The 72,089-nt window shown below is 48.8% G+C and overlaps 2 protein-coding genes across 2 annotated transcripts; both read left to right on the forward strand.

Annotated features, from left to right (window-relative positions):
• Nucleotides 1–5,953: 5,953 nt before the first annotated feature.
• On the forward strand, nucleotides 5,954–34,246 carry LOC137535626 (gastrula zinc finger protein XlCGF57.1-like). The gene is made up of 2 exons (XM_068257485.1): nucleotides 5,954–6,607; nucleotides 32,707–34,246. The coding sequence occupies exons 1-2, from the start codon at nucleotides 5,962–5,964 to the stop codon at nucleotides 34,005–34,007; spliced, it is 1,947 nt and encodes a 648-aa protein (XP_068113586.1). The 5' UTR covers nucleotides 5,954–5,961; the 3' UTR covers nucleotides 34,008–34,246.
• A 16,987-nt stretch (nucleotides 34,247–51,233) lies between these two features.
• Nucleotides 51,234–58,539, forward strand: LOC137535628 (zinc finger protein 84-like). The gene is made up of 2 exons (XM_068257487.1): nucleotides 51,234–51,321; nucleotides 56,757–58,539. The coding sequence occupies exons 1-2, from the start codon at nucleotides 51,258–51,260 to the stop codon at nucleotides 58,457–58,459; spliced, it is 1,767 nt and encodes a 588-aa protein (XP_068113588.1). The 5' UTR covers nucleotides 51,234–51,257; the 3' UTR covers nucleotides 58,460–58,539.
• Nucleotides 58,540–72,089: the final 13,550 nt, after the last annotated feature.

Raw genomic sequence — 72,089 nt, forward strand, 5'->3', positions numbered from 1 at the left:
CAGTGGGCCTGATTCACAAAGCGGTGCTAACAGTTAGCACCCTGGTGAAAAGCCCTTTATCATGCCTAAACTCAGTTTAGGCATGATAAGTTTAGGTGTGATAAGTTTAGGTGTGATAAGTTTAGGCATGATAAGTTTAGGGGCCTGATTCACAAAGCGGTGCTAACAGTTAGCACCCTGGTGAAAAGCCCTTTATCATGCCTAAACTCAGTTTAGGCATGATAAGTTTAGGTGTGATAAGTTTAGGTGTGATAAGTTTAGGCATGATAAGTTTAGGTGTGATAAGTTTAGGCATGATAAGTTTAGATAAGTTTAGATCGCGCGCAAAGTCCCGCACGCAAAGCAGCGCCATTAAATTATATGCGAAGTGCACCAGACTTTGCTAGCACAAAACTTTTGATCAGCTGTGCACTGCGGTGCTAACCCAGTTGGTGCTTAAACTTATCACGCCTAAAAACTTATCACACCTAAACTTATCATGCCTAAACTTACCACACCTAAACTTATCACACCTAAACTTATCATGCCTAAACTGAGTTTAGGCATGATAAAGGGCTTTTCACCAGCGTGCTAACTGTTAGCACCGCTTTGTGAATCAGGCCCCTAGACTTATCACACCTAAACTTATCATGCCTAAACTGGCTTTTCACCAGCATGGTGCAATGGTTATCATGCCTAAAGTCTTTTAGGCATGCTAACTGGGTTAGCACCGCTTTGTGAATCGAGCCCTGTGTGTGTGTTTCCTACAGATGTATACAGTAACAGAAACCCACCAGAGAGATGTACAGGTCCTCTTTATTCCCAGGATTGACCACCTAGACCCCCATTATCTGATATACACATGGGGCTCGATTCACCAAGCGGTGCTAACCCAGTTATCACGCCTAAAGGACTTTAGGCGTGATGACCTCTTCACCACTGAGTTAGCACCGTTTTTGCCTGCACTTCGCGCGAAGTTATCGCGCGCAAAGTTTTGCGCGCGCACCCGCACAGGCGCGCGCGCAAAGTCCCATAGGGTTTAATGGGCGCATCGCGCGAAGTGCGGGGCGCTTCGCGCGCACGCACGCGGGAGCGCGCGCAAAACTTTACGCGCGGAAACTTCGCGCGAAGCCCTTCTTATCATGCCTAAAGTGACTTTAGGCGTGAAGAGGGCCTTTTCACCACGGTGCTAACACTTTGCACCGCTTGGTGAATCGAGCCCATAGAGACAATATATTCAGTCAGTGTGTGTGTTTCCTACAGCTGTATCCAGTAACAGAAACCCACCAGAGAGGTGTACAGGTCCTCTTTATTCCCAGGATTGTCCACCTAGATCCCCCATCATCTGATAATCACATAGAGACAATGGCCTCGATTCACAAAGCGGTGATAACCCAGTTATCACGCCTAAAAGACTTTAGGCGTGATGACCTTTTCACCACTGAGTTATCACCGATTTTTCCTGCTCTTCGCGCGAAGTTACCGCGCGTAAGCGCGTTCGCGCGTACGCGCGTAAGAGCGCGCGCAAAGTCCCATAGGGCTTAATGGGAGCTTCGCGCGAAGCGTCTGGTGTTGCGCGCGCACTTACGCGCGTACGCGCGTACGCGCGGCAACTTCGCGCGAGTTTCTTCTTATCATGCCTAAAGTGACTTTAGGCGTGATAAGGGCCTTTTCACCATGGTGCTAACACTTTGCACCGCTTTGTGAATCGAGCCCAATGTATTCAGTCAGTGTGTGTGTTTCCTACAGATGTATCCAGTAACAGAGACCCACCAGAGAGATGTACAGGTCCTCTTTATTCCTAGGATTGTCCACCTAGATCCCCCATTATCTGATAATCACACAGAGACAAGGGCCTCGATTCACAAAGCGGTGATAACCCAGTTATCATGCCTAAAAGACTTTAGGCGTGATGACCTTTTCACCACTGAGTTATCACCGATTTTTCCTGCTCTTCGCGCGAAGTTACCGCGCGTAAGCGCGTTCGCGCGTACGCGCGTAAGAGCGCGCGCAAAGTCCCATAGGGCTTAATGGGAGCTTCGCGCGAAGCGGCGGGTGTTGCGCGCGCACTTACGCGCGTACGCGCGTACGCGCGGCAACTTCGCGCGAGTTTCTTCTTATCATGCCTAAAGTGAGTTTAGGCGTGATAAGGGGCTTTTCACTGGCGTGCAAACACTTTGCACCGCTTTGTGAATCGAGCCCAATGTATTCAGTCAGTGTGTGTGTTTCCTACAGATGTATCCAGTAACAGAAACCCACCAGAGAGATGTACAGGTCCTCTTTATTCCCAGGATTGTCCACCTAGATCCCCCATCATCTGATAATCACCTAGAGACAATGTATTCAGTCAGTATGTGTGTTTCCTACAGATGTATCCAGTAACAGAAACCCACCAGAGAGTTGTACAGGTCCTCTTTATTCCCAGGATTGTCCACCTAGATCCCCCATCATCTGATAATCACATAGAGACAATGGCCTCGATTCACCAAGCGGTGATAACTCAGTTATCACGCCTAAAGTACTTTAGGCGTGATAACCTCTTCACCACTGAGTTATCACCGCTTTTGCCTGCACTTCGCGCGAAGTTATCGCGCGCAAAGTTTTGCGCGCGCACCCACACAGGCGCGCGCGCAAAGTCCCATAGGGTTTAATGGGCGCATCGCGCGAAGCGCGGGTGCGCGCGCAAAACTTTGTGCGCGGAAACTTCGCGCGAGAAGCTCCTTATCATGCCTAAAGTGAGTTTAGGCGTGAAGAGGGCCTTTTCACCACGGTGCTAACACTTTGCACCGCTTTGTGAATCGAGCCCAATGTATTCAGTCAGTGTGTGTGTTTCCTACAGATGTATCCAGTAACAGAAACCCTTTAGAGAGATGTACAGGTCCTCTTTATTCCCAGGATTGTCCACAGGAAGGTCACACCACCCCCCACCATTATCAGGTAGGTGGGACTGAGGATCAACAGAGACTCAAAACTGTATTTTGCATTCTGTATATGCTCTTATATTTCTTCACTATTAGATTGTTTGCACTCATTTTGTGAACTTAGGGTGGAGAACTGACACATGTAGGTGATGTGGTTAAAGAGGAAGAAGAAGAGACATATGTGAGGAGTGATCAGCAGTCTATGGAGCAGGGAGATATGATGAGGACAAGTAAAGAGGAAGAAGAAGAGACGTATGTGAGGAGTGATCAGCAGTCTATGGAGGAAGGTGACATGATGAGGACAATTAAAGAGGAAGAAGAAGAGACATATGTGAGGAGTGATCAGCAGTCTATGGAGCAGGGAGACATGATGAGGACAAGTAAAGAGGAAGAAGAAGAGACGTATGTGAGGAGTGATCAGCAGTCTATGGAGGAGGGAGACATGATGAGGACAATTAAAGAGGAAGAAGAAGAGACGTATGTGAGGAGTGATCAGCAGTCTATGGAGGAGGGAGACATGATGAGGACATGTAAAGAGGAAGAAGAAGAGACGTATGTGAGGAGTGATCAGCAGTCTATGGAGAAGGGAGACATGATGAGGACAAGTAAAGAGGAAGAAGAAGAGACATATGTGAGGAGTGATCAGCAGTCTATGGAGGAGGGTGACATGAGGAGGACATGTAAAGAGGAAGAAGAAGAGACGTATGTGAGGAGTGATCAGCAGTCTATGGAGGAGGGAGACATGATGAGGACAAGTAAAGAGGAAGAAGAAGAGACATATGTGAGGAGTGATCAGCAGTCTATGGAGGAGGGAGACATGATGAGGACAAGTAAAGAGGAAGAAGAAGAGACATATGTGAGGAGTGATCAGCAGTCTATGGAGGAGGGAGACATGATGAGGACAAGTAAAGAGGTAGAAGAAGAGACGTGTGTGAGGAGTGATCAGCAGTCTATGGAGAAGGGTGACATGATGAGGACAAGTACAGAGGAAGAGGAAGAGACGTATGTGAGGAGTGATCAGCAGTCTATGGAGAAGGGTGACATGATGAGGACAAGTAAAGAGGAAGAAGAAGAGAGGTATGTGAGGAGTGATCAGCAGTCTATGGAGGAGGGTGACATGATGAGGACAAGTAAAGAGGAAGAAGAGACGTATGTGAGGAGTGATCAGCAGTCTATGGAGAAGGGTGACATGATGAGGACAAGTAAAGAGGAAGAAGAAGAGACGTATGTGAGGAGTGATCAGCAGTGTATGGAGGAGGGTGACATGATGACAAGTAAAGAGGAAGAAGAAGAGACGTATGTGAGGAGTGATCAGCAGTCTATGGAGGAGGGAGACATGATGAGGACCTATAAACAGGAAGAAGAAGAGACCTATGTGAGGAGTGATCAGCAGTCTATGGAGGAGGGAGGCATGATGAGGACAAGAAAAGAGGAAGAAGAAGAGACATTCATGAGGAGTGATCAGCAGTCTATGGAGGAGGGTTACATGATGAGGACAAGTAAAGAGGAAGAAGAAGAGACGTATGTGAGGAGTGATCAGCAGTCTATGGAGGAGGGTGACATGATGAGGAGAAGTAAAGAGGAAGAAGAAGAGACGTATGTGAGGAGTGATCAGCAGTCTATGGAGGAGGGTGACATGATGAGGACAAGTAAAGAGGAAGAAGAAGAGAGGTATGTGAGGAGTGATCAGCAGTCTATGGAGGAGAGTGACATGATGAGGACATATAAAGAGGAAGAAGAAGAGACCTATGTGAGGAGTGATCAGCAGTCTATGGAGGAGGGTGACATGATGAGGACAAGTACAGAGGAAGAAGAAGAGACATATGTGAGGAGTGATCAGCAGTCTATGGAGGAGGGTGACATGATGAGGACATGTAAAGAGGAAGAAGAAGAGACGTATGTGAGGAGTGATCAGCAGTCTGTGGAGGAGGGTGACATGAGGAGGACATGTAAAGAGGAAGAAGAAGAGACGTATGTGAGGAGTGATCAGCAGTCTATGGAGGAGGGTGACATGATGAGGACAAGTAAAGAGGAAGAAGAAGAGACGTATGTGAGGAGTGATCAGCAGTCTATGGAGGAGGGAGACATGATGAGGACAAGTAAAGAGGAAGAAGAAGAGACGTATGTGAGGAGTGATCAGCAGTCTATGGAGGAGGGTGACATGATGAGGACAAGTAAAGAGGAAGAAGAAGAGACGTATGTGAGGAGTGATCAGCAGTCTGTGGAGGGGGGTGACATGATGAGGACAAGTAAAGAGGAAGAAGAAGAGACGTATGTGAGGAGTGATCAGCAGTCTATGGAGGAGGGTGACATGATGAGGACAAGTACAGAGGAAGAGGAAGAGACGTATGTGAGGAGTGATCAGCAGTCTGTGGAGGGGGGTGACATGATGAGGACAAGTAAAGAGGAAGAAGAAGAGACGTATGTGAGGAGTGATCAGCAGTCTATGGAGGAGGGTGACATGATGAGGACAAGTACAGAGGAAGAGGAAGAGACGTATGTGAGGAGTGATCAGCAGTCTGTGGAGGGGGGTGACATGATGAGGACAAGTAAAGAGGAAGAAGAAGAGACCTATGTGAGGAGTGATCAGCAGTCTATGGAGGGGGGTGACATGATGAGGACAAGTAAAGAGGAAGAAGAAGAGACGTATGTGAGGAGTGATCAGCAGTCTATGGAGGAGGGAGACATGATGAGGACAAGTAAAGAGGAAGAAGAAGAGACGTATGTGAGGAGTGATCAGCAGTCTATGGAGGAGGGAGATATGATGAGGACAAGTAAAGAGGAAGAAGAAGAGAAGTATGTGAGGAGTGATCAGCAGTCTATGGAGGAGGGTGACATGATGAGGACAAGTAAAGAGGAAGAAGAAGAGACATATGTGAGGAGTGATGAGCAGTCTATGGAGGAGGGTGACATGATGAGGACATGTAAAGAGGAAGAAGAAGAGACATATGTGAGGAGTGATCAGCAGTCTATGGAGGAGGGTGACATGATGAGGACAAGTAAAGAGGAAGAAGAAGAGACGTATGTGAGGAGTGATCAGCAGTCTATGGAGGAGGGAGGCATGATGAGGACAAGTAAAGAGGAGGAAGAAGAGACATATGTGAGGAGTGATCAGCAGTCTATGGAGGAGGGAGACATGATGAGGACATATAAACAGGAAGAAGAAGAGACCTATGTGAGGAGTGATCAGCAGTCTATGGAGGAGGGAGACATGATGAGGACATATAAACAGGAAGAAGAAGAGACATATGTGAGGAGTGATCAGCAGACTATGGAGGAGGGTGACATGAGGAGGACATGTAAACAGGAAGAAGAGGAGACATATGTGAGTAGTGATCAGCAGACTATGGAGGAGGGTGACATGAGGAGGACAATTAAAGAGGAAGAAGAAGAGACATATGTGAGGAGTGATCAGCAGTCTATGGAGGAGGGAGACATGATGAGGACATATAAACAGGAAGAAGAAGAGACCTATGTGAGGAGTGATCAGCAGTCTATGGAGGAGGGAGACATGATGAGGACATATAAACAGGAAGAAGAAGAGACATATGTGAGGAGTGATCAGCAGTCTATGGAGGAGGAGTATCTGATGGTGACAGTGAACGAGGTAAAGGAGGAGACCTATGTGACTGATGACCAGTTGTCTACAGAGGAGGGTGACATGATGAGGACAATTAAAGAAGAAGGTTCTGCAGATATCGCAGCAGGTTAGTGGAATGTTACTTTGTTTTATACTCTGGAGTAGCCATAGCCCAACCCTAAATTCATGTAATCATGTGATCTCTGGACACGCCCACTTTACTGGTTATGTCCTTAGAGGCTGTACATCCACCAGTAGGGATCTCACCTGCTACCTCCCTCTATCCCTCCACACACCAGCTACAGCCACACACTCAGTATGTCGTTTGTTCCTACTACGATTGGAGTGTACCACAAACTGTGCACCTGCTAGAAATACAAAAAAAATATTAAATGTCATTAATTAAATAAAATGTAGAAACTCGTCCTGTTACACCAGGCCAGCAAGTCATAAAATCTCTGGCGCTGCACGGTGTTGGTGCTAATGGCCATCTGACCATACACTGGGACTACTCGTCTTCAGAACACAGGCAGGGAAGGTGGGGAACCGTAACTGCACAATGGATAAACATGGTGGTGATGGTGGGAGAGAAGGTCTTACTAGGGATGGAAATAATGCCAATCCCTGATCGTTATCACTAACAGAGTTTCACAGGTTATCCACACCAGTCGCCAAATGGTATGCACATGCTGTACTGGTCTGTTCAGTGTACCGAACCTGCAGCCCAGGACATCTAAGGGCATCACAGACCTGTTAGTGCTCGATCTCACGTGGCTGAGTGGTCTGGTAACTAGTTAGCCTGAGCACTGGTCTGGTCAGTGTAGTGCATGTGCAGCCCGGGATATCTAAGGACATCACAGACCTGTTAGTGCTCGATCACACGTGGCTGAGTGGTCTGGTAACTAGTTAGCCTGAGCACCAGGGGAGGACTGGGAACCTTTGGCCTGGGGGGAAAACACAACCCATAGGCCCTGGGGGCGTGACCATGAAATGATGTGGGCGGGGCCATCTACATGATGCTATAATGTCAATATGGACCAAAAATGTCTGAGGAATGTCATGACTCACGAAGAATTAGGGCAGTTCTGATGGTAAAAAAGGTCATACTCAGTACTAGCAAGACATACATAATAAAGTAGCTAGTGAAATACAGGTAGTCACCGATTAACAAACGGGATAGGGAATGCAGGTTCATTAACCTGAATCAGTTCTTAAGTCAGAACAGTGTCATTTCTGTGCCTCTTTTGTCCCCCTCTGTGTCACCTGTTTCCCCTGTGCCTTTTTTGTACCCTGATGTTACCTCTGTTCCCGTGTCTCTTTTGTCCCCCTGTGTTACCTCTGCTCCCCTGTCCCCCTTTTCCTTTTTTCCCCACGTCACCTCTGTTACCTTGCATCTCTTTTGTCCCCCTCTATGTCACCTCATGTCCCTAACTGTGTCTTTTTTGTCCCCTGTGCCATCTCTGTTTCCCCTGTGCCTCTTGTCCCGCTGTAGCACCTGTTTCCCCTGTATCTCTTTTGTCCCCCTGTGTCACCTTTGCTCTCCACTGTGGCTCCTGTGTCAACCCTGTAACTACTGTGTCCCCCCAGTCACCATCTCTCTGCTCAGCATGAGCAGAGAGATTCGCCGCTGGATCGGGGGCATGTGAGTACTACTCTTAAGGGGGGCGGCCATGGAGCACAGAGGCAGCTCAGCCCAAGTCCTCTGAAGAGGGTAAGGGATCCCTCAACACTGCACTTGCACAGTTTGTAAAAACTGCTACTGTGCATGCACAATGTTCCACACTACAGGAGCGTAGCCCCTGTAGTCCAAGACTACTGAAGCTAACAGTGGGAGAATGGACAGTACCAGACAGACACCGAAGGAGCCCATGGACTACAGGGGGCTAAAGGAAGCCACAGGGAAGTATCAATTCTTGTGTTGCATTGGTTTTAGATTTACTTTAAAGTAAATCTAAATCCTAGACAAAAAAAAAAAGTTTGACTTATCTAGTGCTTCTACTAGCCCACTGCAGCCATCCTGTGCCCGCACCAGGACATACCGATGCTCCGGGCCCCCACACCGGGACATACCGATCTTCTGGGCCCCCGCACCGGGACATACCGATCCTCCGAGCCCCTGCAGCGTTTTCTTTTTCTTCTGGATGTGCGGCCCCAGTCCGTGCACCTCCTGATCGTGCGTGGACGGGAAATGTATAATAATAATAGTAATCGAAACATTTGTATAGCGCTTTTCTCCTGTCTGACTCAATGCACTCAAGAGCTGCAGCCACAGGGACACGCTCAGGAGGCCACCCTGAAATGTTAGGGAGTCTTGCCTTGAACTCCTTACTAGCCAGGATTCAAACCCTGGTCTCCCATGTCAAAGGCAGGACCCTTAACCAGCACACTATCCAGCTACTATCTCTACCATGTATCCGCAGAACACTTCCAAGGAAGGGAGCGTGGCCAGGGCTGCGCATGTGCAGTGGCCGGAAGAGGGGCACTGCTAGGGACCAGATGATTGTTTAGTGACAGGGCAGGCACAGGGCGGCTGCGGGGGGCTGGTAGAAGCCCCAGGTAAGTTAAACTTTTTTTTTTTCTTCGGTTAAGGTTCCCTTTTAAAGGATACCGTAAGTGAATCTAAGGTGCCCAGTGTAACTTACCTGGGGCTTCTTCTAGCCCCCTGCAGTCCTTCAGGCCCCTTGCTGACATTCCAGTCCAGAGCAGTGCTTTTTTAATTGCTGCTAGATTTGGGCGCAGCCAGCGCCACCAGAGACTATTATAGGAATCAGTCCTATAGCGGCGCTCAGTGAGTAACGTCGGCTCCGTCAGAAGACGGAGCCCAAGTTGCTTTAAAACACAATAATTCAGCCTCCAGCAATCTCTGGAACCCGAATTATATCATTCCCCACCATCCATGGTGGCCTGGAGGGGGAACAGTAATTAAAGGGAACCTAAACTGAGAGGGATATGGATGTTTCCTGTTAAACAATGCCAGTTGCTGGTCAGTGCTGCTGATCTCTATGGTTACCGATGTGGCTGAATCACAGCCCTGAAACAAGCATGCAGCTAATCCAGTCTGACTTCAGTCAGAGTACCTGATCTACATGCTTGTTCAGGGGCTGTGGCTAAAAGTATTAGAGACACAGGATCAGCAGGCTATTCAGGCAACTGGTATTACTTTAAAAGGAAAAATCCATATCCTTCTCAGTTTAGGTTCCCTTTAACGCGGCCCGGACTTGTGTAGAAGCAGGATCAGCCATATACCGTCTGTATCCTGCGCCCAAGTCTACCAGCGCCGATTTCAAATATATGCTTCCAGTTTGATCCATTCATCAGTTGTGCCTCTCTGAAAGCTGCCAGACTAAGTCAGCTACTGGCTATTACACATGCGTGGCCACATGCCTCCCCGATCGCGCTCCAATAGTTGGAAATATTTGGCACATGCGCAGTAGCAATTTGTTCAAACTGTGCAAATGCAGAATGCTCCCAGCTTTGGGAGTGCAATTGAGGAGGCACATGCAGCTTTCGGAGGGAACAGTTGCTGAATGGATTTCAGAGAGGGACCAGAAGTACTACAGCGGGCTAGTAGAAGGTTAAGCTTAAAGGAAAAAAGAGACGTTTTAAAATTAAAGTTTTATACATACATGGGGCTTCCTCCAGCCGCATCCGCTCGGATCGCTCCCACACCGCCGTCCTCAGCCTTCTCTATCGCCAGCACCAGGTCCAGTAACTTCCTCTAGTAGCGGCCAGTCTGCGGCTGCCGGAGAGAGACGTAGACAACGCACTTCTTTTGCGCAGACTGGCCACTACTGGAGGAAGTTACGGTAGCAGAGCTGCAGAAGGCGGAGGATGACGGCATGGGAACGATTGGTGCGGAGGGGGCTGGAGGAAGCACCAGGTATGTATAAAACTTTTATTTTAAAATGTCTCTGGTACACTTTAAGGAAGACTAAAATAACTTAAAACAAAAAAACAAGAGTTTCACTTACCTGGGGCTTCTGCCAGGCCCCTGCTGCCGCCCTGTGCCCACGCTGTCCTGGAACGATCCCCCAGTCCCCTGCAGTGGCTACGTTTCCTTCTCGCCGACTTGCAAATCAATAGCCACTGCACCTGCGCAGCCCTGGTCGCACGCATTCTCATTCATGCAGAGAAAACATCATATTGCTTCTGCGCAGGATGCTCCCGGTTTGGCGAAGGTGAACAAGGTTGCTTACGGCCAGGGCCACGCAAACGCAGTGGCCGTTGAGTTGCGATTATGAAACTGAGCTGCGGTGCTGGACCGGGGGATCGTTCAGCATGGCTGCAGGGGGCTGGCAGAAGCCCCAGGTGAGTGAAACTTTTTTTTTTACTTATTTCAAGTTCACTTTTAAACAAACTTCCATTGCTGCAACAAGCTAAATTGGCTAACGGTACCAGGAGTGAAAGGGTTACACACATACAAAAGAGACAGAGATATGGGGAGGGGGCAGCTGTGTGAGCACAGGGCTGGTCTGATGGAAGAACAGGAGACAAATGGAGAGGGGAGGAGGGGAAGTGTCAGCTTACCAGGAAGAGTGTCCGCAGCTCAAGTCTGCGCTGCACGGCCAGTGTCCCCGTCCTTTATGTTTCAAGCAAGCAGCAGGAGGCTGGGACTGAGGGAACATTTGGCACTTCACACACTGCAGGAAAGCTGCAGACATCAGACAGGACTGGGACAGCAGCCTCTCTGCCATTTCAAATGACGCGCTCCATGCGCCTCTGCTCTACTTACTGACTGGCTGTGTCTGCAGGCAGGGGGCAGGACCTCTGCTGCCTAGCAGCCAGTCACAGCAGCAGCCACAACAGGGAGCAAGAAGGGCCGCTGCGGGATCAACATAGATGTAAAACCAGCGACCCTGATACAGGAGACAGGAGGTGGCCCGGGAGGAGATTGCCCCCCTTCCCCCCAGGCCAGTTCGCCCCTGCTGAGCACTGGTCTGTTCAGTGTAGCACATGTGCAGCCCGGGACATCTAAGGACATCACAGACCTGTTAGTGCTCGATCTCACGTGGCTGAGTAGTCTGGTAACTAGTAAGCCTGAGCACTGGTCTGTTCAGTGTAGCACATGTGCAGCCCGGGACATCTAAGGGCATCACAGACCTGTTAGTGCTCGATCTCACGTGGCTGAGTGGTCTGGTAACTAGTAAGCCTGAGCACTGGTCTGTTCAGTGTAGCACATGTGCAGCCCGGGACATCTAAGGGCATCACAGACCTGTTAGTGCTCGATCTCACGTGGCTGAGTGGCCTGGTAACTAGTTAGCCTGAGCACTGGTCTGTTCAGTGTTGCACATGTGCAGCCCAGACATTTAAGGACATTACAGACCTGTTAGTGCTCGGTCTCACGTGGCTGAGTGGTCTGGTAACTAGTTAGCCTGAGCACTGGTCTGATCAGTGTAGTGCTTGTGCAGCCCGGGACATCTAAGGGCATCACAGACCTGTTAGTGCTCGATCTCACGTGGCTTAGTGGCCTGGTAACTAGTTAGCCTGAGCACTGGTCTGTTCAGTGTAGTGCATGTGCAGCCCGGGATATCTAAGGACATCACAGACCTGTTAGTGCTCGATCACACGTGGCTGAGTGATCTGGTAACTAGTTAGCCTGAGCACTGGTCTGTTCAGTGTTGCACATGTGCAGCCCAGACATTTAAGGACATTACAGACCTGTTAGTGCTCGGTCTCACGTGGCTGAGTGGTCTGGTAACTAGTTAGCCTGAGCACTGGTCTGATCAGTGTAGTGCTTGTGCAGCCCGGGACATCTAAGGGCATCACAGACCTGTTAGTGCTCGATCTCACGTGGCTGAGTGGTCTGGTAACTAGTTAGCCTGAGCACTGGTCTGGTCAGTGTAGTGCATGTGCAGCCCGGGACATCTAAGGGCATCACAGACCTGTTAGTGCTCGATCTCACGTGGCTGAGTGGCCTGGTAACTAGTTAGCCTGAGCACTGGTCTGTTCAGTGTAGCGCATGTGCAGCCCGGGACATCTAAGGGCATCACAGACCTGTTAGTGCTCGATCTCACATGGCTGAATGGGCTGGTAACTAGTTAGCCTGAGCACTGGTCTGTTCAGTGTAGCACATGTGCAGCCCGGGACATCTAAGGGCATCACAGACCTGTTAGTGCTCGATCTCACGTGGCTGAGTGGCCTGGTAACTAGTTAGCCTGAGCACTGGTCTGTTCAGTGTACCGAACCTGCAGCCCGGGACATCTAAGGGCATCACAGACCTGTTAGTGCTCGATCTCACGTGGCTGAGTGGTCTGGTAACTAGTTAGCCTGAGCACAGGTCTGTTCAGTGTAGCGCATGTGCAGCCCGGGACATCTAAGGGCATCACAGACCTGTTAGTGCTCGATCTCACGTGGCTGAGTGGTCTGGTAACTAGTTAGCCTGAGCACTGGTCTGTTCAGTGTAGTGCATGTGCAGCCCGGGACATCTAAGGGCATCACAGAGCTGTTAGTGCTCGATCTCACGTGGCTGAGTGGTCTGGTAACTAGTTATCCTGAGCACTGGTCTGTTCAGTGTAGCGCATGTGCAGCCCGGGACATCTAAGGGCATCACAGACCTGTTAGTGCTCGATCTCACGTGGCTGAGTGGTCTGGTAACTAGTTAGCCTGAGCACTGGTCTGTTCAGTGTAGCGCATGTGCAGCCCGGGACATCTAAGGACATCACAGACCTGTTAGTGCTCGATCTCACATGGCTGAGTGGTCTGGTAACTAGTTAGCCTGAGCACTGGTCTGTTCAGTGTAGCGCATGTGCAGCCCGGGACATCTAAGGACATCACAGACCTGTTAGTGCTCGATCTCACGTGGCTGAGTGGCCTGGTAACTAGTTAGCCTGAGCACTGGTCTGTTCAGTGTAGCGCATGTGCAGCCCGGGATATCTAAGGACATCACAGACCTGTTAGTGCTCGATCACACGTGGCTGAGTGATCTGGTAACTAGTTAGCCTGAGCACTGGTCTGTTCAGTGTTGCACATGTGCAGCCCAGACATTTAAGGACATTACAGACCTGTTAGTGCTCGGTCTCACGTGGCTGAGTGGTCTGGTAACTAGTTAGCCTGAGCACTGGTCTGATCAGTGTAGTGCTTGTGCAGCCCGGGACATCTAAGGGCATCACAGACCTGTTAGTGCTCGATCTCACGTGGCTGAGTGGTCTGGTAACTAGTTAGCCTGAGCACTGGTCTGGTCAGTGTAGTGCATGTGCAGCCCGGGACATCTAAGGGCATCACAGACCTGTTAGTGCTCGATCTCACGTGGCTGAGTGGCCTGGTAACTAGTTAGCCTGAGCACTGGTCTGTTCAGTGTAGCGCATGTGCAGCCCGGGACATCTAAGGGCATCACAGACCTGTTAGTGCTCGATCTCACATGGCTGAATGGGCTGGTAACTAGTTAGCCTGAGCACTGGTCTGTTCAGTGTAGCACATGTGCAGCCCGGGACATCTAAGGGCATCACAGACCTGTTAGTGCTCGATCTCACGTGGCTGAGTGGCCTGGTAACTAGTTAGCCTGAGCACTGGTCTGTTCAGTGTACCGAACCTGCAGCCCGGGACATCTAAGGGCATCACAGACCTGTTAGTGCTCGATCTCACGTGGCTGAGTGGTCTGGTAACTAGTTAGCCTGAGCACAGGTCTGTTCAGTGTAGCGCATGTGCAGCCCGGGACATCTAAGGGCATCACAGACCTGTTAGTGCTCGATCTCACGTGGCTGAGTGGTCTGGTAACTAGTTAGCCTGAGCACTGGTCTGTTCAGTGTAGTGCATGTGCAGCCCGGGACATCTAAGGGCATCACAGAGCTGTTAGTGCTCGATCTCACGTGGCTGAGTGGTCTGGTAACTAGTTATCCTGAGCACTGGTCTGTTCAGTGTAGCGCATGTGCAGCCCGGGACATCTAAGGGCATCACAGACCTGTTAGTGCTCGATCTCACGTGGCTGAGTGGTCTGGTAACTAGTTAGCCTGAGCACTGGTCTGTTCAGTGTAGCGCATGTGCAGCCCGGGACATCTAAGGACATCACAGACCTGTTAGTGCTCGATCTCACATGGCTGAGTGGTCTGGTAACTAGTTAGCCTGAGCACTGGTCTGTTCAGTGTAGCGCATGTGCAGCCCGGGACATCTAAGGACATCACAGACCTGTTAGTGCTCGATCTCACGTGGCTGAGTGGCCTGGTAACTAGTTAGCCTGAGCACTGGTCTGTTCAGTGTAGCGCATGTGCAGCCCGGGATATCTAAGGACATCACAGACCTGTTAGTGCTCGATCACACGTGGCTGAGTGATCTGGTAACTAGTTAGCCTGAGCACTGGTCTGTTCAGTGTTGCACATGTGCAGCCCAGACATTTAAGGACATTACAGACCTGTTAGTGCTCGGTCTCACGTGGCTGAGTGGTCTGGTAACTAGTTAGCCTGAGCACTGGTCTGATCAGTGTAGTGCTTGTGCAGCCCGGGACATCTAAGGGCATCACAGACCTGTTAGTGCTCGATCTCACGTGGCTGAGTGGTCTGGTAACTAGTTAGCCTGAGCACTGGTCTGGTCAGTGTAGTGCATGTGCAGCCCGGGACATCTAAGGGCATCACAGACCTGTTAGTGCTCGATCTCACGTGGCTGAGTGGCCTGGTAACTAGTTAGCCTGAGCACTGGTCTGTTCAGTGTAGCGCATGTGCAGCCCGGGACATCTAAGGGCATCACAGACCTGTTAGTGCTCGATCTCACATGGCTGAATGGGCTGGTAACTAGTTAGCCTGAGCACTGGTCTGTTCAGTGTAGCACATGTGCAGCCCGGGACATCTAAGGGCATCACAGACCTGTTAGTGCTCGATCTCACGTGGCTGAGTGGCCTGGTAACTAGTTAGCCTGAGCACTGGTCTGTTCAGTGTACCGAACCTGCAGCCCGGGACATCTAAGGGCATCACAGACCTGTTAGTGCTCGATCTCACGTGGCTGAGTGGTCTGGTAACTAGTTAGCCTGAGCACAGGTCTGTTCAGTGTAGCGCATGTGCAGCCCGGGACATCTAAGGGCATCACAGACCTGTTAGTGCTCGATCTCACGTGGCTGAGTGGTCTGGTAACTAGTTAGCCTGAGCACTGGTCTGTTCAGTGTAGTGCATGTGCAGCCCGGGACATCTAAGGGCATCACAGAGCTGTTAGTGCTCGATCTCACGTGGCTGAGTGGTCTGGTAACTAGTTATCCTGAGCACTGGTCTGTTCAGTGTAGCGCATGTGCAGCCCGGGACATCTAAGGGCATCACAGACCTGTTAGTGCTCGATCTCACGTGGCTGAGTGGTCTGGTAACTAGTTAGCCTGAGCACTGGTCTGTTCAGTGTAGCGCATGTGCAGCCCGGGACATCTAAGGACATCACAGACCTGTTAGTGCTCGATCTCACATGGCTGAGTGGTCTGGTAACTAGTTAGCCTGAGCACTGGTCTGTTCAGTGTAGCGCATGTGCAGCCCGGGACATCTAAGGACATCACAGACCTGTTAGTGCTCGATCTCACGTGGCTGAGTGGCCTGGTAACTAGTTAGCCTGAGCACTGGTCTGTTCAGTGTAGCGCATGTGCAGCCCGGGATATCTAAGGACATCACAGACCTGTTAGTGCGCGATCTCACGTGGCTGAGTGGTCTGGTAACTAGTTAGCCTGAGCACTGGTCTGTTCAGTGTAGCACATGTGCAGCCCGGGACATCTAAGGGCATCACAGACCTGTTAGTGCTCGATCTCACGTGGCTGAGTGGTCTGGTAATTAGTTAGCCTGGGCACTGGTCTGTTCAGTGTAGCACATGTGCAGCCCGGGACATCTAAGGGTATCACAGACCTGTCAGTGCTCGATCTCACGTGGCTGAGTGGCCTGGTAACTAGTTAGCCTGAGCACTGGTCTGTTCAGTGTAGCGCATGTGCAGCCCGAGACATCTAAGGGTATCACAGACCTGTTAGTGCTCGATCTCACGTGGCTGAGTGGTCTGGTAACTAGTTAGCCTGAGCACTGGTCTGTTCAGTGTAGCGCGTGTGCAGCCCAGGACATCTAAGGACATCACAGACCTGTTAGTGCTCGATCTCACGTGGCTGAGTGGTCTGGTAACTAGTTAGCCTGAGCACTGGTCTGTTCAGTGTAGCGCATGTGCAGCCCGGGACATCTAAGGGCATCACAGACCTGTTAGTGCTCGATCTCACGTGGCTGAGTGGTCTGGTAACTAGTTAGCCTGAGCACTGGTCTGTTCAGTGTAGCGCATGTGCAGCCTGGGACATCTAAGGACATCACAGACCTGTTAGTGCTCGATCTCACGTGGCTGAGTGGACTGGTAACTAGTTAGCCTGAGCACTGGTCTGTTCAGTGTAGCGCATGTGCAGCCTGGACATCTAAGGGCATCACAGACCTTTTAGTGCACGATCTCACGTGGCTGAGTGGTCTGGTAACTAGTTATCCTGAGCACTGGTCTGTTCAGTGTAGCGCATGTGCAGCCCAGGACATCTAAGGACATCACAGACCTGTTAGTGCTCGATCTCACGTGGCTGAGGGGTCTGGTAACTAGTTAGCCTGAGCACTGGTCTGTTCAGTGTAGCGCATGTGTAGCCCGGGATATCTAAGGACATCACAGACCTGTTAGTGCTCGATCTCACGTGGCTGAGTGGTCTGGTAACTAGTTAGCCTGAGCACTGGTCTGTTCAGTGTAGCACATGTGCAGCCCGGAACATCTAAGGGCATCACAGAGCTGTTAGTGCTCGATATTACGTGGCTGAGTGGTCTGGTAACTAGTTAGCCTGAGCACTGGTCTGTTCAGTGTAGTGCATGTGCAGCCCGGGACATCTAAGGGCATCACAGACCTGTTAGTGCTCAATCTCACGTGGCTGAGTGGTCTGGTAACTAGTTAGCCTGAGCACAGGTCTGTTCAGTGTAGCACATGTCCCGCCCCGGGACATCTAAGGGCATCACAGAGCTGTTAGTGCTCGATCTCACGTGGCTGAGTGGCCTGGTAACTAGTTAGCCTGAGCACTGGTCTGTTCAGTGTAGTGCATGTGCAGCCCGGGACATTTAAGGACATCACAGACCTGTTAGTGCTCGATCTCACGTGGCTGAGTGGTCTGGTAACTAGTTAGCCGGAACACTGGTCTGTTCAGTGTTGCACATGTGCAGCCCGGGACATCTAAGGACATCACAGACCTGTTAGTGCTCGATCTCACTTGGCTGAGTGGTCTGGTAACTAGTTAGCCTGAGCACTGGTCTGTTCATTGTAGTGCATGTGCAGCCCGGGACATCTAAGGGCATCACAGACCTGTTAGTGCTCAATCTCACGTGGCTGAGTGGTCTGGTAACTAGTTAGCCTGAGCACTGGTCTGTTCAGTGTAGCACATGTGCAGCCCGGGACATCTAAGGGCATCACAGACCTGTTAGTGCTCAATCTCACGTGGCTGAGTGGTCTGGTAACTAGTTAGCCTGAGTACTGGCCTGTTCAGTGTAGCGCATGTGCAGCCCGGGACATCTAAGGGTATCACAGACCTGTTAGTGCTCGATCTCACGTGGCTGAGTGGCCTGGTAACTAGTTAGCCAGAGCACTGGTCTGTTCAGTGTAGCGCATGTGCAGCCCGGGACATCTAAGGACATCACAGACCTGTTAGTGCTCGATCTCACATGGCTGAGTGGTCTGGTAACTAGTTAGCCTGAGCACTGGTCTGTTCAGTGTAGCGCATGTGCAGCCCGGGACCTCTAAGGACATCACAGACCTGTTAGTGCTCAATCACACGTGGCTGAGTGGTCTGGTAACTAGTTAGCCTGAGCACTGGTCTGTTCAGTGTAGCACATGTGCAGCCCAGACATTTTAAGGACATTACAGACCTGTTAGTGCTCGGTCTCACGTGGCTGAGTGGTCTGGTAACTAGTTAGCCTGAGCACTGGTCTGTTCAGTGTAGCACATGTGCAGCCCGGGACATTTAAGGACATCACAGACCTGTTAGTGCTCGATCTCACGTGGCTGAGTGGTCTGGTAACTAGTTAGCCTGAGCACTGGTCTGTTCAGTGTAGCGCATGTGCAGCCCGGGACATCTAAGGGCATCACAGACCTGTTAGTGCTTGATCTCACGTGGCTGAGTGGTCTGGTAACTAGTTAGCCTGAGCACTGGTCTGTTCAGTGTAGCGCATGTGCAGCCACGCGACATCTAAGGACAAGGACATCACAGACCTGTTAGTGCTCGATCTCACGTGGCTGAGTGGTCTGGTAACTAGTTAGCCTGAGCACTGGTCTGTTCAGTGTAGCACATGTGCAGCCCGGGACATCTAAGGGCATCACAGAGCTGTTAGTGCTCGATATTACGTGGCTGAGTGGTCTGGTAACTAGTTAGCCTGAGCACTGGTCTTTTCAGTGTAGTGCATGTGCAGCCCGGGACATCTAAGGGCATCACAGACCTGTTAGTGCTCAATCTCACGTGGCTGAGTGGTCTGGTAACTAGTTAGCCTGAGCACAGGTCTGTTCAGTGTAGCGCATGTGCAGCCCGGGACAGCTAAGGGCATCACAGAGCTGTTAGTGCTCGATCTCACGTGGCTGAGTGGCCTGGTAACTAGTTAGCCTGAGCACTGGTCTGTTCAGTTTAGTGCATGTGCAGCCCGGGACATTTAAGGACATCACAGACCTGTTAGTGCTCGATCTCACGTGGCTGAGTGGTCTGGTAACTAGTTAGCCTGAACACTGGTCTGTTCAGTGTAGCACATGTGCAGCCCGGGACATCTAAGGACATCACAGACCTGTTAGTGCTCGATCTCACTTGGCTGAGTGGTCTGGTAACTATTTAGCCTGAGCACTGGTCTGTTCAGTGTAGTGCATGTGCAGCCCGGGACATCTAAGGGCATCACAGACCTGTTAGTGCTCAATCTCACGTGGCTGAGTGGTCTGGTAACTAGTTAGCCTGAGCACTGGTCTGTTCAGTGTAGTGCATGTGCAGCCCGGGACATCTAAGGACATCACAGACCTGTTAGTGCTCGATCTCACGTGGCTGAGTGGTCTGGTAACTAGTTAGCCTGAGCACTGGTCTGTTCAGTGTAGCGCGTGTGCAGCCCGGGACATCTAAGGGCATCACAGACCTGTTAGTGCTCGATCTCACGTGGCTGAGTGGTCTGGTAACTAGTTAGCCTGAGCACTGGTCTGTTCAGTGTAGCGCATGTGCAGCCCGGGACCTCTAAGGACATCACAGACCTGTTAGTGCTCAATCACACGTGGCTGAGTGGTCTGGTAACTAGTTACCCTGAGCACTGGTCTGTTCAGTGTAGCACATGTGCAGCCCGGAACCTCTAAGGACATCACAGACCTGTTAGTGCTCGATCACACGTGGCTGAGTGGTCTGGTAACTAGTTAGCCTGAGCACTGGTCTGTTCAGTGTAGCACATGTGCAGCCCAGACATTTAAGGACATTACAGACCTGTTAGTGCTCGATCTCACGTGGCTGAGTGGTCTGGTAACTAGTTAGCCTGAGCACTGGTCTGTTCAGTGTAGCACATGTGCAGCCCGGGACATCTAAGGGCATCACAGACCTGTTAGTGCTCGATCTCACGTGGCTGAGTGGTCTGGTAACTAGTTAGCCTGAGCACTGGTCTGTTCAGTGTAGCGCATGTGCAGCCCGGGACCTCTAAGGACATCACAGACCTGTTAGTGCTCGATCACACGTGCCTGAGTGATCTGGTAACTAGTTAGCCTGAGCACTGGTCTGTTCATTGTTGCACATGTGCAGCCCAGACATTTAAGGACATCACAGACCTGTTAGTGCTCGATCTCACTTGGCTGAGTGGTCTGGTAACTAGTTAGCCTGAGCACTGGTCTGTTCAGTGTAGCGCATGTGCAGCCCGGGACATCTAAGGACATCACAGACCTGTTAGTGCTCGATCTCACGTGGCTGAGTGGCCTGGTAACTAGTTAGCCTGAGCACTGTTCTGTTCAGTGTAGCACATGTGCAGCCTGGACATCTAAGGGCATCACAGACCTGTTAGTGCTCGATCTCACGTGGCTGAGTGGTCTGGTAACTAGTTAGCCTGAGCACTGGTCTGATCAGTGTAGTGCTTGTGCAGCCCGGGACATCTAAGGGCATCACAGACCTGTTAGTGCTCGATCTCACGTGGCTGAGTGGCCTGGTAACTAGTTAGCCTGAGCACTGGTCTGTTCAGTGTAGTGCATGTGCAGCCCGGGATATCTAAGGACATCACAGACCTGTTAGTGCTCGATCACACGTGGCTGAGTGATCTGGTAACTAGTTAGCCTGAGCACTGGTCTGTTCAGTGTTGCACATGTGCAGCCCAGACATTTAAGGACATTACAGACCTGTTAGTGCTCGGTCTCACGTGGCTGAGTGGTCTGGTAACTAGTTAGCCTGAGCACTGGTCTGATCAGTGTAGTGCTTGTGCAGCCCGGGACATCTAAGGGCATCACAGACCTGTTAGTGCTCGATCTCACGTGGCTGAGTGGTCTGGTAACTAGTTAGCCTGAGCACTGGTCTGGTCAGTGTAGTGCATGTGCAGCCCGGGACATCTAAGGGCATCACAGACCTGTTAGTGCTCGATCTCACGTGGCTGAGTGGCCTGGTAACTAGTTAGCCTGAGCACTGGTCTGTTCAGTGTAGCGCATGTGCAGCCCGGGACATCTAAGGGCATCACAGACCTGTTAGTGCTCGATCTCACATGGCTGAATGGGCTGGTAACTAGTTAGCCTGAGCACTGGTCTGTTCAGTGTAGCACATGTGCAGCCCGGGACATCTAAGGGCATCACAGACCTGTTAGTGCTCGATCTCACGTGGCTGAGTGGCCTGGTAACTAGTTAGCCTGAGCACTGGTCTGTTCAGTGTACCGAACCTGCAGCCCGGGACATCTAAGGGCATCACAGACCTGTTAGTGCTCGATCTCACGTGGCTGAGTGGTCTGGTAACTAGTTAGCCTGAGCACAGGTCTGTTCAGTGTAGCGCATGTGCAGCCCGGGACATCTAAGGGCATCACAGACCTGTTAGTGCTCGATCTCACGTGGCTGAGTGGTCTGGTAACTAGTTAGCCTGAGCACTGGTCTGTTCAGTGTAGTGCATGTGCAGCCCGGGACATCTAAGGGCATCACAGAGCTGTTAGTGCTCGATCTCACGTGGCTGAGTGGTCTGGTAACTAGTTATCCTGAGCACTGGTCTGTTCAGTGTAGCGCATGTGCAGCCCGGGACATCTAAGGGCATCACAGACCTGTTAGTGCTCGATCTCACGTGGCTGAGTGGTCTGGTAACTAGTTAGCCTGAGCACTGGTCTGTTCAGTGTAGCGCATGTGCAGCCCGGGACATCTAAGGACATCACAGACCTGTTAGTGCTCGATCTCACATGGCTGAGTGGTCTGGTAACTAGTTAGCCTGAGCACTGGTCTGTTCAGTGTAGCGCATGTGCAGCCCGGGACATCTAAGGACATCACAGACCTGTTAGTGCTCGATCTCACGTGGCTGAGTGGACTGGTAACTAGTTAGCCGGAGCACTGGTCTGTTCAGTGTAGTGCATGTGCAGCCCGGAATATCTAAGGACATCACAGACCTGTTAGTGCTCGATCTCACGTGGCTGAGTGGCCTGGTAACTAGTTAGCCTGAGCACTGGTCTGTTCAGTGTAGCGCATGTGCAGCCCGGGATATCTAAGGACATCACAGACCTGTTAGTGCGCGATCTCACGTGGCTGAGTGGTCTGGTAACTAGTTAGCCTGAGCACTGGTCTGTTCAGTGTAGCACATGTGCAGCCCGGGACATCTAAGGGCATCACAGACCTGTTAGTGCTCGATCTCACGTGGCTGAGTGGTCTGGTAATTAGTTAGCCTGGGCACTGGTCTGTTCAGTGTAGCACATGTGCAGCCCGGGACATCTAAGGGTATCACAGACCTGTCAGTGCTCGATCTCACGTGGCTGAGTGGCCTGGTAACTAGTTAGCCTGAGCACTGGTCTGTTCAGTGTAGCGCATGTGCAGCCCGAGACATCTAAGGGTATCACAGACCTGTTAGTGCTCGATCTCACGTGGCTGAGTGGTCTGGTAACTAGTTAGCCTGAGCACTGGTCTGTTCAGTGTAGCGCGTGTGCAGCCCAGGACATCTAAGGACATCACAGACCTGTTAGTGCTCGATCTCACGTGGCTGAGTGGTCTGGTAACTAGTTAGCCTGAGCACTGGTCTGTTCAGTGTAGCGCATGTGCAGCCCGGGACATCTAAGGGCATCACAGACCTGTTAGTGCTCGATCTCACGTGGCTGAGTGGTCTGGTAACTAGTTAGCCTGAGCACTGGTCTGTTCAGTGTAGCGCATGTGCAGCCTGGGACATCTAAGGACATCACAGACCTGTTAGTGCTCGATCTCACGTGGCTGAGTGGACTGGTAACTAGTTAGCCTGAGCACTGGTCTGTTCAGTGTAGCGCATGTGCAGCCTGGACATCTAAGGGCATCACAGACCTTTTAGTGCACGATCTCACGTGGCTGAGTGGTCTGGTAACTAGTTATCCTGAGCACTGGTCTGTTCAGTGTAGCGCATGTGCAGCCCAGGACATCTAAGGACATCACAGACCTGTTAGTGCTCGATCTCACGTGGCTGAGGGGTCTGGTAACTAGTTAGCCTGAGCACTGGTCTGTTCAGTGTAGCGCATGTGTAGCCCGGGATATCTAAGGACATCACAGACCTGTTAGTGCTCGATCTCACGTGGCTGAGTGGTCTGGTAACTAGTTAGCCTGAGCACTGGTCTGTTCAGTGTAGCACATGTGCAGCCCGGAACATCTAAGGGCATCACAGAGCTGTTAGTGCTCGATATTACGTGGCTGAGTGGTCTGGTAACTAGTTAGCCTGAGCACTGGTCTGTTCAGTGTAGTGCATGTGCAGCCCGGGACATCTAAGGGCATCACAGACCTGTTAGTGCTCAATCTCACGTGGCTGAGTGGTCTGGTAACTAGTTAGCCTGAGCACAGGTCTGTTCAGTGTAGCACATGTCCCGCCCCGGGACATCTAAGGGCATCACAGAGCTGTTAGTGCTCGATCTCACGTGGCTGAGTGGCCTGGTAACTAGTTAGCCTGAGCACTGGTCTGTTCAGTGTAGTGCATGTGCAGCCCGGGACATTTAAGGACATCACAGACCTGTTAGTGCTCGATCTCACGTGGCTGAGTGGTCTGGTAACTAGTTAGCCGGAACACTGGTCTGTTCAGTGTTGCACATGTGCAGCCCGGGACATCTAAGGACATCACAGACCTGTTAGTGCTCGATCTCACTTGGCTGAGTGGTCTGGTAACTAGTTAGCCTGAGCACTGGTCTGTTCATTGTAGTGCATGTGCAGCCCGGGACATCTAAGGGCATCACAGACCTGTTAGTGCTCAATCTCACGTGGCTGAGTGGTCTGGTAACTAGTTAGCCTGAGCACTGGTCTGTTCAGTGTAGCACATGTGCAGCCCGGGACATCTAAGGGCATCACAGACCTGTTAGTGCTCAATCTCACGTGGCTGAGTGGTCTGGTAACTAGTTAGCCTGAGTACTGGCCTGTTCAGTGTAGCGCATGTGCAGCCCGGGACATCTAAGGGTATCACAGACCTGTTAGTGCTCGATCTCACGTGGCTGAGTGGCCTGGTAACTAGTTAGCCAGAGCACTGGTCTGTTCAGTGTAGCGCATGTGCAGCCCGGGACATCTAAGGACATCACAGACCTGTTAGTGCTCGATCTCACATGGCTGAGTGGTCTGGTAACTAGTTAGCCTGAGCACTGGTCTGTTCAGTGTAGCGCATGTGCAGCCCGGGACCTCTAAGGACATCACAGACCTGTTAGTGCTCAATCACACGTGGCTGAGTGGTCTGGTAACTAGTTAGCCTGAGCACTGGTCTGTTCAGTGTAGCACATGTGCAGCCCAGACATTTTAAGGACATTACAGACCTGTTAGTGCTCGGTCTCACGTGGCTGAGTGGTCTGGTAACTAGTTAGCCTGAGCACTGGTCTGTTCAGTGTAGCACATGTGCAGCCCGGGACATTTAAGGACATCACAGACCTGTTAGTGCTCGATCTCACGTGGCTGAGTGGTCTGGTAACTAGTTAGCCTGAGCACTGGTCTGTTCAGTGTAGCGCATGTGCAGCCCGGGACATCTAAGGGCATCACAGACCTGTTAGTGCTAGATCTCACGTGGCTGAGTGGTCTGGTAACTAGTTAGCCTGAGCACTGGTCTGTTCAGTGTAGCGCATGTGCAGCCACGCGACATCTAAGGACAAGGACATCACAGACCTGTTAGTGCTCGATCTCACGTGGCTGAGTGGTCTGGTAACTAGTTAGCCTGAGCACTGGTCTGTTCAGTGTAGCACATGTGCAGCCCGGGACATCTAAGGGCATCACAGAGCTGTTAGTGCTCGATATTACGTGGCTGAGTGGTCTGGTAACTAGTTAGCCTGAGCACTGGTCTTTTCAGTGTAGTGCATGTGCAGCCCGGGACATCTAAGGGCATCACAGACCTGTTAGTGCTCAATCTCACGTGGCTGAGTGGTCTGGTAACTAGTTAGCCTGAGCACAGGTCTGTTCAGTGTAGCGCATGTGCAGCCCGGGACAGCTAAGGGCATCACAGAGCTGTTAGTGCTCGATCTCACGTGGCTGAGTGGCCTGGTAACTAGTTAGCCTGAGCACTGGTCTGTTCAGTTTAGTGCATGTGCAGCCCGGGACATTTAAGGACATCACAGACCTGTTAGTGCTCGATCTCACGTGGCTGAGTGGTCTGGTAACTAGTTAGCCTGAACACTGGTCTGTTCAGTGTAGCACATGTGCAGCCCGGGACATCTAAGGACATCACAGACCTGTTAGTGCTCGATCTCACTTGGCTGAGTGGTCTGGTAACTATTTAGCCTGAGCACTGGTCTGTTCAGTGTAGTGCATGTGCAGCCCGGGACATCTAAGGGCATCACAGACCTGTTAGTGCTCAATCTCACGTGGCTGAGTGGTCTGGTAACTAGTTAGCCTGAGCACTGGTCTGTTCAGTGTAGTGCATGTGCAGCCCGGGACATCTAAGGACATCACAGACCTGTTAGTGCTCGATCTCACGTGGCTGAGTGGTCTGGTAACTAGTTAGCCTGAGCACTGGTCTGTTCAGTGTAGCGCGTGTGCAGCCCGGGACATCTAAGGGCATCACAGACCTGTTAGTGCTCGATCTCACGTGGCTGAGTGGTCTGGTAACTAGTTAGCCTGAGCACTGGTCTGTTCAGTGTAGCGCATGTGCAGCCCGGGACCTCTAAGGACATCACAGACCTGTTAGTGCTCAATCACACGTGGCTGAGTGGTCTGGTAACTAGTTACCCTGAGCACTGGTCTGTTCAGTGTAGCACATGTGCAGCCCGGAACCTCTAAGGACATCACAGACCTGTTAGTGCTCGATCACACGTGGCTGAGTGGTCTGGTAACTAGTTAGCCTGAGCACTGGTCTGTTCAGTGTAGCACATGTGCAGCCCAGACATTTAAGGACATTACAGACCTGTTAGTGCTCGATCTCACGTGGCTGAGTGGTCTGGTAACTAGTTAGCCTGAGCACTGGTCTGTTCAGTGTAGCGCGTGTGCAGCCCGGGACATCTAAGGGCATCACAGACCTGTTAGTGCTCGATCTCACGTGGCTGAGTGGTCTGGTAACTAGTTAGCCTGAGCACTGGTCTGTTCAGTGTAGCGCATGTGCAGCCCGGGACCTCTAAGGACATCACAGACCTGTTAGTGCTCAATCACACGTGGCTGAGTGGTCTGGTAACTAGTTACCCTGAGCACTGGTCTGTTCAGTGTAGCACATGTGCAGCCCGGAACCTCTAAGGACATCACAGACCTGTTAGTGCTCGATCACACGTGGCTGAGTGGTCTGGTAACTAGTTAGCCTGAGCACTGGTCTGTTCAGTGTAGCACATGTGCAGCCCAGACATTTAAGGACATTACAGACCTGTTAGTGCTCGATCTCACGTGGCTGAGTGGTCTGGTAACTAGTTAGCCTGAGCACTGGTCTGTTCAGTGTAGCACATGTGCAGCCCGGGACATCTAAGGACATCACAGACCTGTTAGTGCTCGATCACACGTGCCTGAGTGATCTGGTAACTAGTTAGCCTGAGCACTGGTCTGTTCATTGTTGCACATGTGCAGCCCAGACATTTAAGGACATCACAGACCTGTTAGTGCTCGATCTCACTTGGCTGAGTGGTCTGGTAACTAGTTAGCCTGAGCACTGGTCTGTTCAGTGTAGCGCATGTGCAGCCCGGGACATCTAAGGACATCACAGACCTGTTAGTGCTCGATCTCACGTGGCTGAGTGGCCTGGTAACTAGTTAGCCTGAGCACTGTTCTGTTCAGTGTAGCACATGTGCAGCCTGGACATCTAAGGGCATCACAGACCTGTTAGTGCTCGATCTCACGTTGCTGAGTGGTCTGGTAACTAGTTAGCCTGAGCACTGGTCTGTTCAGTGTAGTGCATGTGCAGCCCGGGACATCTAAGGGCATCACAGAGCTGTTAGTGCTCGATCTCACGTGGCTGAGTGGCCTGGTAACTAGTTAACCTGAGCACTGGTCTGTTCAATGTAGCGCATGTGCAGCCTGGGACATCTAAGGGCATCACAGACCTGTTAGTGTTCGATCTCACGTGGCTGAGTGGTCTGGTAACTAGTTAGCCTGAGCACTGGCCTGTTCAGTGTAGCGCATGTGCAGCCCGGGACATCTAAGGACATCACAGACCTGTCAGTGCTCGATCTCACGTGGCTGAGTGGCCTGGTAACTAGTTAGCCTGAGCACTGGTCTGTTCAGTGTAGCGCATGTGCAGCCCGGGACATCTAAGGGCATCACAGACCTGTTAGTGTTCGATCTCACGTGGCTGAGTGGTCTGGTAACTTGTTAGCCTGAGCACTGGTCTGTTCAGTGTAGCACATGTGCAGCCCGGGACATCTAAGGGCATCACAGACCTGTTAGTGCTCGATCTCACGTGGCTGAGTGGTCTGGTAACTAGTTAGCCTGAGCACTGGTCTGTTCAGTGTAGCACATGTGCAGGCCGGGACCTCTAAGGGCATCACAGACCTGTCAGTGCTCGATCTCACGTGACTGAGTGGCCTGGTAACTAGTTAGCCTGAACACTGGTCTGTTCAGTGTAGCGCATGTGCAGCCCGGGACATTTAAGGACATCACAGACCTGTTAGTGCTCGATCTCACGTGGCTGAATGGGCTGGTAACTAGTTAGCCTGAGCACTGGTCTGGTCAGTGTAGCACATGTGCAGCCCGGGACATCTAAGGGCATCACAGACCTGTTAGTGCTCGATCTCACGTGGCTGAGTGGTCTGGTAACTAGTTAGCCTGAGCACTGGTCTGTTCAGTGTAGCGCATGTGCAGCCCGGGACATTTAAGGACATCACAGACCTGTTAGTGCTCGATCTCACGTGGCTGAGTGGCCTGGTAACTAGTTAGCCTGGGGGAGTCTCGGTCATTATCGGACATTCTGTGCAGCTGGAGGGACATGACAGACAAGTGACGGCAGCCAACACACAGCAGTCAGTATCACAGTGTGTCATTCATTCCTACTGATATTTGGCATGTACGCATGAAAAAAGCCTCTGTGTAATTTTTGCTGTCAGTGCCACAGACAGCAATAACACCACTGACAGATCTGGCTACATGCACACTTTAGCTCTACCTGATAACCCACAAGACAAATGGATGCATTACATCACAGATCCAGTACACATATACCCCATATACCTCAGCCTAGCAGTGACACAGACAGCAATACAATACAATACACTAACAAAGCACTAAAAACAATGATAAAAAAACGTGAAGAGGATTGGCAGGAGTCTCAATTCACTTGCTGAATGCCAATCATGTACAGGAGGTGGGGCAGCAAATCAGTGCTGACCCCACAATTAAGACATTTAACAAAGTGCAAATATTTAGGGCTGCTCAAATCCGGATCCAGGAGAAACCCAGATAGTTGCTATCAGGATATCTCCCAGTACACCTGGGTTGGGGGGGAGGTCAAGCTAACCTGTCTGACGTCTTCTTCGTCCGTTCCTGACGCCTCCCACGATGTGGTCCACGTGCATCATGTGACTACAAACACTTCCTCCTTTAACCTGGAAGGGTTGTAGTCACGTGATGCGTGTGGACCGCATCGTGGGAGGCGTCAGGGACGGACGAAGAAGACGTCAGACAGGTAAGCTTGACCCGCCCAACCCGCACAGGTTTACTGGGAGATATCCGGATAGCATCTATTCGGGTTCCTCCCGGGTCCGGATTTGAGCAGCCATACAAATATTGCAACGTTAGTCGACCTTATGGGTATTCCTGCCAATTCTCACTGTCCAAACAAATATATTGCATTTTTTCTATCGATCAATCGATCATTTTGGTGAATGGGAACATATGTTCCCAAAGCCAATCTAAGTGCCATATTAATGAATAATCTCTGTTGTAACGGAAAGCAGAGAATATTCAGTGACGTCTGTAAACAAAAAAAAACCACTTAAAGGACAAATGTAGCGAGATGTATGTGGAGGCTGCCATATTTATTTCCTGTTAAACAATACCAGTTGCCTGGCTGTCCTGACGGTCTATTTGGCTGCAGTAGTGTCTGAATAACACCAGAAACAAGCATGCAGCTAGTCTTGTCAGATCTGACAATAATGCCAGAATCACCTGAACTGCTGCATGCTTGTTAAGGGGCTATGGCTAATAGTATTATAGGTAGAAGATCAGCCAGGTAACTGGTATTGCTTAAAGGGAAATAAATATGGCAGACTCCATATCTCTCTCACTTCAGTTGTCCTTTAACTATTACTTTTAATTCGTATAGAAAGCTGTGATCCATCTAGTGGAGAAATGCGCTATACTGTTATATCTGTCCAATAAAAATCAATCTACACATATACAAATCTGATAAACCCTTTCTGTCCCCTAATAGGTTCTGAAAAGAAAACGTTGAAAAAAGAGCCAAAGAGACTAAATTTAAAAGACAATACATAAATAGTTTTGTTAGGGACTTAACTTTTTATGTGTGTACTAGAACTAAGCATTTAAAAATGGGCGCTAGGCCTCAGGCTCACAACACCCCTCCCCCCTGGCCCGCTGTCATCGCAGCAACAGTCAGTCCGCATGCACGGCTGCGATACGCACTCCCGCAATGCGTACGCTGCGACGCACGCACACCTGCCCCCGTCCTTTATTGTCAAACATCTGCCCGCATGCCGCACATGTACGTTGGCAAAAGCGGCATGGACACAGGGAAAAGGAGGACACAGGGGTTTTATTATATAGGATGCCATAAGGGTATATTATTGGGTATCGGTTGAAAAGGGCGCCTGAGCTGCCTGTATGAAAAGGGCGCCGCTATAGACTTCAATGTTAGTTCTGGAAATATGGGCTACAAGGTGTAGAAAAGGACGCCCGAGTTTTGAAATAGGCTACAAGCGGGCTCCCCTTTGTAGCCCGTATTTTTTCGGCTACAAGGTTTTCGGCTACAGTAAGTTGCCCCTCTGTAGCCCATATTGTTGCCTTTTTTTGTAGCCGAAATTTGTATATGGGCTACAAGCACTGTAAGCCGAATTATTTCATTCCCCCACTATCCATGGCGCCCTGGAGGGGGAATAGTAATTAACACATCCCGGAGTTTTTTTTGTAGCCGAAGTTTTTATATGGGCTACACCAGGCGCCTTTTTTGTAGCCAAAGTTTTTATATGGGCTCCACCAGGCGCCCTTTTTTGTAGCCAAAGTTTTTATATGGGCTCCACCAGGCGTCTTTTTTGTAGCCGAAGTTTATATGGGCAACACCAGGCGCCTTTTTTGTAGCCGAAGTTGGTATATATGGGCTACACCAGGCACCCCTTTTTTGTAGCCGAAGTTGGTATATATGGGCTACACCAGGCGCCTTTTTTGTAGCCGAAGTTGGTATATATGGGCTACACCAGGCACCCCTTTTTTGTAGCCGAAGTTGGTATATATGGGCTACACCAGGCGCCTTTTTTGTAGCCGAAGTTGGTATATATGGGCTACACCAGGCACCTTTTTTGTAGCCGAAGTTTTTATATGGGCTACACCAGGCGCCTTTTTTGTAGCCGAAGTTGGTATATATGGGCTCCACCAGGCGCCTTTTTTTACCGGCGCCCTTTTCATATAAACCCATATTATTGTTATTTTTCAAAAATGACTTATAGAGTACAATGAGAAGACAGCACACACTGGGATTAAACCCCCATTAACCCTCTTATTTCTATTGGTAGAGGTATTGTATCACCTAAAATGTAAATGTTGATTTATATGGGTGATTAATATGCTATAGTGACAAGATATATATATATACACTGAACAGCGCTGCGTAATATGTCGGCGCTATATAAATACTAAATAATTATAATAATAATAATGCTAGTGGGGATGAGGGGGATTAGTGACCTTTTGCATACTGAGATAGTGCAATGGAATGGATGGTTATACTGACCATTACTCTACAAGAATGCTGCACTAATCTGGAGTAGCTCATTGCTCTATAGGGCCTGGCTAAGACTGAGGCTCCTATTACTACAGGGCCATATATTGTGGGATCATGCATTCTTCATCTGTTTGATTGTGTGCTCACTTATATAGAGTGGGCTTTCCTGCCTCAGTAAGTGAACCCGGCAGTAGCCTAGCCCTACTTGGATACAAGAAACAATTCTTCCCCCCACCCCCTATATATTTGGTGTGTGGTGATGGTTGAACAGCCCTGATTTATTTTAACTAATTTTGATTAAAAGTTATGTTGTAAGTAATGCAATGGCCTCAATTCACTAAGCTTATCTCCTGTCTTTAATAACATTTCTAGAGTTATCACTCCCTATCCACAGGCACCTTCCCCTCAGACTTCAAGCAGGCCACTGTACTGCCCCTGCTCAAGAAACGCTCCCTCGACCCCTCGCTACCCTCCAACTACCGTCCTATCTCCCTCCTCCCCTTTGCCTCAAAACTCCTTGAGCGTCTGGTTCACAAACGCCTGACCCAGTACCTCAATGCCACCTCACTGCTACATCCACTGCAATCTGGATTTCGGCCTGCCCACTCAACTGAAACTGCTCTCACCAAAGTGGTCAATGACCTTGCCTTAGCTAAAGCTGAAGGTAAATACTCCATTCTCCTCCTCCTTGACCTTTCAGCAGCTTTTGACACAGTAGATCATCCCCTACTCCTCCAGTCCCTCCAGTCCATGGGCATTCACAATCTCGCCCTGACCTGGCATTCATCCTACCTCTCCAACCGCTCCATCACAACCTCCCTCAATGAGTCCTCGTCCACCCCCAACCACCTCTCAGTGGGAGTCCCCCAAGGCTCGGTCCTTGGCCCCCTACTGTTCACCCTATACACATCCTCCATTGGTAAGGTTATCTCCTCCATTGGTTTTAACTATCATCTGTATGCAGATGACACCCAGATCTACCTCCAAACCCCTGACATATCCACCACTACCATGGACAAGGTCTCCTCCTGTCTATCAGCCATCTCCTCCTGGATGTCCGCTAGGTTCCTGAAACTAAATCTAGACAAAACGGAATTTATGATCTTCCCACCCCGGCCATCCATGAACCTCCCAGATGTGAATGTCACAGTTAACCACACTACCATTCACCCTACCTCTCAAGCCCGCTGTCTGGGTGTCACCCTGGACTCCGGGCTCTCCTTCACTCCCCACATCCAAAACCTCACAAAGTCCTGCAACTTCCACCTTCATAACATCTGTAAGATTCGCCCTTTCCTGACCTCTGCCACCACCAAACTCCTCATCCATGCCCTCATAATTTCCCGCCTTGACTACTGCAATGCCCTTCTGTCTGATCTCCCTATGACCCGAATAGCCCCACTGCAGTCCATCATGAATGCGGCAGCCAGAATTATCCACTGCTCCCATCGCTCCACCATGGCGGATCCCCTCTGTGAATCCCTCCACTGGCTTCCTATCCAGTCCAGAATCAGATTCAAGATATTGGCCTAGATATTGGTTATCACCATGGTGACGAGGCATGATGTATTCAGGAAACATTTTACCTCAGGCAATCCTAAAGTTAACTTTTCTGTCTTTAAGTTAACTCTTCAATCCTTAAAATAACTCCAGAGTTAAAGACAGGCTGTTTATTAACTGCGTGGGAAAATAACTACAGAGGAGGTAACTTAAGGAGTGAAGAGATAGGATTACTCTCTCACTGTGTGGTGGTATGTTTTCTCTTGTCTCATCTCCAGCATGATCTTAGTGAATTGAGGCCAATGTTTCTCTATTTGCAGCGCAGGATCCCGATATCAAGCACCTCCCAGAGACTCTCTTGACCTCATCCCTAGACTGTTCAATGGATAAGGATGATGCCACTACCCAACCAGGACCCTGCCATCCCCCTGCTGCTACAAATCCTGCAGTCAGGGCAACACAGGACAAGAGATTTCCCTGTTCAGAGTGTGGGAAATGCTATGCTTATAAATCCCAGCTACGCTTGCATCAGATGACTCACTCCGAAGAGAAGCCGTATTCATGTCCTGATTGTGGGAAAGGTTTTATACATAAATCCCTGCTTGACAGACACATGAGAATTCACACAGGAGAGAAGCCTTATTTGTGTCCTGAGTGTGGGAAATGCTTTGCGTATAAGTCCCACCTACTTGTACATCAGAGATCTCACACAGGGGAGGAGCCATATTCATGTACAGAGTGTGGGAAATTGTTTAAAACTAAAAGACAATTGAAAAAACATTGGAGATCTCACACTGGAGAGAGGCCGTTTGTATGTGCTGAGTGTGGGAAAACTTACATAGAGAAAGGATATCTTACTGACCATATGAGATCACACACGGGAGAGAAGCCATATTCATGTTCAGAGTGTGGGAAACGCTTTATGGATAAGCAAGCTCTTATCAAACATCGCAGAGTTCACACAGGGGAGATGCCATATTCATGTTCAGAGTGTGGGAAATGCTTTATGTATAAACATGTACTTACCAGACATCAGCGTTATCACACTGGGGAGAAACCGTTTTCATGTACAGAGTGTGGGAAATGTTTTATTTGCAAAGCAGGCCTTACTGGACATCTGAAATACCACTCAGATGCAAAGCCATTTTTGTGTGCAGACTGTGGGAAATGCTTCAGAGATAAAGCCCATCTAAACAGACACCGGAGATCTCACACAGGGGAGAAACCATTTGCATGTACTGAGTGTGGGAAATGTTTTGCTTGGAAACCACAACTTACTGACCACATGATATCACACATGGGGCAGAAGTCGTATCCGTGTTCAGAGTGCTGGAAAACCTTTCACAGTAAGCACAGTCTTGCAAGTCATAAAAGATTTCATGTGGATACAATGCCACATATCTGTGCTGAGTGCGGGAAAGGCTTCCGACGGTACAGGGACTTGTACAGACATCAGAAATCTCACACACATTTAACTGACGGGTACACCAGGACAGACACACACAGCACCATGAGGGGCACACCGGGACAGACACACACACAGCACCATGAGGGGCACACTGGGACAAACACACACGGCACCATGAGGGGCATACTGGGACAGACACACACGGCACCATGAGGGGCATACTGGGACAGACACACACGGCACCATGAGGGGCACACCGGGACAGACACACACACACAGCACCATGAGGGGCACACCGGGACAGACACACACAGCACCATGAGGGGCACACTGGGACAGACATACACACAGCACCATGAGGGGCACACCGGGACAGACACACACACACAGCACCATGAGGGGCACACCGGGACAGACACACACAGCACCATGAGGGGCACACCGGGACAGACACACACGGCACCATGAGGGGCACACTGGGACAGACACACACGGCACCATGAGGGGCATACCGGGACAGACACACACACACAGCACCATGAGGGGCACACCGGGACAGACACACACAGCACCATGAGGGGCACAATGGGACAGACATACACACAGCACCATGAGGGGCACACCGGGACAGACACACACACACAGCACCATGAGGGGCACACCGGGACAGACACACACAGCACCATGAGGGGCACACCGGGACAGACACACACGGCACCATGAGGGGCACACTGGGACAGACACACACGGCACCATGAGGGGCACACCGGTACAGACACACACGGCACCATGAGGGGCACACCGGGACAGACACACACACAGCACCATGAGGGGCACACTGGGACAAACACACACGGCACCATGAGGGGCATACTGGGACAGACACACATGGCACCATGAGGGGCACACCGGGACAGACACACACACACAGCACCATGAGGGGCACACTGGGGCAGACACACACACAGCACCATGAGGGGCACACCGGGACAGACATACACGGCACCATGAGGGGCACACTGGGACAGACATACACACACTGCACCATGAGGGGCACACTGGGACAGGCACACACACGGCACCATGAGGGGCACACCAGGACAGACACACACACGGCACCATGAGGGGCACACCGGGACAGGCACACACATGGCACCATAAGGGGCACACTGGGACAGGCACACACACGGCACCATGAGGGGCCCACTGGGACAGGCGCACACACGGCACCATGAGGGGCACACTGGGACAGACGCACACACGGCACCATGAGGGGCACACCGGGACAGGCATACACACGGCACCATGAGGGGCACACCAGGACAGACATACACGGCACCATGAGGGGCACACTGGGACAGACATACACACAGCACCATGAGGGGCACACTGGGACAGGCACACACACGGCACCATGAGGGGCACACCAGGACAGACACACACACGGCACCATGAGGGGCACACCAGGACAGGCACACACATGGCACCATAAGGGGCACACTGGGACAGGCACACACACGGCACACTGGGACAGGTGCACACACGGCACCATGAGGGGCACACTGGGACAGACACACACACGGCACCATGAGGGGCACATCAGGACAGGCACACACACAGCGCCATGAGGGGCACACCGGGACAGGCACACACACAGCACCATGAGGGGCACACTGGGACAGGCACACACACGGCACCATGCGGGGCACACCGGGACAGACACACACAGCACCATGAGGGGCACACCGGGACAGACACACACAAGGCACCATGAGGGGCACAGCGGGACAGACACACACACGGCACCATGAGAGGCACACCGGGACAGACACACACGCAGCAACATGAGGGGCACACCGGGACAGGCACACACACAGCACCATGAGGGGCACACCGGGACAGGCACACACACAGCACCATGAGGGGCACACCGGGACAGACACACACACAGCATCATGAGGGGCACCCCGGGACAGACACACACAGCACCATGAGGAGCACACCGGTACAGGCACACACACAGCACCATGAGGGGCACACTGGGACAGGCACACACACGGCACCATGAGGGGCACACCGGGACAGACACGCACACACACACACATATTTAACTGTGACGGGCACACCAGGACAGACACACACACAGCACCATGAGGGGCACAGCGGGACAGACACACACACAGCACCATGAGGGGCACACCGGGACAGACACACACACACAGCATCATGAGGGGCACAGCGGGACAGACACACACACGGCACCATGAGGGGCACACAGGGACAGACACACACACACACTTCACCATGAGGGGCACACCGGGACAGACACAACCGCCACCATGAGGAACACACCGGGACAGACACACACACACTGCACCATGAGGGGCACACCGGGACAGACACACACACAGCACCATGAGGGGCACACCGGGACAGACACAACCGGCACCATGAGGAACACACCGGGACAGACACACACACACTGCACCATGAGGGGCACACCGGGACAGACACACACACAGCACCATGAGGGGCACATCGGGACAGACACACACACACACAGCACCATGAGGGGCACACCGGGACAGCTACACACACACGGCACCATGAGGGGCACACCGGTACAGACACACACACACTGCACCATGAGGGGCAGACCGGGACAGACACAACCGCCACCATGAGGGGCACACCGGGACAGACACACACACGGCACCATAAGAGGTACACCGGGTCACACACACACACAGCACCATGAGGGGCACCGTGGGACAGACACACACAAAGCACCATGAGGGACACAGCGGGACACACACACATACACAGCACCATGAGGGGCACACCGGGACAAACAGACACACACACAGCATCATGAGGGGCACACCGGGACAGACACACACGGCACCATGAGGGGCACACAGGGACAGACAAACACACACACACTTCACCATGAGGGGCACACCGGGACAGACACAACCGGCACCATGAGGGACACACCGGGGAACAGACACACACAAAGCACCATGAGGGGCACACTGGGACAGACACACACACAGCACCATGAGGGGCACACCGGGACAGACACAAACACACAGCACCATGAGGGGCACACCGGTACAGACACACACACACTGCACCATGAGGGGCAGACCGGGACAGACACAACCGCCACCATGAGGGACAGACACACACTGCTCCATGAGGGGAACACCGGGACAGACACACACACGGCACCATAAAATGTACACCAGGTCACACACACACAGCAACATGAGGGGCACACTGGGACAGACACACACACAGCACCATGAAGGGCACAGCGGGACACACACACACAGCACCATGAGGGGCACACTGGGACAGACACACACACTGCACCATGAGGGGCACACCGGGACAGACACACACACGGCACCATAAGAGGTACACCGGGTCACACACACACACACAGCACCATGAGGGGCACAGCGGGACACACACACACAGCACCATGAGGGGCATACTGGGACACACACACACACACAGCACCATGAGGGGCACACAGACACACACGCGGCACCATAAGGGGCACACCGGGACAGACACACACACTGTGGAGTTTTTAATATAAATTAAGACTATAATATAGTTACATGCACACATAGGCCAAGACACTTTAACAATGACAGCTTCTCTCAGATCCACCTCCTTGGCATACAAGCATTTCTTCTGGCAAGTTATTGACTTTCATGTGGACAGATAAGTTCAAAGTTCTGTTGTTCTTGATTATCATATTTGATTAACCATGAAAGACCTGATAATCGGTCACATTGATTAGGGTTTTCTTAGGGAACACTGAACATGCCATATTGTAATAATTAACTGAAAGATCTGGGATTTTATGTAACTCAATACTATAACAACCGCAAGAATTCAATAAACTGGTATAGAAGCCAACTGACAACTGAACCCTCGTGTCTGAGTGCTTCTTCTGCAGGATTCCAGGGCTACTCATTGTGTGTCCTTCTGCCAGCAATACCCCTGTGTCTGAGTGCTTCTTCTGCAGGATTCCAGGGCTACTCATTGTGTGTCCGTCTGCCAGCAATACCCCTGTGTCTGTGTGCTTCTTCTGCAGGATTCCAGGGCTACTCATTGTGTGTCCGTCTGCTAGCATTACCCCTGTGTCTGTGTGCTTCTTCTGCAGGGTACCAGGGCTACTCATTGTGTGTCCGTCTGCCAGCAATACCCCTGTGTCTGTGTGCTTCTTCTGCAGGATTCCAGGGCTGCTCATTGTGTGTCCGTCTGCCAGCAATACCCCTGTGTCTGTGCGCTTCTTCTGCAGGTTACCAAGGCTACTCATTGTGTGTCCATCTGCCTGCACTACCCCTGTGTCTGAGCGCTTCTTCTGCAGGTTACCAGGGCTACTCATTGTGTGTCCATCTGCCAGCAATACCCCTGTGTCTGTGCGCTGCTTCTGCAGGGTACCAGGGCTACTCATTGTGTGTCCGTCTGCCAGCAATACCCCTGTGTCTGTGTGCTTCTTCTGCAGGATTCCAGGGCTGCTCATTGTGTGTCCATCTGCCTGCAATACCCCTGTGTCTGTGCGCTTCTTCTGCTGGTTACCAGGGCTACTCATTGTGTGTCCATCTGCCAGCAATACCCCTGTGTCTGAGTGCTTCTTCTGCAGGGTACCAGGGCTACTCATTGTGTGTCCATCTGCCAGCAATACCCCTGTGTCTGTGTGCTTCTTCTGCAGGTTACCAGGGCTACTCATTGTGTGTCCATCTGCCAGCAATACCCCTGTGTCTGTCTGCTTCTTCTGCAGGGTACCAGGGCTACTCATTGTGTGTCCATCTGCCTGCACTACCCCTGTGTCTGAGCGCTTCTTCTGCAGGGTACCAGGGCTACTCATTGTGTGTCCATCTGCCAGCAATACCCCTGTGTCTGAGTGCTTCTTCTGCAGGATTCCAGGGCTACTCATTGTGTGTCCGTCTGCCAGCAATACCCCTGTGTCTGTGTGCTTCTTCTGCAGGTTACCAGGGCTGCTCACTGTGTGCCCGTCTGCCAGCAATACCCCTGTGTCTGTGTGCTTCTTCTGCAGGTTACCAGGGCTACTCATTGTGTGTCCATCTGCCAGCAATACCCCTGTGTCTGAGCGCTTCTTCTGCAGGGTACCAGGGCTACTCGTGTGTCCATCTGCCTGCACTACCCCTGTGTCTGAGCGCTTCTTCTGCAGGGTACCAGGGCTACTCGTGTGTCCGTCTGCCGGCAATACCCCTGTGTCTGAGTGCTTCTTCTGCAGGTTACCAGGGCTACTCATTGTGTGTCCGTCTGCGAGCAATACCCCTGTGTCTGAGTGCTTCTTCTGCAGGATTCCAGGGCTACTCATTGTGTGTCCATCTGCCAGCAATACCCCTGTGTCTGTGCGCTTCTTCTGTAGGTTACCAGGGCTACTCATTGTGTGTCCATCTGCCAGCAATACCCCTGTGTCTGAGTGCTTCTTCTGCAGGTTACCAGGGCTACTCATTGTGTGTCCATCTGCCAGCAATACCCCTGTGTCTGTGTGCTTCTTCTGCAGGTTACCAGGGCTACTCATTGTGTGTCCATCTGCCAGCATTACCCCTGTGTCTGTGCGCTTCTTCTGCAGGTTACCAGGGCTACTCATTGTGTGCCCATCTGCCGGCATTACCCCTGTGTCTTTGTGCTTTTTCTTCAGGTTACCAGGGCTACTCACTGTGTGCCCATCTGCCAGCATTACCCCTGTGTCTGTCTGCTTCTTCTGCAGGTTACCAGGGCTAATCATTGTGTGTCCGTCTGTCAGCATTACCTCTGTGTCTGTGTGCTTCTTCTGCAGGTTACCAGGGCTACTCATTGTGTGAGGGGCACACTGGGACAGACACACACACAGCACCATGAAGGGCACAGCGGGACACACACACACAGCACCATGAGGGGCACACTGGGACAGACACACACACTGCACCATGAGGGGCACACCGGGACAGACACACACACACGGCACCATAAGAGGTACACCGGGTCACACACACACACACAGCACCATGAGGGGCACAGCGGGACACACACACACAGCACCATGAGGGGCACACAGACACACACACTGTGGAGTTTTTAATATAAATTAAGACTATAATATAGTTACATGCACACATAGGCCAAGACACTTTAACAATGACAGCTTCTGTCAGATCCACCTCCTTGGCATACAAGCATTTCTTCTGGCAAGTTATTGACTTTCATGTGGACAGATAAGTTCAAAGTTCTGTTGTTCTTGATTATCATATTTGATTAACCATAAAATACCTGATAATCGGTCACATTGATTAGGGTTTTCTTAGGGAACACTGAACATGCCATATTGTAATAATTAACTGAAAGATCTGGGATTTTATATAACTCAATACTATAAAAACCGCAAGAATTCAATAAACTGGTACAGAAGCCAACTGACAACTGAACCCTCGTGTCTGAGTGCTTCTTCTGCAGGATTCCAGGGCTACTCATTGTGTGTCCGTCTGCCAGCAATACCCCTGTGTCTGAGTGCTTCTTCTGCAGGATTCCAGGGCTACTCATTGTGTGTCCGTCTGCCAGCAATACCCCTGTGTCTGTGTGCTTCTTCTGCAGGATTCCAGGGCTACTCATTGTGTGTCCGTCTGCTAGCATTACCCCTGTGTCTGTGTGCTTCTTCTGCAGGGTACCAGGGCTACTCATTGTGTGTCCGTCTGCCAGCAATACCCCTGTGTCTGTGTGCTTCTTCTGCAGGTTACCAGGGCTACTCATTGTGTGTCCATCTGCCAGCAATACCCCTGTGTCTGAGTGCTTCTTCTGCAGGGTACTAGGGCTACTCATTGTGTGTCCATCTGCCAGCAATACCCCTGTGTCTGTGTGCTTCTTCTGCAGGGTACCAGGGCTACTCATTGTGTGTCCATCTGCCAGCAATACCCCTGTGTCTGAGTGCTTCTTCTGCAGGGTACTAGGGCTACTCATTGTGTGTCCATCTGCCAGCAATACCCCTGTGTCTGTGTGCTTCTTCTGCAGGTTACCAGGGCTACTCATTGTGTGTCCATCTGCCAGCAATACCCCTGTGTCTGAGTGCTTCTTCTGCAGGTTACCAGGGCTACTCATTGTGTGTCCATCTGCCGGCATTACCCCTGTGTCTGTGTGCTTCTTCTGCAGGTTACCAGGGCTACTCATTGTGTGTCCATCTGCCAGCAATACCCCTGTGTCTGTGTGCTTCTTCTGCAGGTTACCAGGGCTACTCATTGTGTGTCCATCTGCCAGCAATACCCCTGTGTCTGAGTGCTTCTTCTGCAGGATTCTAGGGCTACTCATTGTGTGTCTATCTGCCTGCACTACCCCTGTGTCTGAGCGCTTCTTCTGCAGGTTACCAGGGCTACTCATTGTGTGTCCGTCTGCCAGCAATACCCCTGTGTCTGAGTGCTTCTTCTGCAGGTTACCAGGGCTACTCATTGTGTGTCCATCTGCCAGCAATACCCCTGTGTCTGTGTGCTTCTTCTGCAGGTTACCAGGGCTGCTCACTGTGTGCCCGTCTGCCAGCAATACCCCTGTGTCTGTGTGCTTCTTCTGCAGGTTACCAGGGCTACTCATTGTGTGTCCATCTGCCAGCAATACCCCTGTGTCTGAGCGCTTCTTCTGCAGGGTACCAGGGCTACTCATTGTGTGTCCATCTGCCTGCACTACCCCTGTGTCTGAGCGCTTCTTCTGCAGGTTACCAGGGCTACTCATTGTGTGTCCGTCTGCTAGCAATACCCCTGTGTCTGTGTGCTTCTTCTGCAGGTTACCAGGGCTACTCATTGTGTTTCCATCTGCCAGCAATACCCCTGTGTCTGAGTGCTTCTTCTGCAGGATTCCAGGGCTACTCATTGTGTGTCCATCTGCCAGCAATACCCCTGTGTCTGAGTGCTTCTTCTGCAGGTTACCAGGGCTACTCATTGTGTGTCCATCTGCCTGCACTACCCCTGTGCCTGAGTGCTTCTTCTGCAGGGTACCAGGGCTACTCATTGTGTGTCCGTCTGCCGGCAATACCCCTGTGTCTGAGTGCTTCTTCTGCAGGGTACCAGGGCTACTCATTGTGTGTCCGTCTGCCGGCAATACCCCTGTGTCTGAGTGCTTCTTCTGCAGGTTACCAGGGCTACTCATTGTGTGTCCGTCTGCCAGCAATACCTCTGTGTCTGAGTGCTTCTTCTGCAGGATTCCAGGGCTACTCATTGTGTGTCCATCTGCCAGAAATACCCCTGTGTCTGTGCGCTTCTTCTGCAGGTTACCAGGGCTACTCATTGTGTGTCCATCTGCCAGCAATACCCCTGTGTCTGAGTGCTTCTTCTGCAGGTTACCAGGGCTACTCATTGTGTGCCCTTCTGCCGGCAATACCCCTGTGTCTGAGTGCTTCTTCTGCAGGGTACCAGGGCTACTAATTGTGTGTCCGTCTGCCAGCAATACCCCTGTTTCTGTGCGCTTCTTCTGCAGATTACCAGGGCTACTCATTGTGTGTCCATCTGCCAGCAATACCCCTGTGTCTGAGTGCTTCTTCTGCAGGTTACCAGGGCTACTCATTGTGTGTCCGTCTGCCAGCAATACCCCTGTGTCTGTGTGCTTCTTCTGCAGGTTACCAGGGCTACTCATTGTGTTTCCGTCTGCCAGCAATACCCCTGTTTCTGTGCGCTTCTTCTGCAGGTTACCAGGGCTACTCATTGTGTGTCCATCTGCCAGCACTACCCTTGTGTCTGTGCGTTTCTTCTGCAGGTTACCAGGGCTACTCATTGTGTGTCCATCTGCCAGCAATACCCCTGTGTCTGTGCGCTTCTTCTGCAGGGTACCAGGGCTACTCATTGTGTGCCCATCTGCCGGCATTACCCATGTGTCTTTGTGCTTTTTCTACAGGTTACCAGGGCTACTCACTGTGTGCCCATCTGCCAGCATTACCCCTGTGTCTGTCTGCTTCTTCTGCAGGTTACCAGGGCTACTCATTGTGTGTCCGTCTGTCAGCATTACCTCTGTGTCTGTGTGCTTCTTCTGCAGGTTACCAGGGCTACTCATTGTGTGTCCGTCTGTCAGCATTACCCCTGTGTCTGTGTGCTTCTTCTGCAGGTTACCAGGGCTGCTCACTGTGTGCCCGTCTGCCAGCAATACCCCTGTGTCTGTCTGCTTCTTCTGCAGGTTACCAGGGCTACTCATTGTGTGTCCATCTGCCAGCAATACCCCTGTGTCTGAGCGCTTCTTCTGCAGGTTACCAGGGCTACTCATTGTGTGCCCGTCTGCCAGCAATACCCCTGTGTCTGTCTGCTTCTTCTGCAGGTTACCAGGGCTACTCATTGTGTGTCCATCTGCCAGCAATACCCCTGTGTCTGTGTGCTTCTTCTGCAGGTTACCAGGGCTACTCATTGTGTGTCCAACTGCCAGCAATACCCGTGTCTGTGCGCTTCTTCTGCAGGTTACCAGGGCTACTCATTGTGTGCCCGTCTGCCGGCAATACCCCTGTGTCTGAGCGCTTCTTCTGCAGGTTACCAGGGCTACTCATTGTGTGTCCATCTGCCTGCACTACCCCTGTGTCTGTGCGCTTCTTCTGCAGGTTACCAGGGCTACTCATTGTGTGTCCGTCTGCCAGCAATACCACTGTGTCTGTGTGCTTCTTCTGCAGGGTACCAGGGCTACTCATTTTGTGTCCATCTGCCAGCAATACCCCTGTGTCTGTGTGCTTCTTCTGCAGGGTACCAGGGCTACTCATTGTGTGTCCATCTGCCGGCATTACTCCTGTGTCTGTCTGCTTCTTCTGCATGTTACCAGGGCTACTCATTGTGACCGATCAGGATTTGATTTGATCTGATTCAATTTGCCATTGCAAAACAATGGCAAATTGAATCGAATCGAATCCCGATCTGACATGTTTGATTGAATTGAATCGAATTGACAAATCGAATTGCACAAAAAATTGTATGGTGTAGATGGGGCTTAATGCTGGGAATACACGGGTCGATCCGGCGGCCGATTAGCCGCCGGATCGACTCCCGCCGCGTCACCGCTCGTCCGCGCGGATCGATTACCGTTCGTCCCCGGTGGCGCTTCCTTATTAGCGCTCGATTCCCTGCCATTGTCCGCCGGCGGGAATCGAGCGGGCGCGGGTCGAGCAGCATGATCGGGCCAGCTGAATATTATCAGCTGGCCGGATCAGCTGGTCGATACACGGTACAGAAACGTACCGTGTATCCCCAGCACAAGACATAACTCCAGGACTGGGACCATCATTATATCTACAAATCGGCAAGATGACAGACCTTCCCAGGATCACCTGCAAACTGCAATGTCTGCCTATTGTAACATGCAGCTCCTGGCTGAGAGAATGGCATAGGATCTTCCCGGCCCTTATCTGGGCAATGTCTAAGCGTAAATTAGCACATTAATTACAACAGAGAGAAAATGTGTGCATCAACCAAGTGAACCTGACAAATCTGGCTTGCAAATTTGGCCTATTGGCTAATCACGAGACATTGCTCATACAAATATGCATTTGCTTTCGCATGCCTAAATATGCAGGGTCAAAAACCAAAAACCGCAAAACAATCGCCCTGCGGGAATTAGTTCATGCTACATAGTACTATCCAGGGGCGCTACCAGGAGGCTTCCCATTGCCCCCATACAACCGGGGGGCCGCGGGGGTCCCAGGCTCTCTCACCGCCTGGAACCCACACAGCGGCACCCCAGAGGGGGAGGCTGGGGGGTGCAGGCGATCTCCCCAGCGTGGCCAGCGCCAGGAAGAGTCGCCCGCACACACCTCCCAAGATTAAAAACAGGCACTTACCTTAACGTCCATTGCGTTCTGCTAAATGCGCATGACCTGGGCGCGACACATAAGGGGCGGACAGGCGCAAACAGCCTGCTCCAGGGCTCTCACCTCCTAAAACAAGCCACTCACCACTTGCCTCCAAAGAGAAAGAAAATGCAATGCTAATTACAACAGAGAGAAAATGTGTGCATCAACCAAGTGAACCTGACAAATCTGGCTTTGCAAATTTGGCCTATTGGCTAATCACAACCACGCTGGGGAGAACGCCTGCACCCCCCAGCCTCCACCTCCGGGGTGCCGCTGTGTGGGTTCCAGGCGGTGAGAGAGCCTGGGACCCCCGCGGCCCCCCGGTTGTATGGGGGCAATGGGAAGCCTCCTCGTGGCGCCCCTGGATAGTGCTGTATAGCATGAACTAATTCCCGCAGGGCGATTGTTTTGCGGTTTTTGGTTTTTGACCCTGCATATTTAGGCATGCGAAAGCAAATGCATATTTGCATGAGCAATGTCTCGTGATTAGCCAATAGGCCAAATTTGCAAAGCCAGATTTGTCAGGTTCACTTGGTTGATGCACACATTTTCTCTTTGGTGTAAGTAGATTAGCACATTACCTTATTATCAGGTCTAATGTTAGGTACACATGACAGATTTAGTGTCAGATCAATTATTTCCAACATGTCCAATCTGATTTACAATCGATTTTTTTGATCGCTTTTCTGTTCACTTCTGTGAAAAATAATTTGAAGAATTGATCGTAAATCAAATCAGACATGTTGGAAGTAATCGATCTGAGAGTAAATATGTCAGAAAATTGCATCATGTGTACCTAGCGTAAGAGAGCAGGTGGCCTGGCAGTTCCTGATCTCTCTCCGTATTACAAAAGTATTCATCTTACCAGAATAATACAGCGGTGACTGAATGATCCAGCAAAGAATCGTCCGGCTACTGAACTGAGTTATTTAGATCCTTGCATGGCGGTCTCATGACTTATGAGCAATATCCAAAGCCTGTGTCATTCTATTGCACAGCCTCTCATTTGCTCGGCTATCCAGTCATTATGTGAGCTGCTGGAATCCTGGCACAGATCTACAGGCTCCTCCCCCATAATCTCACTGTACAACGACCCGGACCTCCCTCCAGGACAGTCAGGTAACTGGAAGCCAGTCCAAAGGCCTGAGTATAGACTCTTGTTTTAATTGATATTCAGGAAAACAAATATTATGTAATAGTATAGACTGGGGCAGGCTCCAAATGCAAAATTACATTAATAAACTAAACCCTAAAGAAGGTAAATTTAAATGGAAAATTCAGTTTCTAGAAAAGTTAATTCTACACCCCAGCAGGCTGCCCAAACTACTTACAAAAATGAATCTCTTTTTGGAGTAAACTGTACTGCAAATTCTCCAATCTATTGTAAAAAATGTGAAACTGACCTGTGTCCCCTACCAGGTGTATTCTCATAGCAGGGAGAGCATTCTTAATGATATTTGGAGTATTCAGAGCAGGCAATACCAAATATTGCCATACCCATTAATCTCTAGATGGTATTTCTACCCTACCAGAGACAAGAGAGGGTCCCATGCTGGAGATGTCAGTAAGAGGAAGGCACCTACATCCTCATGTGGTGGAGCTGCTAGTTGGTTGAGTCTTTCTGGGGCAGATCAAACTCTTCTACAAAAGACAAGTTGGATTTGACTGTACAGTTTCCTAGAAGCCAAATAAAACATATAAACCAGAGATATAAAGTTACAACAATCTCCATAAAAAGAATGGAGGATGATGGATGAAGAGTAAGCGGAACAAAGACTCAACGCTATTGCTGGGAATATGGATGGATGTGAGTGAGAGAGTGTAGTTGGGTTGTTTTGTTTGTATTTCTTTACTTTTATTATTAGTTTATTAAAGATCTGATCATTTTTCTTCTATCGATGTTGCAAACAGTTCCCAAAACGAGGGCATCTAGGAAGCCTGTTATATCTTAGTTGAGTACCATTCTAAAGCTGAGACATTGCAGACTATGCCTTCCAACCCGGACAGTCTTTGTGAAAACATGATAGTTCAGAGGAATGTTCACTTATTTATAGAAAACAGTTTACTGGCTTCAACTTTCTGGACAACCCACGTAGTTATTAGAGATAAAACCAGATAAAACTTGGGCAAAAAAAGAAAGCTTAAAAAAGGCTGCAATTCTCATATTCTCCTCAAGATGGCGAGAACAGTCATACTGAGATAGGAAGTGCTGTTTGGCACAGAAGGGAAGTCAGGGGTTAGAGGTGATGTGAGAGGAAGTGGAGAGAAGCCATTGCTGGATCTGGCGGAAGAGTAGGAAATAAGTCAAAAGGATATTTATGAATTTCTATCCCCTCTGCTGAAGCCATAATTCTAATTAGTTACTTTGTTACCCTCTCTGTCACCCAGGAGGAGGGGCAAGATATAGAAGGACACCAGGACCTCTACAAGGACGCCATGATGGAGAGTCAGCCGCCCCTCACATCACCGGGTAAGGGGAGACTTTCATTACTTGTACAGGAGAGACCAGTACTTGGGGTCCACCTAGATCCCCCATCATCTGATAATCACATAGATACAATGTATTCAGTCAGTGTGTGTGTTTCCTACAGATGTATCCAGTAACAGAAACCCACCAGAGAGATGTACAGGTCCTCTTTATTCCCAGGATTGCCCACCTAGATCCCCCATCATCTGATAATCACATAGAGACAATGTATTCAGTCAGTGTGTGTGTTTCCTACAGATGTATCCAGTAACAGAAACCCACCAGAGAAATGTACAGGTCCTCTTTATTCCCGGGATTGTCCACCTAGATCCCCCATCATCTGATAATCACATAGAGACAATGTATTCAGTCAGTGTGTGTGTTTCCTACAGATGTCTCCAGTAACAGAAACCCACCAGAGAGATGTACAGGTCCTCTTTATTCCCAGGATTGTCCACCTAGATCCCCCATCATCTGATAATCACATAGAGACAATGTATTCAGTCAGTGTGTGTGTTTCCTACAGATGTCTCCAGTAACAAAAGCCCACCAGAGAGATGTACAGGTCCTCTTTATTCCCAGGATTGTCCACCTAGATCCCCCATCATCTGATAATCACATAGAGACAATGTATTCAGTCAGTGTGTGTGTTTCCTACAGATGTATCCAGTAACAGAAACCCACCAGAGAGATGTACAGGCCCTCTTTATTCCCAGGATTGCCCACCTAGATCCCCCATCATCTGATAATCACATAGAGACAATGTATTCAGTCAGTGTGTGTGTTTCCTACAGATGTATCCAGTAACAGAAACCCACCAGAGAGATGTACAGGTCCTCTTTATTCCCAGGATTGTCCACCTAGATCCCCCATCATCTGATAATCACATAGAGACAATGTATGCAGTCAGTGTGTGTTTCCTACAGATATATCCAGTAACAGGAACCCACCAGAGAGATGTACAGGTCCTCTTTATTCCCAGGATTGTCCACCTAGATCTCCCATCATCTGATAATCACATAGAGACAATGTATTCAGTCAGTGTGTGTGTTTCCTACAGATGTATCCAGTAACAGAAACCCACCAGAGAGGTGTACAGGTCCTCTTTATTCCCAGGATTGTCCACCTAGATCCCCCATCATCTGATAATCACATAGAGAATATGTATTCAGTCAGTGTGTGTGTTTCCTACAGATGTATCCAGTAACAGAGACCCACCAGAGAGATGTACAGGTCCTCTTTATTCCCAGGATTGTCCACCTAGATCCCCCATCATCTGATAATCACATAGAGACAATGTATTCAGTCAGTGTGTGTGTTTCCTACAGATGTATCCAGTAACAGAAACCCACCAGAGAGATGTACAGGTCCTCTTTATTCCCAGGATTGCCCACCTAGATCCCCCATCATCTGATAGTCACATAGAGACAATGTATTCAGTCAGTGTGTGTGTTTCCTACAGATGTATCCAGTAACAGAAACCCACCAGAGAGATGTACAGGTCCTCTTTATTCCCAGGATTGCCCACCTAGATCCCCCATCATCTGATAGTCACATAGAGACAATGTATTCAGTCAGTGTGTGTGTTTCCTACAGATGTATCCAGTAACAGAAACCCACCAGAGAGATGTACAGGTCCTCTTTATTCCCAGGATTGCCCACCTAGATCCCCCATCATCTGATAGTCACATAGAGACAATGTATTCAGTCAGTGTGTGTGTTTCCTACAGATGTATCCAGTAACAGAAACCCACCAGAGAGATGTACGGGTCCTCTTTATTCCCAGGATTGCCCACCTAGATCCCCCATCTTCTGATAATCACATAGAGACAATGTATTCAGTCAGTGTGTGTGTTTCCTACAGATGTATCCAGTAACAGAAACCCACCAGAGAGATGTACAGGTCCTCTTTATTCCCAGGATTGCCCACCTAGATCCCCCATCATCTGATAATCACATAGAGACAATGTATTCAGTCAGTGTGTGTGTTTCCTGCAGATGTATCCAGTAACAGAAACCCAGCAGAGAGATGTACAGGTCCTCTTTATTCCCAGGATTGTCCACCTACATCCCCCATCATCTGATAATCACATAGAGACAATGTATTCAGTCAGTGTGTGTGTTTCCTACAGATGTATCCAGTAACAGAAACCCACCAGAGAGATGTACAGGTCCTCTTTATTCCCGGGATTGTCCACCTAGATCCCCCATCATCTGATAATCACATAGAGACAATGTATTCAGTCAGTGTGTGTGTTTCCTACAGATGTATCCAGTAACAGAAACCCACCAGAGAGATGTACAGGTCCTCTTTATTCCCAGGATTGCCCACCTAGATCCCCCATCATCTGATAATCACATAGAGACAATGTATTCAGTCAGTGTGTGTGTTTCCTGTGGATGTATCCAGTAACAGAAACCCACCAGAGAGATGTACAGGTCCTCTTTATTCCCAGGATTGCCCACCTAGATCCCCCATCATCTGATAATCACATAGAGACAATGTATTCAGTCAGTGTGTGTTTCCTACAGATGTATCCAGTAACAGAAACCCACCAGAGAGATGTATAGGTCCTCTTTATTCCCAGGATTGCCCACCTAGATCCCCCATCATCTGATAATCACATAGAGTCAATGTATTCAGTCAGTGTGTGTGTTTCCTACAGATGTATCCAGTAACAGAAACCCACCAGAGAGATGTACAGGTCCTCTTTATTCCCAGGATTGCCCACCTAGATCCCCCATCATCTGATAATCACATAGAGACAATGTATTCAGTCAGTGCGTGTGTTTCCTACAGATGTATCCAGTAACAGAAACCCACCAGAGAGATGTACAGGTCCTCTTTATTCCCAGGATTGTCTACAGGAAGATCCCACCATCACTCAACATTATCAGGTAGATGGGACTGATGGTTCGTTCGTTGTAGCTTGCTAATGCTCATATGTGTAAGATTTATGGCATAATTTTGTGCACTTAGGATGAACTAATTGATGTAAAAGTTGAAACCAAAGAGGAAGAAGAAGAGATGTATGTGAGGAGTGATCAGCAGTCTATGGAGGAGGGTGACATGATGAGGACATGTAAAGAGGAAGAAGAAGAGACATATGTGAGGAGTGATCAGCAGTCTGTGGAGGAGGGTGACATGATGCGGACAAGTAAAGAGGAAGAAGAAGAGACATATGTGAGGAGTGATCAGCAGTCTATGGAGGAGGGAGACATGAGGAGGACATGTAAAGAGGAAGAAGAAGAGACATATGTGAGGAGTGATCAGCAGACTATGGAGAAGGGTGACATGGTGGGGACAAGTAAAGAGGAAGAAGAGATGTATGTGAGGAATGATCAGCAGTCTATGGTGGAGGGTGACATGATGAGGACATGTAAAGAGGAAGAAGAGACGTATGTGATGAGTGATCAGCAGTCTATGGAGGAGGGTGACATGATGAGGACATGTAAAGAGGAAGAAGAAGAGACATATGTGAGGAGTGATCAGCAGACTATGGAGAAGGGTGACATGGTGGGGACAAGTAAAGAGGAAGAAGAGATGTATGTGAGGAGTGATCAGCAGTCTATGGAGGAGGGTGACATGATGAGGACAAGTAAAGAGGAAGAAGAAGAGACATATGTGAGGAGTGATCAGCAGTCTATGGAGGAGGGTGACATGATGAGGACAATTAAAGAGGAAGAAGAAGAGATGTATGTGAGGAGTGATCAGCAGTCTATGGAGGAGGGTGACATGATGAGGACAATTAAAGAGGAAGAAGAAGAGACATATGTGAGGAGTGATCAGCAGTCTATGGAGAAGGGTGACATGATGAGGACATGTAAAGAGGAAGAAGAGACGTGTGTGAGGAGTGATCAGCAGTCTATGGGGGAGGGTGACATGATGAGGACAATTAAAGAGGAAGAAGAAGAGATATATGTGAGGAGTGATCTGCAGACTATGGAGGGGGGAGGCATGATGAGGACAAGTAAAGAGGAAGAAGAAGAGACGTATGTGAGGAGTGATCAGCAGTGTATGGAGGAGGGTGACATGATGAGGACAAGTAAAGAGGAAGAAGAAGAGACATATGTGAGGAGTGATCAGCAGTCTATGGAGAAGGGTGACATGATGAGGACAAGTAAAGAGGAAGAAGAAGAGACATATGTGAGGAGTGATCAGCAGTCTATGGAGGAGGATATAATGATGGTGACAATTAAAGAGGAAGACTTTTATAAAGACTTAATAAGAAGTAAGCAAAATCTCTGTCAGTAATTATTTTATATTTTTGTAGTAGACACAGATTGGTCACAGTAGGGGTGACTTAGTGTTAGTGGCCTGTAATAAGCTGATAATGGTCACTGTACATTACTGTACACGGATTGGTCACAGTAGGGGTGACTTAGTGTTACTGGCCTGTAATAAGCTGATAATGGTCACTGTACATTACTGTACACGGATTGGTCACAGTAGGGGTGACTTAGTGTTACTGGCCTGTAATAAGCTGATAATGGTCACTGTACATTACTGTACACAGATTGGTCACAGTAGGGGTGACTTAGTGTTACTGGCCTGTAATGTGCTGATAATGGTCACTGTACATTACTGTACACAGATTGGTCACAGTAGGGGTGACTTAGTGTTACCAGCCTGTAATAAGCTGATAATGGTCACTGTACATTACTGTACACAGATTGGTCACAGTAGGGGTGACTTAGTGTTGCCAGCCTGTAATAAGCTGATAATGGTCACTGTACATTACTGTACACAGATTGGTCACAGTAGGAGTGACTTAGTGTTACTGGCCTGTAATAAGCTGATAGTGGTCACTGTACATTACTGTACACAGATTGGTCACAGTAGGGGTGACTTAGTGTTACTGGCCTGTAATAAGCTGATAATGGTCACTGTACATTACTGTACACAGATTGGTCACAGTAGGGGTGACTTAGTGTTACCGGTCTGTAATAAGCTGATAATGGTCACTGTACATTACTGTACACAGATTGGTCACAGTACGGGTGACTTAGTGTTACTGGCCTGTAATAAGCTGATAATGGTCACTGTACATTACTGTACACAGATTGGTCACAGTAGGGGGTGACTTATGTATAGGAGTATATGTATGTATGTATATCCAGCTACAGCAGTAGTATAATTTAGTGTTGTGTAACGTCACTATATATATATATATATATATATATATATATATATATATATATATATATATATATATATATATATATTGTGACGTTACACATCACTAAATTATAGGAGCTGCGAGGTGGAGGAATAAGAATAATCTATTTATGTCACGGAGATCCCAAACCACTAATACTATATTTTAGTGGTTTGGGATCCACTAATCCACATATATATATATAATTTTTTTTTTTTTTTAATAAACTCTTTTTATTTCTTTTAAAAAGGTGTACAAACTCAGATGCAACCTACAGTGCACACAGGCGAGAGGGCAGCATCTGTAGCAAACAAAGATAACACAACACATTATGGGACAAGCCTGCCCAAACAGAAGAGGGCCATCACCTCCCTCACCACCCCCCCCCCCCCCCCCCCCCACCAAATCCGTGTATTACACCAATATGGATAGTATGTAATGACAGATCCAGGTATAATAGTTCATTTGGATTCTACTTTGTCAGTCCAGGGCTTCCATACATTTTTAAATTTTTGTGGGCAACCTCTGGCCGTACATGCGGCTTTATAGAGAGGCAGAGAATTATTTATTAGGGATTTCCACTGTTGGATTGATGGTGGCTCTGTGGCTTTCCAGTTTAGAACAATAGCCTTTCGGCAGTAGAAGAGTGTGAGTCCAGGTAAAGTTCTTTGGGCTCTCCTGGGAGCAAGTGAGGAGGTCAGGCCTAAAAGGCACCAAGTGGTATCCGGTTGGACTGCAGTGGGTGAGAAGTGTGTTATAAAGTCACAGATACTGGCCCAGATGGGGGGACGATTTTAGGGCAGCTCCAGAATATGTGAGAGAAGTCCGCTTGGGGAGCGTTGCAGCGCCAACAGGCATTACTGTAGGATGCATTGAATTTGGCCAGCTTGGCTGGTGTTAGGTATGCTCTGTGCAATATTTTGAATTGAATGGGCCTGTCTCTGGTGGCGATTAAGTGCTGGAATGGTACGATCCAGGCGTCCTCCCAGTCCTCATCATCAATAAGCGGTACAATGTCCAACCAGGGGGACTTAAATACTGAGACGTGAGGTTCAGTAATAAGTATTACATTCTTGTAGATTGAGGATAATGCCTTAGTTAGGTTGGTGGTTGAGAGGGTATCTTCAACCTCAGATGAATCGGTGCGTGGAGGAGAAGAGCCAAATTGGGCCTGGTAGGCATGGCGCAGCTGGAGGAATCGGAAGAAGTGGGAGTTGGGAAGATTGTAAGTGTCTTTCAGATGGTCAAAAGCTGCAAGAGATCCAGAGATAACAATGTGAGATATGTGGCTGACACCTTGGGCTTGATTCACAAAGCGGTGCTAACAGTTAGCACCCTGGTGAAAAGCCCTTTATCATGCCTAAACTCAGTTTAGGCATGATAAGTTTAGGTGTGATAAGTTTAGGTGTGATAAGTTTAGGCATGATAAGTTTAGGTGTGATAAGTTTAGGCATGATAAGTTTAAGCGCCAACTGCGTTAGCACCGCACTGCACAGCTGATCAAAAGTTTTACGCTAGCAAAGACTGGTGCACTTTGTATAAAGTTTAATGGCGCTGCTTTGCGTGCGGGACTTTGCAAGCGATCTAAACTTATCTAAACTTAGCATGCCTAAACTTATCACACCTAAACTTATCACACCTAAACTTATCACGCCTCAACTGGCTTTTCACCAGCATGGTGCAATGGTTATCATGCCTAAAGTCTTTTAGGCATGCTAACTGGGTTAGCACCGCTTTGTGAATCGAGCCCCTTTTGAGATCCAGATTATGGGATCGGTATAGTGTAGAAGTTCTTGAGAGTAGGGTTTTTCCACAGGGGGGTGTTTGGTGAAAAACTTTTGGAGGAGGGAGAGTCCCATACATGCATCAAGTTCCATGCTTTAATAACTGTTTTCATTGATATGGTTAAGGGATATGGAGCTTGAAGACCCCTGTAGAGAAGTTGGGTTAAGGCTTCATAAGAGCTGAGCTGCTTCCAGCACCGTAGCTGCATTAGATTTGTCAGGGCATAACCACCAGTTTGCTGTTACAAGAATACTAAGTGAGGAAAGGCAAGACCCCCCCTCTGTCCACAGCCTCTGGAGTTTTTTAAGGATTATTCTAGGGGATTTTTTGTTCCAGATAAAGCTGAGGAAAATTGAATTAAGTTGGGCGAAAAACTTTTTGGGATCCAAATAGGGCAGTTCCTAAACACATACAATATGCGGGGTAGTATTTTCATCTTAATGAAGTTAATTCTGCCTATTAAAGATAGTGGGAGAATTTGCCATTTATGTAAACACTGCTTGGTATGGGCAATTAGGGGCAAGAGGTTGTCTGCATAGAAGTCAGCTACATTATTTGTGATCTGTATGCCAAGATACTTGGTTCTGGGAACCACTTCCAGAGTGAATGGTGCACTGTTTAATGGTGTGAGTGGAAGGATCTTAGACTTTTTCCAATTAACCCCGAGGCCAGTAAAGGGCAGGAAATTGATGTCCAGGACACCTTTTAAAGAGTTAACCGGGTCATCAAGATATATGACAAGATCATCAGCATATAGGGATACCCTCTCCTCCAGCCCCCTCGGAAGCCCAAAATCTCTGGGGACTGCCGAAGGGATGCAGCAAGAAGTCGCATCGCAAGAGCAAAGAGGGCTGGAGAGAGAGGGCACCCCTGCCGAGTACCGCGGAGCAAAGAGGGCTGGAGAGAGAGGGCACCCCTGCCGAGTACCGCAGTAGAGCATGACTGGAGCTGAGAGGATATTTCCCATTTTAACCACTTGAGGACCCACCCTTTACCCCCCCTTAACAACCAGCGCTGTTGTAGCTGATCTGTGCTGGGTGGGCTCTGCAGCCCCCAGCACAGATCAGCGTGCAGGCAGAGCGACCAGATCGCCCCCCTTTTTTCCCCACTAGGGGGATGATGTGCTGGGGGGGTCTGATCGCTCCTGCCTGCCAGGTGTTGCGGGGGGGGGGGGGCACCTCAAAGCCCCCCTCCGCGGCGAAATCCTCCCCCTCCCTCTCCTACCTGGCCCCCCCTGGAGATCCGGGCTGCACAGGACGCTATCCGTCCTGTGCAGCCAGTGACAGGATGTGGTCTGTCACATGGCGGCGATCCCCGGCCGCTGATTGGCCGGGGATCGCCGATCTGCCTTACGGCGCTGCTGCGCAGCAGCGCCGTACAAATGTAAACAAAGCGGATTATTTCCGCTTGTGTTTACATTTAGCCTGCGAGCCGCCATCGGCGGCCCGCAGGCTATTCACGGAGCCCCCCGCCGTGAATTGACAGGAAGCAGCCGCTCACACGAGCGGCTGCTTCCTGATTAATCAGCCTGCAGCTGGCGACGCAGATCTGCGTCGCTGGTCCTGCAGCTGCCACGTTGCCGACGCACGTTATGAGTGCGCGGTCGGCAAGTGGTTAATGTTGGATGAGGGGGATTTGTATATAGCCTGTATCCATGAGACAAACCTCTGCCCAAATCCCATTTTTATAAGAGCAGCCCATAGATATTCCCATTCCACAGAGTCGAAGGCTTTCTGGATATAAGGCCAGGGTTTTGGGGGTAGAGGAGCCTACATTAAATTATATGTGGGAGAAAAGTCGTCTAAGGTTTATATCCGTTGTCTTATTAGTGATGAACCCTGTCTGGTCCGGGTAATCATTTTAGTGAGTGTCTTGAGGTCATTATTGAGGAGGGATATTGGCCTGTACGATTGACATTCGAGGGGATCTTTATCAGGTTTGGGGATTCAAATGAAGTGGGCCTGGTAAAAGGGAAGAGGAAGGGAGCCACCTAGAAGAGAGGAGTTGTATAGGATTCTAAGTTTGGGGGCAAGGAGGCGGGAATATTTTTTATAGAATTCTATAGGAATCCCATCAGGGCCAGGGAATTTATTGCAGGGGGAAGAGCTAATGGAATCTATTATTTCATCCTCCTGAATCTCGGACTCAAGGATCTGGGCTTGTTCAGAGGGCAGTGTGGGAAGTTCTATATGTTCTAGGTGAGCAGTCATATTATCATGGGAACTTACAAAATGGGATTTATAGAGATCAGAACGTCACAATATGTTTATTTGCACAATTGGGGACAAGAGAGAGATAAAGGGACATTACAAGGGGCATATGAGTGACACGAGGATACAATGGTAATAAGAATGTGTAAGTGACACCACATTGCTCTACAAACATAACACAGATTTCTTGCTATAAGTACATAGAGGTCTGTTGTCACAGGAGTAACACATTGCTGCCATTGTCTCATCAAGCTCTACAATTTACTGCTTTCCATGTATGGCCAATGCTTTAGCTGCAGGGAGGGTCAGTGACATGCAAATAACTCTGAGATAGTGCAAATTGTATGCTAATTATATGCAAAGTTATGCAACAACTGCATATGGTTTATTCCTATTCTGCATAAACTTTGCACCAACTTGGGATTCTCAGCAGCTCACTGACCCTCCCTAATGATAATTGCTCCTCCCCTCAGAATTCTCTAACAGGAAGTGATGATGTTTCTCTATTTGCAGCGCAGAGTCCCGGCATCAGGAACCTCTCAGAGACTCGTCTCTCTGTATCCACAGACTCTACAATGGATGATGATGTCACTGGACAAGAGTCTCCTGCAGATATCCTGGTGACCCCAAATATTCCCCCAGACTCACCTCTCCTGTCTAACCCTGAGGGGCCTCATACCCAGCACAGATCTCCCCCTGCTGGAGGGTATTATTCTTGTTCCACGTGTGGGAAATGTTTTGTACGGAAATCAAATCTTGTCAGACATGAGAGAACTCACACTGGAGAGAAGCCCTATTCATGTGCTGAGTGTGGGAAATGTTTTGTAAACAGATCAATCCTTCTCAGCCATGAGAGATCTCACACTGGTGAAAAACCCTATTCATGTGCTGAGTGTGGGAAATGTTTTGGACGGAAATCATATCTTGTCAGTCACAAGAAAACTCACACTGGAGAGAAGCCTTTTTCATGTACTGAGTGTGGGAAATGTTTTCAGACTAGACCATATCTTGTCAGTCACAAGAGAACTCATTCTGGAGAGAAGCCTTATTCATGTGCTGAGTGTGGGAAATGCTTTGTTCAGAAATCAAATTTTGTTAGGCATGTAAGATCACAGTCTGGAGCGAAGCCATATTCATGTGTAGGGAAATGTTTTAGGTCTAAAGCAAAGCTTGTTGGACATGAGAGATCTCACACTGGTGAAAAACCCTATTCATGTGCCGAGTGTGGGAAATGTTTTGGATGGAGATCAAAGCTTTTCAGACATGAGAGATCTCACACTGGTGAGAAGCCTTATTCATGTACTGAGTGTGGGAAATATTTTGCACAGAAATCATCTCTTGTCAATCACAAGAGAACTCACACTGGAGAGAAGCCCTATTCATGTGCTGAGTGTGGGAAATGTTTTTTGTCTAAACCGGAGCTTGTGGTACATGAGAGATGTCACACTGGTGAGAAGCCATATTCATGTGCTGAGTGTGGGAAATGTTTTGTACAGAGCTCACAGCTTATCAGACATGAAAAAACCCACACTGGTGAGAAGCCCTATTCATGTGCTGAGTGTGGGAAATCTTTTCTACAGAAATCTCAGCTGGTCAGACATGAGAGATATCATACTGGTGAGAAGCCATATTCATGTGCCGAGTGTGGGAAATGTTTTGCACATAAAGTACATCTTGTCACACATGAGAGAACTCACACTGGTGAGAAGCCCTATTCATGTGCTGAGTGTGGGAAATGTTTTCTACAGAAATCACATCTTGTCAGTCATGAGAGATCCCACACTGGTGAGAAGCCCTATTCATGTGCTGAGTGTGGGAAATGTTATGTATATAAATCACATCTTGTCAGACATGAGAGATCTCACACTGGTGAGAAGCCATTTTCATGTGCTGAGTGTGGGAAATGTTTTGGACGGAAATCACAGCTTTTCATCCATCAGAGATCTCACACTGGAGAAAAGCCATATTCATGTACCAAGTGCGGGAAACGTTTTGTACGGCAATCAGAGGTTCGTAGTCATGAGAGATCTCACACTGTGGAGAAGCTGTATTCATGTGCTGAGTGTGGGAAATGTTTTGTACGGCAATCAGAGGTTGATTGTCATGAGAGATCTCACACTGGTGAGAAGCCATTTTCGTTTGCTGAGGGTGAGAAATGTTTTGGCTGGAAATCCCATCTTACCAGACATGAGCGATCTCACACAGGGGATAAATAAGGGTCAGTGATAGCTTTGCCTTCAGTGAACCTGAAGTGGCCACAGCATACTGCTCTCCATCTCCCCAGCATAGCAAGTAGTAGATGTTTTCTGACCCACCCCCCTCCCCCCCATTAAATACAGGGAGTGCAGAATTATTAGGCAAATGAGTATTTTGACCACATCATCCTCTTTATGCATGTTGTCTTACTCCAAGCTGTATAGGCTCGAAAGCCTACTACCAATTAAGCATATTAGGTGATGTGCATCTCTGTAATGAGAAGGGGTGTGGTCTAATGACATCAACTGGTTATAGATAAGAAGCAGATTTGGGCACCATCCGTCATTAAGCTTGTTTATTCCAAAACAACTTGTGCAGTATAAAACATCAAATAGCTGTCACCTGGTGTCCCATGGCGATACTGTGCGGGATGTGGTGGAGGTGGGTGCTCAGGGCTGTAGAAGGGTCGGCGACAGCCGTGGTCACGCTGCGTTCCACAAGAATGGCAGCCGCCGCAAAGCCGGCATATGACGGGGTTTAGCCCCGCCCCTTCCAGCCACGCAACGGCGCCAGTGCTGGGAGTTGATTGGTTGGCCACCGGGGGAGCCGGCTCTCAGTGCGCATGTGGAGCTTGGTGACGCGCAATAGGTGCGACAATCAAAGTCGCACAGCAGGCCAAAAATAAACATTTACATTCCAAGTCTGCTGGTTAAGGCGTAGGATTTAGGAGCCACACCACCCTATTATGTGCGTATGCGGAAGTGTTACAAACTTCACGTATGCCCATACGGTGCATACCACCTAGCCTCAAAAATATGCACACCTAAGATCCGTGCGCCACCCTGTGGCCAATATAATTAGTGCACTGTGTGTAGTGTAACCATAAACAAAGTGACTAAAACCAATATAAGCTGGGGCTGGGTAAACAGGAGACCATACAGTTATAACTGTCCCGGAAGCATTTTCTCCCGAATTGCTTAAACATTTAAATACTATATACTGGCCATAATACGGGAATACGGGACGTACAAGCAGTATTGCCACCACAATTGGGGGGGGGGGGGGGGGGTTTGGTGTGTTTAGGTTTTGGGGGGGAGCATAGTACCCCATAAATATCTCATTCTACAAATCTGAATACAATACAATAGGTCATATAGTATCAAGAAAGGGAGAGGGGGAGGGGAACAGGAGAGAGGGAGAGGGAAGGAACAGGTCTCATAGGCATAAATTCAACAAACGGGGCATCTCAGGGATCCAGCATGCATGAAAGTTCTATTTTATCGTTTAAACCCAGGGGGCCCATAGCGTTAGTTTGCAAAATCAACCATGTCTTCCTCCTCAACAGCATTTTCTCTCTGTCGCCCCCTCGTCTCTGTGGTTCAACTCTTTCTAGCACGGCAAACTTTAGACCTCTACCATTCCCCCCATGTACCTCATTCATATGTGTCACAAATCTTGTCCCACTTTTTCCGGATTTCACAGAACTCGAGTGTTCTCCTATTCTGACATTCAATAGGCGAGTTGTTTGGCCTATGTAATAACGGCCACATGGGCAAAACACAACATAAACAACATAGTCAGTGATACACGAAAAGAAGGCCTTAGCTTGAAAGACCTCTTTCCCCACCTGTATACTTCTTTGGAGCAACATGTGAGGGCAATGGACACAGCGTCCACATTTGAAATTCCCCTTTGGAATGGTTCTATTCAGCCAAGTTGTCTTCCTAGGGGAAATAAACTCACTCCGAGTGAGCATGTTCCTCAGAGTAGGTGCCCGTCTAAAAGCTACTCGTGGCGGTCCTCCCACCTTCCTTGACAGGTCAGTGTCCTTCATGATGACATCCCAATGTCTAAAGACAGTCTTTCTAATCTTTTCTGCCATGGGGGTATAGTCAAATGTAAAGGTCATTCTTTTTGTGTCCGACCCCCTTCCTTTCTTGGGGATTAACAGGTCCAGTCTATCCTGTTCCTTGGCCCGTCGTCTGGCTGCTCCTAATTGAACCGGATCATAGCCTCTGTTAATGAACCTTTCTGTCATCTCATCTGCCTGTCGGTCAAAGTCTGACTCTTTCTTGTTGTTCCTCCCCAATCTTAGATATTGACCATATGGGATCGCTCTAATGACATGTTTCGGGTGGAAGCTTTTGGCATGTAGAATTGCATTTGTGGCAGTCGGTTTTCTATAGCCCTTACTGTGAATCCTTCCGTCCTGGATCACCAGTTTCAAATCTAAGAATGTTACCTCTGTATGGCTCAATTCCGCCGTGAATTCCATATTGATCTCATTTACGTTCAAGTAACTCATGAATAACTTAAACTCGTGGTCAGAGCCCGACCACACCACCAAGACGTCGTCCACATACCTCGACCATTGTCTGACGTGTCTCTGGTACGGATTGCTCTCGGAGAACACGGCAGACTCCTCCCACGCCCCAAGGAAGAGGTTCGCAAAGGAGCATGCCACAGGGGTCCCCATGGCTGTGCCAGCGGTCTGTTGAAACCAGCGTCCATCAAATAGGAACGCATTGTGCTTCAACACAAACTCTAAACATTTACATAGAAAATCAACATACTCATCGTCCTTATCGGTACGTTTCAGGAATTCTCGTTGTTGTAGACCAAAACCTAAACACACCAAACAAACCCCCCACCCCCTAATTGTGGTGGCAATACTGCTTGTACTTCCCGTATTCCCGTATTATGGCCAGTATATAGTATTTAAATGTTTAAGCAATTCGGGAGAAAATGCTTCCGGGACAGTTATAACTGTATGGTCTCCTGTTTACCCAGCCCCAGCTTATATTGGTTTTAGTCACTTTGTTTATGGTTACACTACACACAGTGCACTAATTATATTGGCCACAGGGTGGCGCACAGATCTTAGGTGTGCATATTTTTGAGGCTAGGTGGTATGCACCGTATGGGCATACGTGAAGTTTGTAACACTTCCGCATACACACATAATAGGGTGGCGTGGCTCCTAAATCCTACGCCTTAACCAGCAGACTTGGAATGTAAATGTTTATTTTTGGCCTGCTGTGCGACTTTGATTGTCGCACCTATTGCGCGTCACCAAGCTCCACATGCGCACTGAGAGCCGGCTCCCCCGGTGGCCAACCAATCAACTCCCAGCACTGGCGCCGTTGCGTGGCTGGAAGGGGCGGGGCTAAACCCCGTCATATGCCGGCTTTGCGGCGGCTGCCATTCTTGTGGAACGCAGCAAGCGTCCTGGTGGACGTGAAACGGCCGTCGCCGACCCTTCTACAGCCCTGAGCACCCACCTCCACCACATCCCGCACAGTATCGCCATGGGACACCAGGTGACAGCTATTTGATGTTTTATACTGCACAAGTTGTTTTGGAATAAACAAGCTGAATGACGGATGGTGCCCGAATCTGCTTCTTATCTATAACCAGTTACGATTTACTTTCTTCCTGTCACACATGTGAGGCACACGTCAGTGGCTGATTGTTTAACAGTACAACAAGCCTATTGCAGCGGGAGTTTTGGACTCACTCTCTCCCTACTCACGGATCCATCCTGACTTTTATAGGAGTGCCACACTCACTTCTCTTTCGTTCTAACTAATGACATCAACACCCTATATCAGGTGTGCATAATTATTAGGCAACTTCTTTTCCTTTGGCAAAATGGGTCAAAAGAAGGACTTTACAGGCTCAGAAAAGTCAAAAATAGTGAGATATCTTGCAGAGGGATGCAGCACTCTTAAAATTGCAAAGCTTCTGAACCGTGATCATCGAACAATCAAGCGTTTCATTCAAAATCGTCAACAGGGTTGCAAGAAGCGTGTGGAAAAACCAAGGCGCAAAATAACCGCCCATGAACTGAGAAAAGTCAAGCGTGCAGCTGCCAAGATGCCACTTGCCAGCAGTTTGGCCATATTTCAGATCTGCAACATCACTGGAGTGCCCAAAAGCACAAGGTGTGCAATACTCAGAGACATGGCCACGGTAAGAAAGGCTGAAAGACGACCACCACTGAATAAGACACACAAGCTGAAACGTCAAGACTGGGCCAAGAAATATCTCAAGACTGATTTTTCTAAGGTTTTATGGACTGATGAAATGAGAGTGAGTCTTGCTGGGCCAGATGGATGGGCCTGTGGCTGGATTGGTAAAGAGCAGAGAGCTCCAGTCCGACTCAGACGCCAGCAAGGTGGAGGTGGAGTACTGGTTTGGGCTGGTATCATCAAAGATGAGCTTGTGGAGCCTTTTCGGGTTGAGGATGGAGTCAAGCTCAATTTCCAGTCCTACTGCCAGTTTCTGGAAGACACCTTCTTCAAGCAGTGGTACAGGAAGAAGTCTGCATCCTTCAAGAAAAACATGATTTTCATGCAGGACAATGCTCCATCACACGCGTCCAAGTACTCCACAGCGTGGCTGGCAAGAAAGGGTATAAAAGAAGAAAAACTAATGACATGGCCTCCTTGTTCACCTGATCTGAACCCCATTGAGAACCTGTGGTCCATCATAAAATGTGAGATTTACAAGGAGGGAAAACAGTACACCTCTCTGAACAGTGTCTGGGAGGCTGTGGTTGCTGCTGCACGCAATGTTGATGGTGAACAGATCAGTGCTGGGCGTAATGGAAAAAACTACGCTTACGGATCATTACGCGTAATTTTACGCTATTACGCATTACGGAATTACGCTTACGGCGTAGACATTCATTTACGGTACATGTCTGTAATTACGCATAGCCCTTACGCAATTACGCGTAAGAATACCGTAATTCAGGTTGTTACGTTATTGGCTTACGCGTAAATTCCTACTGGCAATTAATGCGTAAGGCCATGCTGCCAAGCGGAAAAGTTGACGCATGGATCAATGTTAGGTAGCCGCCGACTTTAAGGGTTAATAGCAAAGCCCCCTTAATTGCTAAGAGCCTCAAATTTGGAGAATATATTAAGGAGATCAGAAGGAATAAGAGGAAAACATTTTTTTTCAAAAAGACCTTATAGTTTTAGAGAAAATCGATGTTAAGGTTTCAAAGGAAAAATATATACATTTAAAAACCCGCCGACTTTAACGGTTAATAGCAAAGCCTGCTTAAAATTTAGGAACACCAAATTCACAGGGTATATTAAGGGGATCAGTGGGAATAAGAGGAAACATTTTTTTTTTTTCAAAAAGACCTTATAGTTTTTGAGAAAATCGATTTTTAAGTTTCAAGGGCAAAAATGTCTTTTAAATGCGGAAAATGTCAGGTTTTTTTGCACAGGTAACAATAGTGTTTTATTTTCATAGATTCCCCCAAGTGGGAAGAGTTTTACTTACTTCGTTCTGAGTGTGGGAAATATTGAAAAAAACGACGTGGGGTCCCCCCTCCCAGACCTCTTTAACCCCTTGTCCCCCATGCAGACTGGGATAGCCAGAATGCGGAGCACCGGCCGCGTGGGGCTCCGCACCCTGACTATACCAGCCCGCATGGTCCATGGATTGGGGGGTCTCGGAAGGGGAGGGGCAGCCAAGCTTTCCCCTCCCCCTCCGAGCCCTTGTCCAATCCAAGGACAAGGGGCTCTTCTCCACCTCCGATGGGCGGTGGAGGTGGAGGCCGCGATTTCCTGGGGGGGGGGGGTTCATGGTGGCATCTGGGAGTCCCCTTTAAAAAGGGGTCCCCCAGATGCCCACCCCCCCTCCCAGGAGAAATGAGTATAGAGGTACTTGTACCCCTTACCCATTTCCTTTAAGAGTTAAAAGTAAATAAACACACAAACACATAGAAAAAGTATTTTAATTGAACAAAAAACCTAACCACGAAAAAAGTCCTTTAATATTCTTAATTAACCATTAATACTTACCTGTCCCTTTTAAAAGCCAGTTCCCACGCAATATCCTCGGAAATATACTAATCAGTTACAATGTAACAAAGTTGTTACAATGTAACAACTTTGTTAGTTTGTAACTCCACCGCACCCGACGTCACTCGCTGCTTACCCGCCGGCCGCCGCATACACGCTAGTCCCCGCCGGCTCCCGCCGTCCACTCCGCCCACACCTGTCACCCATATACATGCTGGCACCCATGGGTGCCAGCATGTATATAGGTGACATGTGGGAGAGGTGGGGAGGGCAGCGAGAGCCGGGTGCCAGCATGTATATGGGTGACATGTGGGAGAGGCGGGGAGGGCAGCGAGAGCCGGCGGGACTTAGCGTCCTTCACCCGACAGAGCTCTGAGCTATATAGCTCAGAGCTCTCTAAGCATCTTTGTATTTGGGCTCCAAGGAGCCCCATTGGTCCTTAGCAGACCAATGGGGTTCCTTCTGATTTAACCGCACCCATTGACGTCGGGTGCGGTGGAGTTACAAAGTAACAAAGTTGTTACATTGTAACAACTTTGTTACATTGTAACTGATTAGTATATTTCCGAGGATATTGCGTGGGAACTGCCTTTTAAAGGGACAGGTAAGTATTAATGGTTAATTAAGAATATTAAAGGACTTTTTTCGTGGTTAAGTTTTTTGTTCAATTAAAATACTTTTTCTATGTGTTTGTGTGTTTATTTACTTTTAACTCTTAAAGGAAATGGGTAAGGGGTACAAGTACCTCTATACTCATTTCTCCTGGGAGGGGGGGTGGGCATCTGGGGGACCCCTTTTTAAAGGGGACTCCCAGATGCCACCATGAACCCCCCCCAGGAAATCGCGGCCTCCACCTCCACCGCCCATCGGAGGTGGAGAAGAGCCCCTTGTCCTTGGATTGGACAAGGGCTCGGAGGGGGAGGGGAAAGCTTGGCTGCCCCTCCCCTTTCGAGACCCCCCAATCCATGGACCATGCGGGCTGGTATAGTCAGGGTGCGGAGCCCCACGCGGCCGGTGCTCCGCATTCTGGCTATCCCAGTCTGCATGGGGGACAAGGGGTTAAAGATGTCTGGGAAGGGGGACCCCACATCGTTTTTTTTTTATATTTCCCACACTCAGAACGAAGTAAGTAAAACTCTTCCCACTTGGGGGAATCTATGAAAATAATACACTATTGTTACCTGTGCAAAAAAAAAAGACATTTTCCGCATTTAAAAGACATTTTTGCCCTTGAAACTTAAAAATCGATTTTCTCAAAAACTATAAGGTCTTTTTGAAAAAAAAAAATTTCCTCTTATTCCCACTGATCCCCTTAATATACCCTGTGAATTTGGTGTTCCTAAATTTTAAGCAGGCTTTGCTATTAACCGTTAAAGTCGGCGGGTTTTTAAATGTATAGATTTTTCCTTTGAAATTTTAACATCGATTTTCTCAAAAACTATAAGGTCTTTTTGAAAAAAATGTTTTTCCTCTTATTCCTTCTGAGACTCCTTAATATATTCTCCAAATTTGAGGCTCTTAGCACTTAAGGGGGCTTTGCTATTAACCCTTAAAGTCGGCGGCTTTTTTATATTCTACGGGAGCGTAATATTACGCGATTACGGCAGACTGTGTAATTTCAATGGGAGTTTACTGTCTTGCGCGTAATTTGTTACACGTAATAACGTAACCTACGGTCTACGCGTAATTAATTACGCGTAACACCGTAACCTTACACGTAACGCTTACAGTGCATTTGTAGTGAATTACGATGCGTAATTACGCTAATGCGTAATTTCGGCCCAGCACTGGAACAGATCAAAACACTGACAGAATCCATGGATGGCAGGCTTTTGAGTGTCCTTGCAAAGAAAGGTGGCTATATTAGTCACTGATTTGTTTTTGTTTTTGAATGTCAGAAATGTATATTTATAGAGTCTAACTACTGCGCCACAGTCTACAAACCCTTATATATATATATCAATGTATCACCAGTTCCTGGGATCGCTGCAGGGAATCCAAAGATTAATACAGTAGTTTAATATTGCTGCTGCGCTCTCCGGAACTTGTAATTGCTGCTGAGAGTTCAATAATCATCCATACTGCTGTGCTCAGCACTCCTGAAAGAAATATACACAGATCTCCACATAGGGTGATATCGTTCAAACTGTATTGTTATACAGCACACCACCAACAGTGCCCTTGTGATTTGTGAGAACCAGTGCTAAAAACTTGTAGTCCCTTCTCCTTGTATGCTCACCGGATTTGAACCACCTCGGATTTCAGGGGGGTCTCAGGCAGTGCTCAGATCCACATCATAGTCATTTTTTTATCCTTTGAAATAATAAAGAGGAATTTGAAGGCCAGGTGGAAGAGATCAGGCGAGGAGGATTTATCCTGTATAATTTCCAGCAGTAACTCCAACATCCACTCTGTGGTTATCCACCATGTATTCTTCTTGATAACCTACCCCCTCCAAAAAAATCCCAAGAACTTACACCCAAGCCTTCAGGAAGTGCATTCCAGCATAAATACAGCATAGATCCTCCTCGCCTGATCTCTTCCACCTGGCCTTCAAAGAAGGGGTGTGGGACTACAAGTTTTTAGCACTGGTTCTCACAAATCACAAGGGCACTGTTGGTGGTGTGCTGTATAACAATACAGTTTGAACGATATCACCCTATGTGGAGATCTGTGTATATTTCTTTCAGGAGTGCTGAGCACAGCAGTGTGGATGATGATTATTGAACTCTCAGCAGCAATTACAAGTTCTGGAGAGCGCAGCAGCAATATTAAACTACAGAAATGTATATTTGTGAATGTTGAGATGTTATATTGGTTTCACTGGTAAAAATAAATAATTGAAATGGGTATATATTTGTTTTTTGTTAAGTTGCCTGATAATTATGCACAGTAATAGTCACCTGCACACACAGATATCCCCCTAAAATAGCTAAAACTAAAAACAAACCAAAAACTACTTTCAAAAATATTCAGCTTTGATATTAATGAGTTTTTTGGGTTCATTGAGAACATGGTTGTTGTTCAATAATAAAATTATTCCTCGAAAATGCAACTTGCCCAATAATTCTGCACTCCCTGTATTTATATAGGGGTCTATTAGTGGGGCGGCTTGTAACTACTTGGAGACAGAGAGGTACATTTCTTATAATGATCAGAGCTCTGGAAGGCCGGCCAGCTGGTCCACTATGAGCTGTGAGCTGTTTTCCTCCAGTTTATCCCTCTGCATTGCTAGCAGTTCTTCCATATTCCTCATCTGATTAACACTCACTAACCATCCCATTACTGTGGGGGGATCCATTTGCTTCCATCCAGAGGGGTCAGATAGAGATATAGATATATATACACACACACACACACACAGGGTGGGCCATTTATATGGATACACCTTATCTATGGATACACCCCATATACCACACCATACCATCAATTATTTTGTTCCAACAGTCTTGGAGGGATCTATCCAATGTGGGTTAGTGTCAGACCAATAGTGGATAGCAGTGGTTTTGTTTGTTGACTTCACCATTCACATAAAATGGTGCATCCATATAAATGGCCCACCCTGTGTGTATGTGTACGTACACACACACACACACACGTACACACACACACACACACACACGCACACACGCACACACACACGTACATACACACTATACACACACACACACTACACACACGTACACACACGCACTACACACACGTACACACACGCACACACATACATACACACTATACACACACACACACGTACACACACACACGCGCACACACACACGTACATACACACTATACACACACACACACGTACACACACACACACGCACACACATACATACACACTATACACACACACACACGTACACACACACACACGTACACACACACACACACGTATACACACACACACGTACACACACACACACTACACACACACATACACACTATACACACACACTACACACACGTACACACATATACACACACACACACTGTATACACACACTGTATACACACACACACACACACACACACACACACATCACATCTCACACACACACACACACACACGCAGATCACATCACACACACACACGCACACATATATACACACACACACACACACATATATACACGCACACATATATACACACACACACATATATACACACACACACATACACACACGCACACATATATACACACGCACAGATATATACACGCACACACGCATACATATATATACACACACACGCTTCAATTATTCAATTATCTGATGGTTAAAAATGTCACAATTTTTAGAGAATTTATAAAAAATTAATTAGTAATTTTTGTGCGTCAACAAAAATTCCCTAAAAGGCCGCCATCTTTGAACCATTTGCTATAGAAGGCCTGGAAGGCAGGAGTAGCATTATCATTGAGCCTGAAAACTCTACTGATGGACTGAGGCCTAGCTGAAAGAGAGACTATCTTCCACTGTTATTCTAGAGCAGATAGATTCCAGAATGTAGGTAATATGCATTTCAGCACTTTGTGCGCTCCATACACAGTACAATCTTCAAGACAGCAATTCTCAATGGAGGATAAAACCTGCAGAAGAGGAGGTACCATTGTTACTATGGACTTGTTTTGCTAAAGGAACTTTGACAATGTGTATCAGGTGATAGATAACTGAAGTGATGAATATTTCTGCATATATATGTGCTTTATCTACTGTATATCAAAATAACTTTATAAAATCCAAGTGATGAGTGTTGCATATTTTTTATGCAGAGTCTCCTTTTGACCTGGCCGGATTTGTACTTTCCAGTGCCCCCCCCCCCCCCCCCCACACACACACACACACACACACAGGCATTCTATCCACCACCCTGACTAGCGATCTGTAACGATCGGTGAAGCACAGAGAGGGTCTGATTACCGGTGATCTGCAGAATCACTGGGAATACAGACGTATACCAGATTATAAGTGATCTGCAGTCTCACCGATAATCCGATATACCAGCTAACCTCTGTTCACCTGAGTAGAGTGTAGTGTTTGGTGTAACAGTAACCCTTAGAGGACTAGGCCTCAGTGCAGCAAGGAGTACTGCACGGATTCCTTCCGCAGACCTGAGCTCTCCAAGACGGGAGGAGTCAGACTGACAGTAGGAAGGATAGTCTGAGAGTGACACTCAGGAGGAAATGTCACTAACAGGACGGGGAACCGCCTCCAGTAGTGAGGTCGGTTCTCGAGGTCGGACAAGCCAGGTCATAACACACGGACAGATAAAGTACAGATACAGTAGGCAGAGACGGAGTCTAGGTACAGGCAGGGTTCGGCAACAGGTATCAGAAATATCGAGTTACAAGATCAGGAGGCAGAAACAAAGTCTAAGGACGAGCCGGGGTTCGGCAACAGAGTATCAGAATGGCAAGGTACAAGATCAGAGTTCAGGAGGATAGTCAGGCAGGCAATAGGTCATAACAGATTATCACAGTCAAACTAGTACTTTAGCTATCAACAGAATCTAGCTAAGTGTAGGATTACAGCTCCAGCTGGTCCCGGCACACTTATGGATCTGACTACGGATCTGGGTGCTCCCACATGTGTGATCGCAACGCCAGACACCAAAGGAATGACCAGGCAATAGTATATATACCCAGGTGTCCCCCCAGCACCTCCCTAAGTGCTGGACCAATGACGAGTGGAGCTAGAGTCAGCTGACCCGCCTGGTCAGCTGACTCCTTCCTGGGTGCCATAAATCTTCTGCTTGAGTGCGCGCGCGTCACTCTAAAGCCAGAGGGACTACGAGTCCCAGCCACAGCAGCCCCGCTCTGCGGTGTCTCCGCAGCGGGGGTATGCGGGCTAACGCGGCGGTTTCTCCGCGCTCCATGGGTCCTTGCACGGAGACAGCCGCCTCATGCTGAGAGGAGGCGGCTGCCTCTCCGTGTGTGGCAACACCGTGCGCGGAAAGAGCCGCCTGCCGCTGGATCATGGCGGTGGCTCTTCCGCGTTTTCTTACACGATCACTGGTTTGCAGGAGAAACCGCCTGTTTTGATGACTCTGTATACCTGTGAATGTTTTCTCCCTGAAAAATGATGAATGATTATTTTCCTTGTCTGAGCAGTGAGTCCCTAATGCCTAGTACACACCAGGTTGAATCGAATTTCCGATCGCTTATACAAAGTTGATCAGAAAAACGATCAGAATTCAGACTGGACCTGTCAGAAATAATCGATTTGACCGGTCTATCTGATGGTAAATTGCATGGTGTGTACCAGGCATGAAGTAGCAGAGCGGCATTCATCTCCCTCGCTGCTCTTCTGTAATCAGAGACTTGTTGCCTTTATTTTATACATTTATTTTAGGTCGCATTCACAGTAGGACGTTGCGTTGTAATAGGACATTAAAGTCACAACGCAGCATTACAATGCAATGCAAAAAAGGTGGTAACACACATTAAAATGCTGCGTTACCATGGCATACAGTAGGTACAGTAAATCATACAGGCAATGAAAAGAATGCTTCTCTGTACCTGGTAACGTGTGTGTTTAGAGGTAGCACTGCAGCAGTGTGTTACCATAACACTACACGTTACCATGGCATGCAGGAGGTACAGTGAGGCATACAGGCAATGAAAAGTACATGTGAACGGCCCATAGCATTGCAGTGCGGTAAGCTGCATTATAACAAATGACTTTATAACACAGCTCCACAACGTCCCACTGTGAATGCGACCTCACAGATTCTTTCACAGATTTGTTTGTTTTTACTGTTGGCCAACACAGCACACATATTCTTTTATATTTTTAACAAGTACATTTTATGACTTTTGGTATGCAAAGCAAAGTAACAATACGTGTACAACAATGTCAGTGCAGAAGCTGTCTATCTCATACATCTGCAGTTCTACCTTTAAAATGAGCCCAGCAAGGGGTTCCGATTTAACTTAGAAGGGGCTGCCATACATTTCTCTAGGGAAAAAAACCTGATCTCTTTCTGTTTAATGCTGGGAATACACGGTTCGTTTTTGCCTTCGTTTAAACCTTCGTTTCGATTGTGCCTTTTGTCCTTTTCGATCCCGAAATAATCGATCATACGGTTAATATCACCAGCCACGGTTTCGTTTTTTTTTTCGATTCTGATGGTTTCGTTTTCCCAATGATCGAAGGCTGCAAAGAAACGAAACGAAAATCCCTTTTTACAGGGACGGACTAGCATAAACGAATATATAATCGATCTGAACAGCCATCAAGCCTACCAATGGCTCGATTAGATGGATAAAGAGAGATAATATCAAACATGTTCGATCACTAGTCGTTCGTTTTTGGGGTCTATTAATCGAAACTATAATGAGATTATGACTATTTTCACATACGTTTTCAACACTCGATTCGTTTACCGAACGAATCGAAGGTTTAAACGAAGGCAAAAACGAACCGTGTATTCCCAGCATAAGATTTACAGACCGGGGGGGAGAGAAGGAATGGCTCAAGTCATCACAGAGTCTGACCAGCGATACTGTTCAGCCCAGCTGGAGTTGCAAAGTGGAGCTGATAATTCCATTACAATGTTTACCTTACTGGATGAGAAATTGTCTCTACAACCAAAGCCACAGATTTCCCAGCAAGCTCATGGTGAACCAGGTTTCTCTACACCCCGTCACTAAACCATACATGTCAAACTCTGGCCTGTGGGCCAAATCTGGCCCTCAGAGCCATTAAATGTGGCCCCTAAGGGGTTTCCCCACTTTTCATTATGTTTGGCCCACTCTAGACCCCCAGGCAAGCTATATTGGAGGGTAAGTCCTAGATCACCAGGGAAGCCATATTGGGGAGGTAGGGG

This window comes from Hyperolius riggenbachi, chromosome 10 (genome assembly GCF_040937935.1).
Source record: "Hyperolius riggenbachi isolate aHypRig1 chromosome 10, aHypRig1.pri, whole genome shotgun sequence".
NCBI classification, from domain to species: Eukaryota; Metazoa; Chordata; class Amphibia; order Anura; family Hyperoliidae; genus Hyperolius; species Hyperolius riggenbachi.

Bases quoted from the DNA above. Each gene is read 5' to 3' on its own strand.
- LOC137535626 (XM_068257485.1), top strand. From the start codon at position 5,962: ATGATGAGGACAAGTAAAGAGGAGGAAGAAGAGACATATGTGAGGAGT. The intron at 6,608-32,706 runs GTTAGTGGAATG...CTCTATTTGCAG, and splicing joins TTCTGCAGATATCGCAGCAG to CGCAGGATCCCGATATCAAG.
- LOC137535628 (XM_068257487.1), top strand. From the start codon at position 51,258: ATGGAGGAGGATATAATGATGGTGACAATTAAAGAGGAAGACTTTTAT. The intron at 51,322-56,756 runs GTAAGCAAAATC...CTCTATTTGCAG, and splicing joins TTATAAAGACTTAATAAGAA to CGCAGAGTCCCGGCATCAGG.